The sequence below is a fragment of the Tetrao urogallus genome (assembly GCF_951394365.1).
Source record: "Tetrao urogallus genome assembly, chromosome: 3".
NCBI lineage: Eukaryota > Metazoa > Chordata > Aves > Galliformes > Phasianidae > Tetrao > Tetrao urogallus.
This window is the reverse complement of record NC_136815.1, coordinates 45,355,160-45,406,194: the sequence shown is the minus strand read 5'-3', so window position 1 is coordinate 45,406,194 and position 51,035 is coordinate 45,355,160. Positions and strand designations below refer to the sequence as shown.

Genomic DNA, 51,035 nt, shown 5'->3' with positions numbered 1-51,035 from the left:
AGTTCCATGTGGGAATTATCTCCAGAAGCCCCATGGCCTCTATCACTGTGCCAGCTCAGATAACGTGACTACAGACCTGCGTGCAGCAGCTTGCTGCTTACTGAACAGTTGGAAACAAAGGCCATCCTTCCTGATACTGAATTCACGGCAGGATCCGGGCTCTGACATTGTTTGGTACAACCTGCTGTCAGCTTTCAACAAAAGAACTGGGGGCATCCAGTGGGGAATGCCGCTTTTCCTGAGTTCAATTCCCTCTGCAAGAAGCTGCTACTGGGAGGTTCTTACACAAAGTCATAGGCATGAGGCCAAGCAGATTTTCTTTTACCACATCAATTGGAAATAGTTTGTGTTGTGCTTTGAGGCAAAGGCTCATAATTATCCTACTAAGTATGCTGTTCTCTTACCAGCACTACTGATGGCATAGTTTTTCCTTAATTAAAAAAAAAAAAAAAAAAAAGACAACAGGTCCCTTTCCCTGTGCTTGATTGCACTTCTTCATTCTTGCTGCTGTATTTTATTTGTGATAGGGTTTCTGGGTTGCAAGTCAGCTCTTTCCCAGCTGCTGAGATCTGGTTCCTCTTTACGTGCCTGTTCTCTCAGTGTAAACAAGCAAAGCTTCTCCAACTCCGCTGATCACAAGGCTGTAAACAAAGGATACCACAAATTCAGCATCAGGCAAGTCCCTTTACTTGATACAATGCCAAACAGCACAACATGAAGAGAAAGGTACTCATTTGTCTAAATATATTTCAACCTAGAGACAGTATCCCTGGTGATGTTTTCTTTTGTCTTGCTAAGAAGAGGTCAATAAAAGAAACATCCTATTTTACTGATCCCACCAGAAAAGTACTCCTCTATATATTAGGGCTACATAGAGAAGATTGCATCTAATGAGGAGGATAACTGTATTCTGCTCTGGGGAGATCCCCCTGGCCTGGGGAGGTCAATAGCAATCCCTGCACTTACTGCAGTTTGTGAGTAAGCTGGTGGAAGGGCGCTGCCCAGTCTGCAATGGCAGCGGCTCCCGAGTGCTTCCTTCTCCCACTGCTCACAGCACAGTGCTGGCACACTGCTCTCCAAGGCTCGGGCTAGAAGCAGGACTCCAAATTAGGATGAATGGTTTTTACTAGCAAAACCATTCATCGAACTAAGATGTCAAGCCACTCAACGTGTGCAATAATCCCCAAATCTGAGAGGAACAGGGTAGGAAACTAACTCTTCTCTGCTTTCATAACAGTGCAAATCTGAGTGTACTGACCCTTCCTTTGAGCCTAATGGCTTAGTTAGCTTATGAAACAGAAAAGCTCCTTAATGAATTTCATAAACAAAACAAACTTTTGTTAAGTTCATTTTTAAGAGTTGGGTTTTTTTCCAAGGGAAAAAATACAGACATGTGAAGCTGAAGGCTCTCTGGTGTTTAACAGCACTGCATTCCCTTATATCCTTAGTTTTGGTGTTTTAGAGATCACATACTCCCCTTGATCCTGAGAGGAACAAACATTAATAACAACAGCCTTATACTTACTCAGTGAGCAGCCCTGGGAGGTAGGTGCTGGGCAGATTGCTCTGGGGATGGAATACCTCAGGTTGTGGAACTACCACCAAGGATCAAGGGGCTGGGAGGACTGCATGCTTTACAAATAGATCTAAACCACATGCGTCCCTGAGTACATGAGCGCTTTCTGGAGAAGATTAACTTCATGTCTTACTTAGATTTCATCTCCAGCTACAAACGCATCCTCTGCACTGCTTTCTTTGAAAGTCGAGGATGGATAATAATGGATAATAGTTCTTTTTTTTCTAAGGAGAAAAGTCCAGAGAATATATGAAGGGCTATACCCAACAGTTTTAGAAACAACTCTTAGAATCATAGAATCATTTGAGTTGGAAGGGACCCTTAAAGGCCATCTAGCCAAACTCCTCTGCAATGAACAGGGACACCTGCAGCTACACTAGGCTGCTCAGAGCTCTATCCAGTCTGTCCCTGAGGGTGTCCGGGGGGGGGGCATCCCCCACTCCTCTGGACCTGTTCCAGCGTCTCATCATCCTCATCGTAGTAAACTGCTTATAACCAATCTAAATCTCCCCTCCTTTAGTTTGAAACCATTTCCCATTGTCCAATCACAACAGACCTTGCTAAAGAGTCTGTCCCCTTCTTTCCTAAAGTCCCTCTTCAGATACTGAAAGGCCACCCTCCTGTCTCCCTGGAGCCTTCTCTTCTCCAGGCTGAACAGCCCCAACTCTCTCATCTGGACCCACTGCTCAAGCCTGTCTAGATCTCTTCTCTCCTTTTTTCTTTCTATAGTTATATTTTCTACATTTTTTAATGGAGGCTTAAAAAAATGCCCAACCTGTCACTGCTGTAGCATTCTAAGTGGTCCTATACAAAAGATACTAAATTATACACCAGTGCTCTATGAAAATGTACTTGCACTTAAATTGCTTTTTAACATCTTATGGCTTAACATTAGAGAAGAACTCCTTTCTGTAGGACTTCAGGCACCCTCATGCCCACCCAACCCATACTCACCAAACTACCAAGCCAACAGAAACCATCATTACAGCTTCAAGACGAAGCAGAGCTAAAAACCATGGCTAAATGCCAACATTTTGTTTTGTTTTTTTTTAACCTTTGGTTTACCATCTGCCAAATCCTCTGTCTTCTGTTTATTGTGGAAGGCACAGCTAACCACATTTGATCATCACTCAAAAATTAATGTATGATATGGTCCACTGCAACACTGGAACAACACTAAAAAACTCAGTGATTAATGAAGTCACAAGTGCTCTGCAGCTGCTATCATCTAAGAAACTATTTTGAGAGGTTTGCTGATTGCCAAGGCAATACCAAGACACAAACAATAATGGGACTTAAATATGGTTTTGAATTGTAACAGTGAAAGCATAAAAGTGGTCTAAGGGCTAACAAGAAGTTTCTTTTAACGATACAGATGTGTTCATTATTTATATTTGCTTTCAGTGCACGCAGAGCATGTGCAGCTATATGGGTCCGTGTGTTCACGTTCCCAGTGCTACACATTTTTTTTAGCATACACGTCAGTGAATATGATGTGATATCTGTATTATAAAAAGCTTGCCCCTAGCACGTAGGACAGATTGAAGATACGTGTAAACATGGTCAGGAAGTGCAAGCTAACAGCCTGTACCAGGAGCATAGTATGTACATTGATACTAGTTCAGTCTCATGTACACATAGGCCACATAAATGTATTTCTAGAGCTACAAAAAAACACTCCTGATTTGTTTTAGTATTTGAGATTACATGTACCTAACACACATGTGGGGATATATATTCACACATACATATGTGAGGCTAGTTTAAACTGAGATTTTCCTTTCTGTAACTTCTTTGTCACACCTGGAAAAAGAACATGCTAATTTCATTCAGTGCTAGGCTGAATCTTTAGAATGACAGTCAAACTCTGAAGGACAGTTTGACTCTACAGCTTTTCAACAGCAAGCAGACTTCTATTTCCAGTAACAGATCTATCCCCAGCGATAAAATCCCTTCTTCACTATTTTTGCAAGGCAGAAATACTAAGGTGCATCAGCCTTGGACTGGGATTCCCTTTTGCTAAGCACTGTTCAAACATAGATCAAAAACACCGTCTCTGGTTTGCAATCCAATCCTCTGCATCACTACCTAAAAGTTTCAGAATAGGCGATTTGTAAGGTGTGGCCATGTATTACAAAATCCAGATACAGTTTTGGAAGAAGATCATTATTATTATTTTTCTACTCGTATTTTTGCATTCACAGTACAGATGTCATTAGGGCCTGTTCAGAAACATGAATCCATTGGCTAAGAAGACGTTGTTACCAAACCATGATTCCTACATCTTAGTTCCTATTCTACCACTGATTTATAGTATGACTTCGAATGGGTCATTTATGAGCCAGTTGCATCCATTTATCTAGCTGTAAAACACACTGAGTGAATTATGGTGGGGCTTACTGTCCAAAACGTTCACGTTCTCCCACAGAAGCAGAAGAAACAATCTTCTATTTGTATTACCACACTGAATCCGTCATTGGGCACCTGGTTCTCCTTACATTCAAAATATTACTGGCACTAACAGAACTTGCCATTTGAAAAGTTTGAATTTTGAAATTTGAACATGAAGCATGGTGTGGAAACTCATTTTTACTGTTAAGAACAAAGCCCACGTAGGCACTTACCAAGAAATTGTCAGTACATTGGCAGCCATGGCAAAGAAGAACGGTGATAAGCTAGCAGTGGTAACCTGTAAAATTGAAAGGAAAAAAGAACGAAAACAACCTTGCGACCTTGTGATATCACAAATGAAGACTGAAATACTTTAGCTGAAACTAAATCTCTGCATACATAGTCACTTTTTTTTTTTTTCTTTGCTTTTTCAACCATTAGATTCCATAGTAAAAATAGGAAGTCAGTGGGCAGAAGAAACCCAATGGGACTGTTCTAAGTGGGGACTCATTGCTGAAGGTGGAACTTCCATTCCTGCCAAACCTCCCTCCCCTATGTGAGAACAGAGCCTACACAGAGGAACCTCCTTTCTCCTCTGGCCAGAAACAACAGAAAAAGGCCCAACACTGGGGGATGCAGAGCTGTGCAAGCAGCCTGGGGCAGAAATATGGAGTAGTGTTGGGAATCACATTTCAAAGTCAGGTTGGATAGGGCTTTGAGCACCCTATGTACTGCAAGGTATCCCTGCCCATCGCAGGGTGGCTGGAACTAGGTGACATTTAAAGGCCCCTTCCAGCCCAAACCATCCCGTGATTCTAGGAAAACTTGCTTCTCATTAGGTTAGCGGGTCAATGGAGCACATAATGCAACTATCACACACTGCAGCTGAATTTTGACTCCTACAGAATGTGGGATACAGTAGAGGCATGGAATCAGAGCAGAAGGTCCCCTACTGCATATGCCAGTTGTAGAAATCTGGTAGTTTTTATTTGCCTACAGTAATGTAGACTGGGGAGATCAGCCAGGTGCCAGGTTTTAAGAGCCTCGTATTTCAGATGAGAATGAGAGCCTGAAGTGTATCTGTGGGTGTAGGGAGGTCAGGAAAAAGAAAAAAGAGAATGAGGTAAATAAAAACCATGCAACTTCAATGGGTAAGATATCTTTTCTTACACCAAAGTGTCTGCGCTGAGAAGATGGGGGCAAATGATTTTACATTTTTGCAGCACTGATCCCAGAAACAGCTAGTTCCTGACATAGAATGGCTCGCAACATGTCCCAGTCCCTGTTATGGAGCTACCACATCTGCAGGCTGCCCTCAGTTTTGCACATTTTGTTGCCAGATGGATAATGTAAGATGGAAAGAGTTCAGAGAACAGTGACAGAGTCATTAGATGCAGGGATTGATTTGCAGTCAACAGTTAGGATAAGCAATGCCTGTGGGAATGATTTACAAATACTTGGGAAACATGAGCACCAAGGAATGAAAGCAACTATTTAGAATAACACAAAGTTGCCCAAGTCAAAAGATGAAATTATGAAACAAAACATTTAAATAATTATCAGCTAAGATTTCCTAATAGTTGTTTGTCTAGCTGATTCTCAGGAGAGACAGTAGAAACCTTGTTTCTTAAGCTATTAGAGACCTGTTAAAGCACAAATACATGTCCAGCAGGGAAGTAAATGATTCTCTGTAGTAAACTCTGCACACCAGAGGTCGAGCTGACAGTGTGTTAGTCAATACCCATTGTATCTGCTATGGCTGCATTTTAGAAAACAGGTTTCTGAATCTGTGGACCGCAAGCAACAAGAGAAGAAATGCTTGAACATCAGTCCTCCAGCTCCACTGAAGGAGTTAGTTGGAGGGGGGCAATAATGTAAACCTGGCAGCCCTCAGCTACATGTCAGTAAAATACATACACAGGTGAACACATGAATAAGTAAACACACCCAGAAGAGACTGAGATGGGAGCAGGATGAGCCACAAACTGAGTTATTCTTCAAAACTCACCTGTCCATGCTTAGGTCACACTTTGACCTGTTCCATAATCATTTGCAGCCAGAGGGAGCTGACACAGTCTGAGCAGCCTGACCACTCTGAAGGTGCACCTTTCATGCACTTTATCTCTTATGCTAGACTGGATATCTGTCAGTTCCAATGCAGCACTCCAACATACAGCTACATCTCACACCAGAGGGCTGCGTTATCCCCTCGCACACCTTGCAGCAGCTGCAGTGATCTACACAGCTTCCCACTTACATCAGTGTGAATGACCGTGGAATTACTGGCACCAAGCTTATCTTAGGCTAATGCTAATTTATTATGAAAAAATACACAGCATTCGTTACCAAGCATGTAAACATGAATTTATGAAAGATGGCAGCTGTGACATTTACAGAGTGTTCTTTTCTTTAAGTTGCTCTCCTGAAAGAAACTAAAGTGCAGCAATTGAGAAGTGACACAAGTCAAAGCTGTGTCGCCCACTCCATCTTAGAGTCGTGTTTATTAGAATCTTGAGAAGAGGCCAAGAGCAGAGAAACAAGCATTTAAGAACCCTGCGAGCGCAGGCCTTATCAAAAACAATACACCATTCTACTGCCACCATCCCAAAACACTGCAAAAATGCTCCTGCGGGCTGCAGCCTTTTGGACCATCGCTGCAGAACACTGCTGTATTTTTGAAAAGTTATGTAAGAGTGCCTCCGTGCCAAAGAGAAACAAAATGTGGGTTGGAAGAGCACATGAAGTGTGCATAAGGAAAAAAAAAGAAAGAAAGAAAAACATCACTAAAATGTCCAGCTTTGATCGTTTGTGTAAAAGGTGCACATTTAAAAATAAAGAAACAAGTTTTCAGGGAATCTAACCATCAGATTTGCTTCAAGGGAAGACTCTACAGGCACTCCAGCCACATTGTTCAGAAGCCAATTTTCCTTTTACTACAGTTCAGCATTTCTTGAAGTGTTTTAAGTGCACACGTATTTAGCTTTTAAGAAAATACACCTACATTGATGTTCTGGATGTCCTTTGAAATAAAAATCACGCTAAGTGCAGTAATCTCTCTTTCTTCATCTTAAAGGTCACAGTTGTCCTCCTAGGCGTTCAGCTGCCTTTGGAAAAGGAGTGAGCTTGCAAGACAAAGGAAAGCAAACAAACTAAAAGGTAATGACTTTCAAATCTATTTTAGTGCTGAACCACTGAAACTAGGAGGTGGAAAGGAAAATTTTAATTAGCTAAAACCAGTCTGTTTTAAACAAAGCCTCCCCACATTTTGACATTGTTACAAATTCTCCCAACTGATAGAGACATGATGGCCGAACCCCAAATATTTTAGAAACAGGAATAGTTCCATGAGCTCTGGCTACTTGTGTGCTTGTAGGAACTGTGATTGTGCAGTGCTGCAAAAGCTGTTTTTAAAAACATTTATGCTGTGAACGTTTTCGCAACATTCTGAAACAGCTTTCAGTGATTAGGAAAAAAATCCAAGTGTAGCATCATCTAACAAAACATTTCCATGTGAGCTGAAATTGTTCCTGAGAAATCTTTTCAAATGCCTCCTTGTCTATCTCCTCCCCCCCCAAAAAAGATTGTTTTTCTTTTTACTTCTTAAAATAAACCATTCTACATTTACCGTGTCACTCTGTTGTAGAATGGAAACAACATGCATTTGAAGGGAGCACAAAGTTAACACTTATCGACGTTAATCTCAACTATTTTTATAGTTTCAGTTGCTGATTTATTTAAAGTTATTTTATACCTTAACAAAAATGTGCGCATTACAAAGGACATTTGTTGTCACAATGAAGAACAGTTTCAGTTCTTCACAAGACATATCAGCATTGAAGGAAATAACTGCACCTTTGTGGTGGGATACTTATCCGGAACCAGGTCTGTGAATAAAAGGAGAGCACTCCGATTTCCTGCACTGCTCCAGGGGCCGATCCATTGGTCCACCCTAACTTAGTCTACCTGAAACAGCTTGCACAGCAAGGCAGACAGTCTGCACCAGCTAGGATTGCAAATCCCACCAGGAAGGAGAAGAAGGAAGCTTAGAGCAATGTTTACCATGAGCACAGCATCCTTGGACATGCTCAAGGCGGGGTTGGATGGGGCCTGGGCAGCCTGGTCTAGTGCCAGATTTAGTGACTGACAACTTTAGGGTTGGAACTAGATGATCTTTGAGGGCCCTTCCAACCCAAGAGCCATTCTATGATTCTATGCATTCTGTAGGACTGCTGGAGTAAAGACTGGTTCTGAGTAGTTAGATAATGAAACAAACAAACAAACAAGAACCAGAAGGGATTTCTTTCCATAGACCTTCCAATAGGAGGAGTGAAGAAGAACCAGACAAGAAAACAGAGAGTGACCCTGTCCTCTGTCTGGATTATGCCACAGAGAATTGTTATAAAACAATAGCTTTTTACAACTCACTTCTTGTCATTACTTCTGATGCTTGCAAGTACTAGAAGTGGGGTTGGACTCAGCTAGAAAAGCCGCAAGAGCAGAGAAACGCTCTCATTCCTCAACTTATATCATGGTCTTCACAGCACAAAACAAAGCTGTTGAGATCCCTGTTCCAATCTCTGAATGGGAGTGGCACACTTTGACAAGATTCAGTGATAAGGAAAGAACTGAACATTGCAAACAGTGAAATAGAAACCAAAGAGGCTGGAGCCTTTTACCTAATGTCCAAGCCATGCAAAAGCTCCAGAGTTTGTGCATTGCAGAAATGGCAGCCATCAAAGATAACTCATCAGAAGTTGGTAAAGCATGAACAGTGGTGAAAGAACCTGGAGTAAGGATTGTGAGGAATCCCTTTAGAGGAAAAACTGTTTTTCTTCTGTGGTGTTAGAAAGGCTGAGCTTTGGGTACTGGCACACCACAGCCTGACCAGGCAGAGGAATGTGGGGCTCTAGAATTTCAACCCACAACAAGTGGGATGAGCAGAAGTTTCAAGCTTCTTGGTTAGGAAAGATTCCTAAATTCAGTTCCTCATTAAAATGGGTGAGAATTAGCTAGATAAACATTCCCTTTCTAACCAACCTATCACTGATCCTCTCCATCTCTGACTTCACAGTTACCGTAGAGAAAGATTTTCAAGCTGCAAAAGCTGACTTTGGATTTTGAAAATCTAACATTTCTGAAGTGTTTGGGAACTTGTTATTTATGTCACCAACAACACCAATAAGGACATTTTCAAAATGTAGATTCTCATTTAATCTTCCTATCTGAGACTGAAAGACATGGGGAATTTAGTCCAGACACGACCACAATTTGTTGATATTACAACTATATCTGCGCATACCACATCAGTAGTATATTTCCTCTGATTCATTGTTAAACTACAAAGTTAAATGTCACAGTTCTTGCTGCAAATGAACACAGAATACATTATAATGAAGTTTTCCTTAATTTGTGTACACACAGCCAATCTTTGTAACCTCCCTTCCCCAAACTGCCAAAACCTCTGTCCTTACAAAAACGCGTATTTCATCCAGAGACAGTGTTTTGAAACAGCGCATCAAGTTCATTCACTGTTCAAAATAAATCTTCCCATTTATCATCAGGTCATCTTCTCAAAAGATCAGGAAAAAGCTTCTGATGTGTGTAACCTTTGTTTTCACCCTGCTGGTGGAATTAAAGCAATGTCAAGCTTTTTATAGACGCAATATTTGTTGTGTCCCTGTTCTGCATGCTTTAACCAGCTGCTAAGATAATTGTCAAAGATTGCCAGGGAAACGGATCACTGCTAGTACTGCTGGAAACAGCTACATCAAGACAGTCCAGTGCTATGAAAAAGGCAAAAATTACAGCGGGTAAAAATGACTAACAATATTTGTTCTTTTGTTTCTCAAGGGACAGCCGCTTTGAATTTACCAAATTTCAGTGTTACATCCCTTTTGTGTGTACGTCTACTTGAGATTAAGTATATGTACATGTATCAGACGCTTGCCAGGTAGGGAGATCTTGCAATAAACAACAACTTCAAAGCAGGAAAGTAACAGTTAATCTTCCAGTGGTTTTCTGAGCTATTAACACCGTTCCACTTCCTCCTTGTTTACATACATTTCTCATTTCAGCTGGACTACTGGCCACTTCTATCTAGCTTTCCTCCATCTTGCTACATTGAAATGTAAGGCAGACTTTGCCAGGGGGTAACTTCTCTGAACTTTAGCAAGAATATTTTGATTCAGAGATCGAGCAGCTCCAGAAGCAGATGAAGAAAGAAGGCACTGACTGGGACAGTCAAATATGAGAGAATACTGAGGGACTTGCCTCTCCCCTAGCTAAACCCTAACTAGCACAGTCCACTGTGCACTGAGAAAGCCTTTGAAATAACCCAGAACTTGAAGAAGATCTTTGTAGATCAGGTGCTGACTGTGAAGTTCCACAAATTGCAGCAAGTCAGCACTGGACATTCAGAGACACCAATAAACTCAATGATTACTGGAGGCTGTTTCAGGCACAGGAAATCTACCTCAGCTGGGCAGAGAAGGCAGTGGAACAAAAATCCCTGCTGTAGATGACAACCATGACAACACAACTTCCCTTGCAAGAAAGATAGGATGGGACTAGAACTAAAGTCACATCTGGATTGTTTGAATAGAGAAGGGAAAAAAATACAAAAAAAAATGTGGAGGAAAAAAGAAGTATATGATTTTACTCCCATAGTCATCAGTCAAAATAAAGTACCTTTATCATTTCAGATACTGTGCACAGCAAATCCTCCTAGACCTGCACATCACCTGTTTGGCAAGCAAAATCAGACCCAAACCAATCTTCACTGTTCAATTTCAGCTCAGTCCGGGGAGAGATCTGCCATGGAAAAAAGAACTTCTCCAGAGTGGTGGCAACATGGCAGTGGTAACAGAGATGGCCATTTCACAATCCACAAAGCATGGATTCAGCCAAACAGCTGTTATACCAGCTGCTGTAGATCTCTTTGAGATGCTTTGTTTCATATCTGCCTAAATGCCTGCACAAATTGACAGCTTCCCTAAAGTACATTTTCCTCAAAAGAGGCTTGGTCACTTTCCTCTGTCCTTTGTAATTATAGTTTTAGAGCATTATTAGAACAATAACAGCAAAATCAATTGGTTCCCCGTACAGTGACACAAAAGGAGTCAGTGCCTAGACATGCACTGGCAGCTGAACACTTAAAAATAAAGATAAAACTTAGTTCTAGTTTAAACTAACCAATTTGACTTTCATAGCAATTAACTTCTCACCCGCTTAAAACCACCTACACGTTGCATTCAATGCATAGAGATGAAGAGTCATTCAATAAATGACAAACTTGGCAAAATGCCCTCTAACATGTTTTCAAAGCAGAAGCATAAATGTTCACATTTAGCAAAATCATTGAGTATTTTTAAGTTTCGTTTGTTATTTATGTCTACCAAAACTAAAAAGAGTATCTCACAGACGAGTATCTCTGTATCTTAGCTCCTCAACTGCTATGAGAAAGTAGATTTCCAACTTCCATCTAGCAAGACTGTAAAAGTCAGAAAATCCTCTGTGTTTCCATGCCTGGACATGCATATGCTTCAGGAATTGGGTGTATAGTCTCAACTTTTTAGCACAATTATGAACATTTTCCCAGTACTGTATTTAGTATATTCTTTTTGTTTCCAGGATGCGATGACTAACACAACAAAGACCCCAACTTTACAGAAAGTAAAGATGGATATGTGGGTTACTGGACTTAATTAATAGATTTCACGTGAGAAAATTCTCCTATTACGAAAGATAGGATATCATGTCATGTTTATAATGATCAGACGTGAACAAGACTTCCTATTTCAGGAAGGCCTACCAGTGTATAAACACACATCTACAACCATTCATATATACACACATACTATATATAGCATGGAAATGCATAAACATACATCGCTGATGGGATATGACTGAAGAATTACAAATGCTCATAACTCATTCTGATGGATATCCCAAGCCCTTATAAAAAACTTCTGCCTCTTTAAGAAGACGGTATTTGATTGAAGATTTTCTTCTTTTTGGACACCAAAGAGCCACTTCACTCCACACAAACATCAGATTTCTTTCATAAAAAAGAGAAAACAAAATGAAGAAGCATGTGCCCTCTGTTATATATGGATGTAATAGTCAAAACATACATTTCCCCTTTCTGGGACTGATGGGATAGCAGATAATGATGATAACCTCCAGTCTATAAAGTACAGAAAGGCTATAGTACTTAATTCAATTTTTACTGTGCCACTATTTATATTTAAATGTTTCTCTTAAATGTGACCACTGAAAATGTAATCCAGATACTGATATTTCTCTCAGCTTTAATCTTCTGTACAGAGGAGAAATTAAGTTCTGCCTGAAGCATGCTTTGCTGATACAGAATCATGATCAATCATGATTCAAACAAGTGGGCATATATGCACCAGACTAATAGCATCTGTTTAGATAAGTTGTGCAGATGAGAAGCACAATCCATGTAGCAGCTGAAGACCTGTCAAATAAGGGCAAAAAAGGTCATTTAAAGAGGAGTAAACAAAGGCTTCATTAGGCCAAGTAATTTTGATTGTCTTTGCTGAGCAGTGCTTTGTCTTTTCTTGCTGCTACAAGACTGACTATTAATGCATATCTAATCAAAAGATTAATACATGTTTTTTTCTTGGTTATATCAAACTAAGTCTCAGTGCCTCCTGCTTCATGCACTGTAATGCTGAATTGCTCTCTTCCTTTGCCATTCAGTTTGTTGAGGAGTCTCTTTTTCCTTGCATTCTGACCTGCTATCGTAATGGCCTTAAACTGTTCCTGCCATCTCATCTCTCCCTTGAAACCTTTGATCTCAGAAGCTGGCAGGGCAACATGATTCATCATCTTGTTCTTTTATTAATTATTAAATATTTGTGTAATGGAGCAAGCATTGGTCAAATAACAGCAACAACAGCGGCAGTGAGTGTTCTAAGTATTAAGATCACTAACACCAACTGGAGTGAACCAAGGCATGGTTTAAAAAAGTTAACTGGTTGATGTCAGAGGCATCAGGAGAATTTGCAGCAAGTCTGCAGTCAACACACACATCAGAGAAAAGAAGGGATCTCTATATTGACCTTAGCTTATGGGAAACTTATACCCCTTGGCATGCAGCTTGTTAGTTTTTCCACTTCTGTCCCACAAAGATTTTCACATGATGTCTGCTTCTGCTGAAAATACTAGGAACCCACTAATGCCATCTGAGTGGATTTCTACCTGTAAAAAAAACATGGCATTCTTTTTTCTTGACAGCCAGTTGTCTCAGCACTGTATTTCACTGAATTTTACTGGTCAGTAATATGGTCTACTGTATTAAAGAAGTATTCATTTTGTCTGATTTTTTTTTTTTTTTTTTCAGTTCTGGGGAATGGCCAGCTGTTCTAACGTTCTGCTTCTTAAAATACTGCAATAAAATACACTTCATCTTATGTTAAGCTCAGCAGTAGCCTTTTGGCATTTCAAGTTGTTGTTCACCTCATCTAACCCTTATGAGATTATGAAATAGAGATTACTGTAAGAGACAGAGAAGGCTGATAACCCACGTAAGAAGACCCTATTTTTCATTGTCACACTTTAGAGGCAAATTGAATAGGCAAACTGACAGTATCTGGCCCAAAAGAAATTGGCTGCTTGCAAAGGACTGAGCTTAGCATCTGCCAGTGTCTGTCTTCCTTCCAAAATCCAAAAGGCTCCAGCAGGTGGGCTGGTAGCCAGATCAGGCAGGAATGATCACTCTAACAGCCTGCCTTACAGCATCAGGATCTCAGACTAAAGGTGAAAGATGAGGCAATTCCAAGCTCCTCACAGGTGAACTGTGACCTCCCCACAGTAGTGGCTCAGTGATGACTCAGCTGGTGTCCAGGGAATGAATCTAGGGAGCAGAGCGTAAAGCTCTCGGCAGTTTGAGTCCATGAAGACGAGAAAAATTAGCCTGAGTTTCCTGGAGGTAGAATACATTGGCATTGTGGTAGAAAACTGTATTTGTAGGAAAAGATAGCTTTTAGTGACTTGTGATAATTCTTCACAATTCAGCCCACCATTTCATAATTCTCACTAAAGTCCAAATTAACCAGGCTGATACTTTCCATCACTCTCAGTTCTCTCTGGAAGCATCCGAGAACAGAGTGCAAGGGACCGTGACCTCTGAAAGAAGACTTCAACAGTGATGTAACCAAGGCAAAAAAGGGAACAAAGGCAGATATGTTATAGGCTACATCAACGTGCTTCCATGCGCCCAAGGAAACGAACTTTTTTCCAAAAGACAGGTTGGCACTCAACCTGCCATGCAGTTGGGGAATTCCATGTTTTGGTTACACTCTTACTGCATCAGATGGAAACCCCGATTAGCAACACTGTGAGTACTCTCAGATGTGCAATGGAACTAACATCTCTGGCCAACCACCACACATCTCTGTGTTAGAATGCAACCAGTAAAAACAGTACAGGCATCAGCAAATGCGATTCTTTGACAGACAGGATGAGACACATGCTACCACTGACCTCTGCAGTCTTGAGCTTGGTACACCCCTGACACTACAGGGTCACAGGTCATTGTCAGTGCAATGCTTGAGAGTTTTTTGGGTTCATCTTCAAACCTCATCTTGCCCTTAGGATCACTGCTATAAGTGCTATAAAAGACCATGCACAGAGAGCACAAATGTTGCTGAAAGGCACTGTTAGAGGCAACAGTGACATCTAGTTTAAGGGGAATACTTTAGGTGTGAAAAGCAATATAATGGCCTTTTCCCATTATTATAACCTATAGAAACACTTAGATAAGTGTTCATACTCTTTGTCGATATTAAAGCAATTTTCTGTCATGACTAACTCAGAACTCTGTGGGGATATCACTAGTACCAAAAATAGCATAGGAAACTTTGGGATGCGTAATTTTTTTTTTTTTTAAATCTGTTAGCAAAAAATAGCAAGTTTCCATCAACATCTCCCCCCCACATACAGCTTTGGTATTTCTGTGCATGTATGAAGTCCATTTCCTATTGTATCTCCCATCTCATGGCTCCTTTGGGAAAACCTGATTCATAAACAAGCAATTCCCAGACCAGATAACTAAGACCCTTTGCTGACCCCTTTCCGTACAGTCCAACAGTAACAGAGCCACAGTCTTTGCCTTGCCACTTTCTGATGTGTTTTTGCTGTTTTAGTAATGATGTAATGGAAATAAATCAACATGCTATTATTATTATTATGCTAAAGATTGCAAAGAAGAATTGGTATTCTTTAACCCTAATTTTCCATTCAAAACCAACAATCTTTCCAAGGCTTTCTAACCATTCACTGATAGAAAAGGTCAAAATATTCCATCAAAAACCTTAAAAAAGTGATTCTTGAAAAAATGTTTTTTAAGGCCAACACATCCTTTAACACAGCCAATCAATTTTGAGTAAAGGCCTTTTATGAACAACAGCACAGGGTTACGCATTCAGCACTGTGGGCGTCAGCAGTCCCTGAGTGTCCTATAGCAGTGATGGAAGCGACCACAGCCTTTGGCCAAGCATTCACTTAGTAATGATGAGGAAGCCTCTGTAAGATGACCCATTGCCTCCTGCCCTCTTGGGACAGCCATCCATAGCAATAAGCATGGAGAGAAAGCTGGAGTCGGCACCTTCCTTCCCATGCTAGCTAAAGATAGGACAGAAACAGCCTGCAGTCATATCCCATGATTGCGTGAAGCTTATGTACCTTCCCCGAGCACCACATCTTTCAGGGACTGAATATAAAGCAGGGGACATCAGCCATTCAGTCTGCCTCCCCCAGAGCTCTATGGCCATTTGCTAGCTTTCAACAAAAGTCAAAATCTAAACCCTTAAGAAACTATCCAGAGTGAGATTGAGAAATGAATGCGCTGAGATTTTGCACATTTTTGGTTCTGAGCTGGAAGGGGAAGAGAGATGGGAAGACTCATTCCAGACAGCATCATCTCACTGCCATGAGAAGTTTCTGAAGAAAGCAGCCTGGAATGTGACACCAAGTGCCTATCAAAGGTCAATGATCAGGCTCAAGATTTGTGAGTTTGGAGACATCTCACCCAGGAAGGTCTCTAAGAGTCAAAAAAAAAAAGCAGCCAGCAATCCAGATCTTGAAAAGAACCAAGAACCAGAAAGGGGAAGAACCTGGCTACTTCTTGGTCATTTTTGGAAGCCTACATCAATTAAATTTTGAAATCTTCTATACTGGTATGTTAGACAGCGAAGTTTTCCCATATAATTTTGGCATTTACATCAGTATTACTGATAGAAACTATTTCCAACCCAGTCCTTATTCTTTTGTCATCTCTTTGGCACACTTATGATTCATTCCCCAGCCTCAGCTCTCCATATATAACTAACTCTAGGAGACTAAATAGAAACACAGGAGAATGGGAATCAATTATGCAGAGAAACCAACGAACCTGCACCCTCTGCAATTCAAAATTCCATACAGCAGGCAAAATCTACTTTTAAATTGCCATTTTCTACTGTCAAATCTATAGAGACAGTCTCTCAAGGGCAGGGGAGAAAAAAATACTCCAAATCAGCACTGCTGAAGTTATCTTTATGTTCGAGAGAATGGCAATCCCAAATGTGCACAGTGCACTGGATATTAATGATGGACAGAAGAAAAACTAATTCAGAGCATCTCTTTGGGCTCAATCTATCAGTTCGTGTATGCTGAGATTGTAAGTCTATTATACTGAGCACAGATTGTACTGCAATACTAACCCTGAGCTGCAACACACATCTTATGTACTTATCTGTGTGACCCTTTCATGCCCAGAAGTTGTGCAGTTGCCATTTTCAGTGGATACACAACTGTAGCTCTATACAATGCCTGTTAATAAATATCTGAAAACTTGCCATTACTTGGAGATGCAAAATCTCCAATAAATCTCAGCTATTCTTACAAGACAGCTTTTCTGAATTGTGCTCATGCAGCAGGGAGCCTGTGCCACTTAGCTTAGTGGTCATGTAGCACAGAGGTGTTGTTATGGAGACCGATGTCTTCCCAACAATTACATGGCATAATTAGTTTTGGATGCTACAATGTAACTATCAAGTTGTCACCATGGAAACTACTCAAAACCTTACACTTACAGGTTTCTGCAACTGGTCTTTTTTATAATCTATAAGATGCAGTTAAGCGCACACTGATTACCTCACCAGCTCCCCAAGTTCAGCTGAGAAACACATTTTCTCTTAGGTATTTTACCATCCCGATGGTGACTGACAGGAATCAAGTACGTGTGTCAAGAATAAAATTACATATTTCATACAGTGAGGGCTGAGCACAAATTAATGAGAATTTTTACCATCCTTAGTCATGTTTATGCAGGTGCGTGCATATCCACGTGCGTAAAAGTACATTTAGCATGGAGACAGAGGAAGCTCACTTCTACTTAACTCCTCCTTGGCACACATGAAAGCATATAGTTGTGGAAACACCCTCTCTCAGGTTAGAGATGCACTTCAAACCCCACTGGTGCACCACCAGCACAGACTGGTCGATTCTAGCACACAAATCTCCCTCTCACATGGAGATTCTCTGCCTTGCATCTGCAGTTTTTCCAGGTCGAGGGAGCAGATATCTTGAGACAGCCTTGCATGCAGCTCATACTGTGTTTATGGAACTGCAGTGGGAGTTTATGACATTCTTGCATAAAGATTTGCAAGGCCCATGCCAAGAAAGCAACATCATTTCAGCCAAGAATCTCACAGTCACTTTCGCCTGCATACAGCAGCACACAAAGAAGAGAAACTTCAGTCTGCAGTAGAACCAAACAGTCAAGTGCCAGGCAGCCAAACACATTCTTCTGGTTATGATACACACATAAAATCTTTAAACACAAGCGTTTATCCAGAATCCTCTCCCAACAGGGCAGAGATGCACAAGGGAGCCATTTGCTTCATCTGGTGCCAATAGCAAGACTCTTACAATGGCACTTATTTCTGTAAGTAAACACCGCTGAGCAGAAGTAAGGAGCTGATGTTATGGACAATATTTTATAGCACTTATATGCTAAGCAGCAGTGCAAGACAGGAACTAAGAAATTGACATTAGGAGTGCATGTGCTTCAGGAAAAGGATTAAAACTGCAAACATGTAGAAAAGAGATGAATTTGTTTTATTTCTCTGAGTTGGTTTGCCTCTTTAAATTAAGTAGATACAATTCTTAAGTCAATTGCTATGTGTGAAGAGCAACAGGGAACATAACTGGGCTACGAGCCCCAGAAGATTTGCCGCTGTAGCCTTTCTATTTTATGAGAAGTGAAGAAAAAAGTGAATTTCTGCTTTAATAAAAAATGTCAGTGCTTTTCAATCTTTAGGAGTGTTATCATCCCTTATCATATAAATACGGATACACTCTATGCCTTCTCTTCAAGACACCATGGGGACCTAAAGAGCAGATGCACAGACACAAAATCAAAAATCAAAGACTACAGGAGACATCCTGAATAGCTGTTAGGTATTCTGGGGGATGACCAAAACTTCTGGGGTATTAGTACAGTGGACAACAGTCAGTTATGTGGGACCTGCAGAAAAGATGTTCTTTCAGATGTTCCTGCAGAACTACTTTTGCAATGCCTGGCCGCCGGCATAAAATACGGGGAGACCTGGAGCAAATGCTTCTAAAATTAACAAACAAGGAACCAAAGCAGCTGTTGGTAGATGCTCTTATGAATCAAGGAGCTTCCAACGTGATTCGGATACACTAGAGATTAAACAATTGTGCACTGGATGGGCATAAAGAAAAGACAGGCATATTCCTGCATAAATTTTCTTCCCGACAATGTACAAAAACTTGTGAAAAATTCAGTGCAGTCTGATTGCAGTTATTCAACTTCATTTCTTCACAGAAAGGAGGAAGAAAGAGAAAATCCTAAACCCACCTTCTACTGCCCTTCCCTTTCATTCTTCCTCCTTATAAAATTTGTCTCAGGAGGTTTCTACTGGAATCAAGCTGAATTCACTGCCACAAGTTTTACTGGGATAACACTAAATAAGAAATAGGAGTATAAATTCATAAGTAACAAGTATCTTGCCGAAAGTTAAGAGATACCACTGTTCCGTTCTATTCATGATGCAGTGTATTTCTGCTGCTTGATTTTTAGAGGCACTAACAGGTTTAATCATCAGATATAGATTGGCAGCCCTAATCTAAACAAACTCCCTGACAACACTGTTAAGGCTGATTAGCACTCTCACCAGATGCTTCTGTCTGTGTATATGAGCATCTCCAGTTTTTCTTTCCAGTACACAACCCATAATGCTAGCACAGCTTTCAAATTAAAACAAAAAATCTCATCCAGCTTCAAATCCCTGCTCTCCTGGGGATTAAATCTGTGCAAGGCTATGACAAAGCATTCCATATTTCTTGGGCTTTTAAACAACTTTTTTGTTTGCTTTTCAAATCACTTTAGCAATTTTTTGGCCTTCCTCACCAATCTATACAGATATGACTAACGCGCACAATGTTTGCTTTCACAGCACAAGTGCAGTGTGTTTGTCACCAAAGACATCACGCAGGGTTATGCACACAGATGGAACCTGTGCTTCACCTGTCTATGCACAGAGCAATGCTTTGACATGAAAGCTATCAAAAATCATTACGGGAAAGAACTTAAAGACCTCATGCAATGATTAAGTTGCTACCGCCAAAGTAACCACTGTAAAAGCAAGTTATAACCCAGCTCTAGTTTTTAAGTGAATGAAATATTAGAGGGCAGGAAGGCCAAATATGTGGGCTTCACAAAGAATGTATCCTTGGATCCCTAAAGAAACCCAACTAAATCTCATGGTTAGTTTATTGGTCTATCAATACTTAACAAGAAATGAAGTGGTGGCAGCAATCTCAGCCCCCAGCTTGTCAGTCACATAGGTACAAAGCATCCAAATGGAAAACAGATTCTGCAATTCTCTGCACCTCCCTAGAGGCTTGTGCTGCTTGCTGTCTGAGGGCTACAGCATTCTCTCTTCCTGGCTCATGTGCAGGATAAACATATTCTGGACTCAAGTGCTTCTCCTTTCCAATTGCTGGTAAAAACTGCAGTCAGACTGAGAGATTAAGAGGACAATCTAGGGCACTACTCAATACAAGAAAAATGCTCGAGTGGGAATGTAAAGTTGCTGTTGTTACCCAAACTTCTCCCCTTCTCCCCTCCCCCCCAATGGATCTCATTCTCCAAGTCCAAAATCAAATAGTTTTTATCTGTATTCTTTATCCACATCAATTCCCTTCCCTTCCCTGCCCTTTTTTTTAAAGGAGTTGCACACTTGAGTTTGAAGATATTTTTACAATACTACTTTTTGTGCCTTTCATGGCTTATGATGTGTTTGAGACAGCCCTCACCCAGACTTGAGTTGGATCAGTATGTACTGATAATGCCTCCTAACACTTGCAGGAAGCAGCATTAGTAATCAGGTAGATACGATTCTTCCTAACTAATCCATATGTAAATCAGTGGTTCCTTATTATTGCAAGACAGCTGGTGAGAATTTTGCAGGAGCTGGTAGGTCAACCCTTACCTTTGCAGGCAAACAGCCGTTCAGCTCATTGCTTTCTACCCATCTGTGTCTGTCCCATTCTAAAATTGATGTGTATCTGAATTTTTGAAGCATTCACTGTCATCTACCCCAGAATCAGTTGCATTTCAGCACTCAGAGCAGCAGCTCCTCCATGGTCCTAATACTGTCTCAGATGGGTATAACTGAGCTCTAAAACATTCTCATAGTGAGCTTTAAACACTAATGGAAGACACTGAGGAAACTGCTAGTTTTGATAAAATTACTCAGAAATTATCGAAATATCTCATATGTGTATTGCTTATTTCCCTCTTTGAATTGGAGATAAGGTATATAATTAGAGCACTAGGTTAGAAGTTACAGTAGGAAAAGAACGAATTTGTTCTGTTACAAAAATCTTTCTAAGTGAGATGAGTAATTACACCATGTGCTGCACGCTGATTTTTAAGGCTAAAGAACAGATTGAATTATCACAGTGATACAAGCTAAAATGTTCAGTTGCTACAAAAGCACGTAATCTCACTGACAACAGTGGCTAGAAGAAACTTTGTCTAATTTCTTTCTAGACCTGGCCAAACCCCCACAAATCTAGAAATACTTGAATGTTGGGAAAGCTTTGATCCAGTCCAGACTTTGTGGCTCTGATTCACTTCAGCTGGGAAGGACCCAAACTGCTTAAAGTATATTTCACAACACATCTTTGCTTAAATTTTTTACAGATAGGTCACAGATACCACATGTAGAACCATTTCTTGTTATACACGATACCTACTAGCAGAGACAGCTATTCTCATCTCCAGACCAGAGAATTAAAAACCATAAATGTAGGAGTAAATTTCAGGTCAGCTGACCTGACACCAAGGAGCAAGAAGAAAGGTAAGGCATTAAAATCTGTGCAGTCAGAATGTTTGTGAGAAATTTAAACTTGTGAGAAACTCTGTGTGAATTGTACAACGTTGAAACAGTTGGTAAAGCAAAAATGAGCCACACTGCTCCCTTCTTGTTACAGCCAGAACAAAACCAAAAATAAACCCCAAACTAATAAAGAATAATCTCAGCACAGATTGTAAAGAGGCATATTGTGCAAGTTTACTTTTTCTTAAGGTAACAGTTCATTCAGTGTAGTAAGAAAGTTGTGATCATCAACAACATAACAAGGTTGTGATTTTCATATGACCTAGCTGAGGGTAATGAAAACTAAGTAATATCTAACAAGGGAAAAGGAGTCAGATTAGCTTTTCTGACTGCATTTACTATTGATAATGTAATAGATAAGCTGTTACTAACTTACGACAAGTACAGCCAGACTCTCAATTCACAAATCATGGGGTAATTTTAATAGGAATTGATCTAAGGGCATCAGAGCAGGTTGCTCAACACTTTGTGCAGTTGGATCTTGAAAGCCTTCACAGACGTAGACTGCACAGCCCCCCTAGAATAACTGAAGGAGCTGCTGCTAAGCGTCCCCCAGAAGGACTTCCTCCCATAGGGATCTTTCCAGCTGTTCAGCTCCAGACTGAATAAACCCAAAGTCCTGCAGCCTTTCCCAAGAGGGCATGATCACTAAGCCAATGACTATCTTGATGACTATGCTAAAATCACTACAATCCATCAGTGTCTTCCTTGTATTAAAGGACCCTACAGAAAATTCTAGCCTAGATAGGCTAGATCAATGGGCTAAGTTCAACTGCATAACATTCAATAAAGCAAAGTGTCAAGTCCTGCACTTGGGTCATAACACCCCTATGTAGCAGTACAGGCTTGGGGAAGAGTGTTTGGGAAGTTGCCCAGCAGAAAAGGGCCAAGGGCATCCTGGCCTGCATCAAAATCAGTGCTGCCAGCAGGACTAGGAAAAAAATTTTTCCCTTGTATGTGGCAACTTGAATATCATGTTCATTTTGAGACCCCTCACCACAAGAAGTTTACTAAATTGTTCAGATGTGTTCAGACAGGAACATCAAAGCTGGTGAGAGTGTTAGAAAACAAGAATTATGAGGAGCGACTGAGGGAACGGAGGCTGCTTAGTCTGGGGAGAGATCTTGTTGCTCACTACAACTACCTGAAAGGTTGCAGCAAAGAGGGTATCAGTCATTTTTCTCAGGTGATGTGATAGGATGCAGGAAACAGCCTCAAGTTGTACCAGGAAAGGTTTGGATTGGACATGAGAAGGAATTTCTTTGTGGAAAGGGTGGTCAAGCATTGGAATGTGCTGCCCAGAGCAGTGGTGGAGTCCCCATCTCTTGAGGCACTTAAGAAATACTGTCATGGAACAAAAGGACACGGTTTAATGATTAGACTTGGTAGGTCAGGTTGTTGATCAGGCTTGATGATCTTGAAGGTCTTTTCCAACCAAAATGATTCTATGATTTTATGATTCCTAATTCCAGATGGGGTCTAACAGGAGGTGAGTAGAAGGAAACGATGGCTTCCATTAATTTACTGTCTTTGCTACTACTAATACAATTCAGGACACTTTTGGTCTTCTTTATTGCCAGGACATGCTGTGGCTCATGGTCAGTTTGCTGTCTACCAAAATCCCCAGGTTCTTTCTCACAGAGCTGCTTCCCAGCCAGGCAGTCTCCAATTTGTAATATTGCCAGGGATACTTCCTTTCTATGTGCAGGACTTCACATCTGTCCCTGCTGAATTATGCAAGACTCATACCTCCAGTCTGTCCAAATCCCTCGGGAGGGCAACACTGTCCTTGGTGCTATTGACTGGTCATAGAATCACGGAAGATCCCGAGCTGGAAGGAACTCACTGAGTCCAACTCCTAGCTCCCATCAAGAACCACTCAAAATTCAAACCATACATCTGAGAGTATTGTCTAAATACATCTTGGTGCTGTGACAACTGCCCTGGGGACCTTGTTCCAGTGCCCAACACCCTCTTGGAGATGAACCTTTTCTTAGCACCCAATCTGATCCTCCCATGACACAGCTCCATGCTGTTTCCTTGGGTCCAATCACCATCACTATAGAGAAGAGATTAGCACCTACTTCTTCACTCCCCTTGTGAGGAAGCTGTAGGCCACAAAGACCATAATGAAGCTCTCTATACTGAACAAACCAAGCTTCAGTTGCTGTTCTTCTCACTTGAGTTTCTCTATCATCTATTATTCCCTGACAGAGATGTTAAACAGGATAGATTCCAGGATATACTCCTCTCTACTTGAGCTGTCACAAGCCTCTAGAAAGAACAGGAATTGTTAACTATTACAATCTGAGCCAGATTATACAACTAGTCTTTCATCCACCTAATTGACCATCCGGACTGTAACAGCCACATTTGAATACAAGAACACTGTAGCAGATACTGTCAGAAACTTTGGAAATGTCAAGGCAAATGACATTCTCTGTCCCATGATGATGGCAGTGGGAGTTCTGGTGCTTACCTCCACAGAACTGCTCTTAGTTCTTGATTGTGACATACTGGAAAGAGGTGATGCACACACTATCAGAAAGAACGTTTTTCTCCAAAACACCTTTGGTATTTTTTGATTGATATTGCTTGAATTCAGTAGGCCAAATCCTCAGCTACAGTAATCAGAACAGCTCCACTGAACTTGGTCTATACAAAGTCTTTTATCTTTGCTAATGATTCAGGTTTACTATGGACTCAAACAATACCTGATGGATACCTAATGTCTATGAGCAGCCTGAATGGATAGGCCCTATCAAGTAGGAATAGCGGGGGAAACTAAGGAAATTCAGGATTTCCTCTGTCCTCCTACATTCCTGTATGATCTTTTTTCTTACCTTTGCAAGGAAACTCCATGCTGCGTATTGCCCTGAGGTTGTGCTGCTTTTTAGCTTCACTGTGTGCAACATCAGAAAGAATCCCAAGAGTCCACTGCAAAGGATAGGGAAAACTTGTCAATAAATTCTCTTAATTTCAGTTAAGCGGTCTTTTACAAGCATCTCAGTTTTCCTAATGTAGATCTGAACAAGTACCCTTCAAGTAGTGTTAAATCTCATTTGAACAAAGCAAGCTGGTCAACAAAAGAGCTTACATTATGTCCAGCAAATCTGGGGTTTTGTTCAGTCAGTGACTGGGGTCTGAGTAAAGCAAGTCTTAATGGCTAGTCTCTAATATACTTGTGTAATCAGAAAAGTAGAGATTATTGGAAAAATGGGGCCAAATATTTAACTTGAGACACTTGAAACAGCTTTAAATAAAGGCAATGCTGATTTCAAGAGAAGCCACATGGTTGGCAAGAAACTTACTTCCACCTCCACAGAGGTTGAACCAAAGGATAACCATTGGAAAGCTGCTTCCTGAAGCTTTCAAGCTGTTTAAACTTCATGAAACCTATTTTCTAATTAAGAACTCAAATATATCCTTCCCAGATAACAGGTAGAAGATTCAATAGCAGTAAAGAGAGAACACTCCAAAGCTCTTATTGACAATGCAGTTAATTTTGACTCTAAAGTCATATAGGACAGTAGTCCCTCCTGTAGCCAAGGCTACGTTTAAGGAAACTTTGTTCCACAGCTAATCGGACCTCATGAGGCTTACAACCTTTGCTGTGGATTTTTTTCTACTTGTAACATACTCTCTGAACACTGAAATAGCGTCAATTAGCAAGAGGGAATAGAAAAGGACTTCAAGATACATAAGGCTGTGGGGCATGAGAGATTACTAACTACCATGGGACATTGCACAGTAAAGGAAATAGGATCAATGGGGCCCTCAGGTGGAGCAGCAAAAAGTGCCTTAGCAAAAAGTCCTTGAAATAGATGAGCAGTTCTTGACATTTGACATCTTCCCTGCAATAGCAGGCTAGAATTTCTACGCTGGACTCCAGCACCTGAGCAAAGTGCTGCTCCCTGCTCAAGGCATGTAGAAAATCACGTCTCAACCACATGTCAATACACAGCTATTTGTCACACAACAAATGGTAGTGTAAGGTAACTGCCCAGAAGCAGGAGGGACTATGGTTTCTTACACTGAGCCATTAGCACAAGACCCCAGTGGACACAGCTAAGAAAGACAACACTTTAGTGACAAAAAACAGAAGCAAACAGAAGCTACCAGTCACACAACATCCCACCCTGAGAAATCAGACAGTTCAGTGAAGCACCACTGCTCAATATTCTGAAAGTCCAGTAGCTGACTAAAATTTGTTCTGCACCTTCTGTCCTGGTGAAAAGTGCTGTTAGTCAAAGTGACTTGAAGATGTTTGGTGTAATTCAGACAGAACAGCTAATTATCATACCTGAAATACTAATGTCAGAATTAAATATATGTTTGTTTCATTAACTAAATAGAGTAGTTTGCATCTAACTACTAATGCCTCAGACATTCTGAGCAGAATATTTATCTGCATCAGTTACCCTTACTTTATGTTGTAGAAGTTTCCTTCAAATTCTTTACATCTACAGAGACACTGCATGACAAGATGGTGAGCAGCTGAGATGTTTGTTTCTCCATCTATTCCTCTTCAATTGTTTTAGAAGAGTGTAGTGTACAGTGCCATCTAATACACGCATGCTGAAGCTGGGTCAATGGAAACAGAAGCAGAAGTCTGCAAAAGTAGTAAAATACTAGTAGCATGAAAGAGAATATCCAGGATAGCTAAATATCCATTAGAACCTGTCTAACCATGTTGCGGTGACCAACACTGCTGCACCAAGGGCAAGTCATGCCTGACAAACTTGGTGGCCTTTTATGATTGAGATACAGTGTCAGTGGATAAAAGAAGAGCAACTGACGTTATCTACCACAACTCGTGCAAAGCATCTGACATTGTCCAGCACAACATCCTGGTTGCCAAATTGGAGAAAAATGGATTTGATGGATAGACAACTCGCTGGATAAGAAATTGGTTGGATGGTCACGCTCAGAGAGTTGTGGTCAATGGCTTGGTGTCCAAATGAAGACCAATGACAAGTAGCGTTGCTCAGGGATCAGCACAGAGACTGGTGCTGTTTAACACTTCTGTAGGTGACACCGACAGTGAGATGAAGTGCATCCTCAGCAAGTGTACAGACAACACCAAGCTGAGTGGTGCAGCTGACACACTATAGGGAAGGGATGACATCCAGAAGGATATGGACAGGCTTGGTAGGTGGGCCCATGACAAACCCATGGAGTTCAGCAAGGCCAAGTGCAAGGTCCTGCACCTGTGTTGGGGTAATCCCAAGTACAAGTACAGGCTGGGCAGAGAATGGCTTGAGAACAGCCCTGAGGAGAAGGACTTTACTGTGAGGCTGGTGAGACACTGGAACAGGCTGTCCAGTGAGGTTTTGGATGCCTCCACCCCGAAGGAGTTCAAGGCCAGGCTGGATGGGACTTTGAGCAACCTGGTCTAGAGGGAGGTATCCCTGCCTACAGCAGGGGGTTGGAGCTAGGTGATCTTAAAGGTCCCTTCCAATCCAAATTATTCTATGATTCTATGATTCTTCAAGAAGAAACAGATTTCCCCTAGCTGCAGAGGAACAAGTTATTCAACAGCTAACTGCAATATATATAATATAATATAGTGTGTACATTTCTTTCTCAAAAACAAACAAACAAACAAAAAACACTTCAATACCATAAAACTATCTAGACAGGGAAATTATTTAACAATAATTTTTAATGCAGAATCAATGCACATTCTAATGCAGAATCAAAATACAAACAGAATTCCTAACAATCAGGAAATCTTTTTGTCATCAGACAGCATAAAAAAATATTTTCTTCTTAGAGGGGAAAAATATTCCAATTTTTTTTTTCAAATAAATTTCTTGAGGTAATTAAGACCTACAGGAAATATACTCAAACAATCACATTTACCTCATTTGTGACAAGACAAAGTCCAGCACATTTGAACTCATGCCTTCAAATGAACAGCCACAGGTATGCACCGATACATATTCTCTGGAGTTCTACTGGCTTATGCCAGCACAAACTGGTATAACTAAGGTTTTGAATCCTCTGGAGTTTTTAACTGAGGGTCAAGGTTGAAACTTAACATTATCTTTTATTATGAAAAAAATTCACACATCCACATAACAGAGAAGTTACCTGGCACAGCAACTGCTATGAAATCTGTAGAAGTAGAGGAATGGAAAGTCCAAGGCACTGAAGAGATCACCTGAGGGACAAAGCAATATACTCAGTGGAACACAGGAAAAAAAAATAAATTACCCTCTGTTAAAAGTAGGGAACAGTAATTATATGAACATTACCAGTTTAACATTCCTTTGAGTCTTTACAGCTGGCTGACTTTTCATTTATGACGCTTTTCACATTTCTGGTCTGCTTAATTTCTCTGTGACCTTGATTCTAGCCAGTTCCTGCCTTTGCTTGAAAGGAGGAAAGGAATTATATAAGACTTAAGAGCATTCTTTGCTAGAATACAGATGATCCTGCTGAATCAATAGTTGCCAGTGCTAGTGGCTTCTTTTATTTCAGAGCTTGTGATTGCTCCTATTGAAGCAACAGGAAACACAGATACATGTTGGCTGCTTCTCCCTTTGGAATTTGAACTCTGCGACACAGAGCAAAGTCAAGAGGTTTCAGAGAGTCCTCCCAAATCAAGGCAGAGCTCTGGAGTACTTGCATTTCCAAGAATGTGGGCTCTGGCTGCTCTCAGTAACAACAATTCCTGGGGCTCCTACAGCCCTTGGGCTCTACATATCAAGAAGATGCTCCATCTTTCACATTTTGAAATGCTTACTTTTTGAATGCATTTCTGGCTCTACTGATGGGAAAATGCTAGATACACATGATAAATCACCAATCTGAATGGGATATTCAGGTTTATTTAAATGCTTTTTCCTTTGCTTTTCTGATTCAGAAAATGTTTCAGTGAGAGCAACAGATGGACACCTTTATCATTCTAAAGGATAGATACATGTATGAGAGGAATATTTTCCACCATTCAGTTATGGTGGAAATACTCAGTTTCTGTTACTTTAGCCTGCAATCTTTTGCTACTTCAAATCCTGTCACAGGATGCGATACGTCTTAAAGCAACAAAACAAAACATTTGCATGGCACTGAGGGAAATGCAGAGAAGGAAATGCAGTAATTTTGTGAGCACTGGAACACTGCGCTCAAGAGGTTGTGTTCAGTGAGGGAATCCTTGCTCTTTACCATGTATCACCTCAGAAGCTGTTTTTTGCTGGTTGTCTCACACTGCTTCTTCACGAAGGGCACTTCAGAAAGATATCAGTAAGTATCACATAAATTACACAAAGTTGTCTACCAATATAATATTATCAGTCATATTGCAATTGAATTCCAGAGAAATCCTTCTATGAAGACTGACCTCTAAAAAGGAGCACGAAAAGGAAAGGCAATATGGAAATCTGAAAAAGCAGCAACTTAATCCACTTTACCTGCTGGATGGGATGCAGAAGCCAACAGCACCACACTAAAAATAAAAATAAAAAGGATTGATTTCATATTGCAGTAATTATGACCTTGTCCAAACATTACGAATTGGCAGCTTTGCAATTTTATTCATAGTGAAACTTATTCCAGTTAAGTAAAGTAAATGAGGCATATATATCTTTTAAAAGGTAGCTGGAAATGAATCTTCAAGGTTGCCTTAATACCATATTTAACTTGCAAGAGGGCTGTCAACAATACTTAAACATGTCTTCTATGGCTCTATCTCAAGAAGCAGGTCTCAAAAACCTTCCATCAGCGAGACTCCACACCTCTCTGGTTAACTTGTTCCAGAGTCACCCCACCCTCTCAGTGAAGAAGTTTCTCCTGATATTCAGTTTTCAAACTATCAGGAGCAACTTACGGCTGTTGTTCCATATTATACTACCTGCCTCTCCTTAGAAGAATTTGGCTTGGCCATCTTTTTAATTCCCTTTCAAGAAAATGAAAGCAATTATTTAGGTAGCACCTTGGTCTCCACTCTGCCAGACCAACTCCTTCAAACTCTCCTTCCAGTACGCTCTATGCTCCAGGTCCCTAACAATGTCAGTAGACCTGCTCTATCTTCAGCTTCTTGGTGTCTTTCTTGAACTGGGCCGCCCCAAACTGAACAGAGTACTCCATCTGCAGTCTCAGCAATACTGATGGTGACTTCGCTCAATGTGAAGTAGTCCTTCTAACGCAACCCAATTTGCCATGAGCTCAGGCTACCGCTTCACAATCATCTTAGCATTTCAGTACCAATTCCCTTCCAACAAAGCTGCTACTCAGCCAACTGGTGACACCACTGAGACAGAATCTATAGGAAATTATAACAATGTCTAGACTTTAATGCCCCCTGTCCAAGGGAGAATTTCAACTGTCTGCACAAATGTCTGTGTTTGTAGAAATGTCCACATACTGCATAAAAGTCAAATACCCAGTCCTAAGAATATGGTTGCACATGAACAGCACATTCATGCTCCAAATGTCAACTGAAGAAAGAACAAATGCTGCAATTAAACAAGTTAGAAAAATGCATGAAAACAAAACCAAGCAGCAGCTCAACTGATGCATGCTTTTTACAAAGATACAAATGAGCAAGAAAATGAGCTGTGACCTGATCCTCATCTGGAGAACTAATTAAGACTTCAGAGGTCCTACATGGTCATCACACTGAGTTTGTGGTACAGAGCCTACTTCAACACTGTTAATTCTTTACATAGATTTCTTATCTTTTTCCAGATGTTTTAATTCCACTTTGTTTCAAAGGTGGAGCACTGTAGGTTGGAAGAAGCAAGAAAGTCTGCCAATGCAGAACTGCAGCTTCCTCCAGACACTAACAACACACGTTCATCACAAAACCAAAGGGCAAGAGGGAGAAGGATAAAGGAGTATTTTCTCCTCACTGCACTTAGGAAGGTGGAAAGACATTCATTAAAGTTATGAATGCTAACGCTAGGTATTTTTCCCTGGCTAATTACAAGTGATTTTTACAGTTCACTGGGCCCCGTAATAGCAGTAAAGCACAAAGTCAGTCAGCAGACGGTTACCTGATAAGTTAAGGCAGAGGAAAAGCTCAGAGTGGTTCCCAGCACACATGGCAGTGGCTAGAAAACCGAATGCGCTGCAAATGACGTATCTAGAGCACTACAGTATCATCAGTGTGCGTATAGTATTGCTTCTGACTCAATAAGAAAGACAACAGGCAACTGGAAGTAGAACTGTATCAACAGTGATGAGAATTATGACTAAGCTGTGTTTCTTCACTTTTGCTTTTTGCATTATCACTCTTCAAATAAAATAAAACAGTGAGATTGGAAAATGCTCAAAGAGAAACTTCCTTCTGGAACTAAGAGGGATTGATAACTATACCAGACATCCCAGGCCTCAGCCCAAAGAACACATAAGGAAGAAAACAAAACCTTCCCTGTGAAGTGTGGGGATGGTTAAGGTCAAAGGGTTAGATGGCATTAAAGATGTGCTGCAACTCTGCCCTAAACAGAATATCAATAAAAAAGGCACAATTATGTTATAAAATCAGATTAGGGATCCAGCGGGTTCCAGAAGGACAGCCTGGATATGGGGCTGTAGCAGGAACAAAATCCTTACACAGGGTTTCTCTGCTCCCCTCTTCTTACCATATACTGGGAGCTTAACCACCCGAGCTTCCTCCCCAGCTAAAACAGTCTTTGAGAAGCCTTACTTAGAGGAATCAGCTTACTAACTCACAAAACTTAATGCTGGACACCATCTACCTGAGATAAGCACATTTACAGTAATTTTGACCAAGAACTGTCTATCAGAAGTTTGTGCTCATGCAGGTTTCAGAATAACATGTCTTCTATTCAGTGTGATTTAAAAACATTTTGGCCTGTTTTCTACAGAAATTAAGTTTCTGCAATAATTCTCTGTCAGCCACTCTATACAGCTCTCAAACACAATGACCAGCTTCATCCAAATGTGGGGAGTGGCAGACCTGTCAAAGATATCTGCATGCTGACAGGTCTCATGAAGGGACAAATCCTGCCAGTGCTTTTGGCGTCTACGAACACATTTCTGCTTTAAAGGAGATGCTAAAAAAGTCATCTCTCAATTTGCACAACTCCTCTGAAAGGAGTATAGGAACCCTAAGTTCTTAAACACACAGGACTGTATGTCACAGTTCCTTAGTGAGAAGCTTCTCCTTTCTGAAAACCTCCATAGCAAGATTCATCCTTTCCATGTGATGTAGTGCTCCTGCTCTCTGCTGGACACAACTTCACAGACTTCAAAGGATCCTATAAGCTAACACGGCAGGGAACAGGGCATGGACTTTTCAATCATAGCTGCAAAATTAAGACCTTGGCCAAAATCTGAATTTAAAGGTTCAGGCCCAGATGCAATTTTCAACTAAAATAAGAACTAAGAGCCAGAGTTGGGCAGCTGATAAACAACAACAAAATCAATTCATTTCACTGCTTGTTAATGATTCTTATTTCAACATTAGACATATATTTGTACCTCATTCAAGACTTCACAGATTACCTCTGCACACAGCAGCATATCTGCAAGCTCCATGACTACCACACTTCAGAACAATTTCAATAAATACAACCACATCCTCTGAGTAAAATTGATTTTCTTTGCACTTCGCACTAAATAGAAAACAACAACTCACTTAAAACAAGAGCCTGCTTCAAGCAAATTGATGTTCAGGTATTGTTAATGCTTGGGATCCTGGTAAACAGACACTGCAACTATACAAACCCCGCATCAGTGACCTGCATTACTCACTGGAAGCAGAAGAGCTGATCTGACTATGATAGAAAGAGGTATATGCTGTTACCATGTTGATGACATTCATAAGGTAAATGGAAACTGATGTTAAATATTGTCCTCACCAGTGATCCTGATGTATTCCTACCAGGGATCTTTAGTGTGGTCAGACTAAAGCACACAACCAAATGATAAGAACAACTTCAATTTCCTATGCTTATGCCTAACTTCTGTGTTCCAATTTGACCTAAATCAATTTATGTCTTTCAGTCCTTATAACCATCCTCCTCCCATAGAGCTCCATATCTGTAGTCTCATAGTCCACAGCATTCTCATACAACTTTATTTACCATTCCAAGAGGCCAATATATAAAAGCAGATGTGATTATGGATGGACAAGGATCTAGTGAAGGTTCTATATGCCTTAATTTAAATAAAACCTCACAAAAATCTAGTGGAAGCTATGCACGGCAGGTACTCTGGTTTGTATGGTTCTTCTGGAGAAATGACTGGGTTTTTCCAATCTTTTTAAAAAATATTTTGTTTTTGAGAAAAATACAGGGGACTCTGGTGACTCAGGCTCTTTCACTAACTGCAAAATAACAAGCCAGTTTTATATCTCCAAATCGGAAAAACAACCAAATGTCTGAATTACTCAGTTCTGCTGACAGCACTCTCAGTAGTCAGTTATTGCTCAGGTTCTTTGCACGTGGTTCTTTTATAATCACTGCCTCCCCCTCTGGCAATTTGGTACAAGTTTGTCTGTGGTGAAGGTTTTGCCAGTGAGTTACTCTGTAAATATTATTTCTGGAAAAGAGAGATCACTCGTGCACATGGTGATTAAAAATTCTTAATTAACACCTCGTTATCTCCCCAGGTGTACATTGGCATGTCCACCTACAGCCATAGCCAAAATCATGCAGCTGTTAAGCCGTATTTTTTCAACGCATGTCTTGCTAAATAAATATATTTAAGTAGTGGTAGCTCTGAGTTTCCTAAAGTAGTCATGTTTGAAGATGAAAATATATGCTAAACAAACCGGCCATAGTGTATCAAAGGCTTATTCATTTTACCTGAATACATAGTTGATGTACTGTTGGTCCAAGTCACTGGGAGAGAAGAGGAAAAAATAAGGTATTCTTTCAGTAATGCTGTTCACTGATACAAATAGATCACTATATCAAGTAGTAGCACAATATTACGACGTATCTACATAATGTCATAATTATGTAGCACGCTTATATTATTTCCTATATTTTATAAACATTCATATTGCAACATTATGCTAATGGTTTATCAGCATATTAATTTACATAGTATTTGCACAAATTCTGTTGCTATTCTGTTACACTGAAAGTAAAGATATGGTGAGCCTGGCTAAAATTTTAACAAAGGTGGAAAATGATTTTGAAATAAAGGAGCCTCTCTGGACCCTGTATACACGTTACATACATATACATAACATGCAGTGGCAACAAATCCATCCCTATACAGACAACTGCAGACACCATGCATATGCTATATGAACACTGCACCTATTTTCAAAACAACTTCTGCAAGGCTGATGTAAGACTGCATACAGGATTGGTGCAACGTTTCAAGGTTTTTGAGTTACACAGACACTGACACCCTGTGGCATCCCATCAGCCGTTAAACACTTTTGAGATTGTGTCACAAAGGGAGATACTGACACATTCCAACCATGAAGCTTTAAGGCTAACACAAACTAACATTTCCTCTTAATGTCAGTGACGGTAACTATGGGACCTTTTTCCAGGACTGAGTCATCATCCTTTGATAATACACTGTTTAAAACTAATTCAGTGTTTGTGTTAGCAGTATAAACATCAATAACCACATGGTATTGCTGGGATTATCAACAGTATGGCTCTTCTTGTAACAAAAATCGTTAATGATTAACCAAGAGTGATGCAGTTCACACAGATAAAGCAGAGATCCCTACAGTTTAGCTGAGTGCTATGTACATCAGTCCTCTTTGATAGCAATCCCTTCTATTTAAAAGAACGTGAAAGCACATTACCTTAACGAATTAGGCTTCCATAACTTATGAAATACTTTGTAAGCCCCTGTAATTGCAATGACATAGATTTACCATAACATGCAATCATTATGACAAACAACAGCTTATTCGGTCATGGTACTGATAGAACCCTCTGAATCACACTTAGCAATGTGGCACAAAAAATGCCTAAATCATGAGTAAAATCAACCTATCACTTCAAATTAACAGCTTCCAGAGTGTTATCATCTCAAAATACTGTCATGCCATGTGTGCTTCTGCTAGTCCAACTCACAATAACTAAAAAACATGGAAGGGAAGTACACGTGCGTGTGCAAATACATAAAGTGCTGTAGAATTTTTTTCTATTTTTCTGGGTAACTTCTATGATATGTTCATCTACGTAGACCCTACAGTTGTCTGTTCCGAGTCATCTCTGCTGTTTGCAGGATCTCCAGGCTCTTTGCATTCTTTACCAATTCATTTTTCAGTAGGCAATATTTTACAAAAGAGAAGCCTCAGCTCAGCTCATCCCTAGTTACAGCAAACAAGTATTTCAAGTGATAAATCCCTAGATTTCTTGTTTTATCTAAATAAGCAGGTGTTTATAACATTTCCTATAGAAAAAAATACTTCTTATTTATATATTAACAACATTTTAGCACATGATGTCTAGATCTCCTTAAACACAAATTATAGACGCATAACCTGTGAGCTGCAAATTTTACAGTATGAAAGACAAATTAAAGAAATCATCCCTAATTTGCAGACAAGACTTACCATACAAACAAATCACTCAGTCTACAGGAGATCTAAGAACAAAATACAAATCCCTTACTATCCAGCTTAACGTTCCAAAATACACAAATCTCCTACTTATATACTGCTACTCAGCTTTTCTTCAGATTTTTTTTGCATCTGACTGTTTTCAGCTTTTCAGGGAAGAATTACTTTACCGAACAAAAGAAAAATATAAAAACCCTACACATCATACAACACATTGTTAATTAACTTCTTTATTTAAGAATACGTATGACTGCATCAAAACCCCCAACATTTCAACACCCTTCTTCTGGAAACATTCCATAATATTTTAGAATACTTCTTTTTGTCAACTTTTAAATAAAATCTGTGTGTACAAAAAAAAATTCAGTTCTTCATGTTTCTTCTCCCCTCAGAGAGGAAAAGGGTCTCTTACTGGGCAACCATTAAGAACTCCAGAAAACTGTAGTGTTGATTAAAATGTATATGCATTTTCTTCACCTGTCCTCTCAGTCTATTTGCTGTTGTTTTCAACCTAAAGGCTACAAGAGGAAAACATTTTCTTATCTTTACTATCCTTCTTATTTTAAAATGTTTCTTACATCAAAAACCCTAAATATTTAAAAAAAAAAAAGAAAAGTTGAATTGCATCTTCAACAAATTCACTCTTCATAGTCGTTCCTTCAAAGATGACTTACCAACACAGACCAAGTGAATTAGAGCCCACAGATAACCGTTTGGATCAAACTGCAATAAAAAACATCTGGGTAAATAAAGGTATCATAGAATCATCAAGATTGGAAAAGACTTCTAAGATCATCTAGTCCAGCCATCAGCTTGTCACCACTATGTCCACTTAACCACGTTCATACATGCATAAGCAATGCTATTTCCCTGCAGTTAGCTTTGTAAAGCAAGTACAGTGGGAGCTATAGCACAAATGAAAAGAAGACTAAAGAAGGCTAGAGACTTTTCTATTCTTAGAGATATGGCACATGCCTGGTAGCTGTACCCTGTTATCCATGTTCTCAGCCCTGGTGAAAACAACTGTGTTTCTTTGGGATACAGACATCATTCTAGATGACCTGAGACTATGGACGCCAGCCTGTATATTCTTGTATCATAGCCATTTTTCTAGCATCATAGCCCCATAGGATCATTTTTCACTTAGCAGAAAGTTAACTTTTGATCTCCCAGTACAGACGGATGGTCAGTCACAGAGGGACAAGTGGATCAGAGGAACCACTAAGGTATTGAAAGTCGTGCTTCCTTGACCCTTTTCCCCTAGCAACCCCTGCAGTCTGTTTCCCCAAGGTTCTCACTAACTGCAGTGCATCCAAAAGAATGCTCCCAGCAAGACAGGCTCTCTTCATAGTCAATTGAGAAAAATGAATGTTTGCTTTCACAAGTATACACAAGAAGTTCCTACTCTGCACCATGGACCATGATGAACAGAGTTAGATCAGGTGAAATGCTTCTGTCTGCCCTTGACTGGAAACATCCAGACAAGACCCAGGTTTTTCTCACTTATCTTCAGTTACTAACTGAAGTCTAAATCAAGAAAGTATCCCTCTTAAACCTCCAAAAGAAAAAGACAGGCATGTCCAAGGAATAGATCCATTACGGACTGAGCTACTCTAGAATTAGAGATAACTCCTTCCGTTCTCACAAAGCTAATTCAGGAAACCACTCAACATACTTGCAACAAATTCAAACCTAAGTGATTTGTTAAGCCCTTTAAGAAGCTACACTGTGGTATCCCCAGCCTCTGGCTTCACCTAAAAGCTCCATATCTGTACTGGTCAGAGGTTTCACCAGGATGTTTTTAAACATGTTTAAAAATCTTTTGCAGGAATCCTGCCTTAGCTTACAAGTAAAAGCTAGGGTACTTGCTAAGAAATACAAAGGCCAAACTAAAGCTGCTTTACAAAACAGAGCTCACCTGCGTGTCACATAAAGGAAGGCACACTGCTGCTACCAGGAGGAACAGCACACTGTGGATGAGAGAAAAAAAAAAAGCAAGAATTGTACTCCTGGTGAAATATGCACACTTCTACTCAATTTTATAACTGTACTTTTCTTTTTTTCCTCATTTTTATTCCATATGTTTATAAAGTATTTTCTGCCAACAAAATTACATTTTATATCAGGCATTCTTCATAATTAATACAGACCTAAGTTGAACAAGAAGAAAATCAGCACAAACCATCTTAGCAGCAATGAAAAAAAAATTGGTATGGAGTACTGTTCTTCACTTGCCATTTGGCTTCCTTAGGTTACTTTAGAAAATGAAAACCAACTCATTTGTGACTATGAAGAGCTACCAAAAAGTTCCATCACTGGGGTAAATTGTGTATTACAACAATTTCAGCAGTTGTGACTCCATTAAAAGTTATGCTGTTAACTCCAGAACAAAGAATAAAGTGGGAGTGAGTGGAAGCATGGTAGAAATGGCTTAAGGATAGCACAGGTCCCTCCATAGACCACAGAACTGGACTAAAAAATCTCAAACTGCAGCTGACTGGTAATTCTACTGGCTACACAGAATATGCAGATGTAGAATTTCTATGGATTGTCAGTATTAATAACAACAAATATTTGCTTTTATTGCTCATTTTCCTGCTCTCCAGGGACACAGAAGGAAAAGATAGAATAAAGATGATAAAAAACAACAACAACAAAAAGCCCAACTGGTATCCTTGAAAATAATCCAGTAGTGAAAACAAGGCCATGGTAAGCCAGATAATGGAAACAAGAGGGAGGAAGTTGGAAGCCAGGGCTCCAAACACACTGAAAATTAAACCAGTGTTGTTCAATCTAAGTACAGTTAAACGATTAAGAAGTATACTATCTTCAAGGGAATGAGTGGGAAGAACAAAACTTTCAGTATGCAGATGGGTGACTTCTGTTTGTCACCATCTCCTTTTGGTAGCCTAAACAACCAGAGCCAACCAAGATTGGTAAGGTTGTGTAACTTAATACAAATGATGCAGAATGATGCCAGAAGTCACCCAATTTCCTCCTTAGGAAATGCATTTTTAGCTATTTTCTATCCATTATCTTTCTCTTACTGCTCAATATTATACACTGAAATATCAAACTTGAGCTCCTTTTCAAAAACATTCTTGCAAGCACTGTTTTGTTATTCACAAAGGCCAGCCTTCTGGCTATTTTTATAAGGAGGGGAAAAAAAAGTATCTATTTAAGCAATAGTATAAAAGAAAAAAGAAAATACATTTTAAAAATATTTAATTACTTGTATGTTGCAATTTATGCTTACAGCCCACAGGAATCTGTCTTACATTCTTCATTGTTTTGGTGCACTACTATTTGAAGCAAATACAGAAACCGAAGCCAAAACAAGATGAAACTGAATCTGAACGGTTTTTAAAACTTACCTACAGACTTTCAGATGAGAGATCTGCTGTAAAAAAGGACACATGATTAATTGTATTGTTTTTTTAAATACTGAAATGCTTTTTCCTTTCAAAAAATAAAAGGAATCACAGATGATCTTACTGCACCAAGTACAAGAAAAAGACAATGAACAACACTGAACAGCCCATTATGTTTAAGTACTACTTAGCAGTACTTAAGAAAGAAAGAAACACACAAAAGGGAAAAAGCAAACACACAAAAAGAGCGATGACTGAAGATTAATCTACTCCAACTTTTTTTTTATATTTTCAGGTTATTTACTACCAAGTAAACCTAAAACCAGACACGAACGTTACACCTGGTTCTTACACTCATCCTAAGTATACCAGAACAGTGTACTGTAGATATTCAAATATTGATTATACTTAATTAATTAGGTACTTCTCCAACCAAATCAGCCTTGGTCTAAATTCATCGAAGTTTCCTAATATTTTGGTCCAAAATCATTCCCCAGAAGATTCCTAGCAAGACCTCTGTTTGCATTATCCTTCCCCATTGTGCTTTAATTTCCGAAGAGAGCAAACATAAGCATGTGAGCTAGAATGAAAAAATAAAACACTTTGGCAGGGACAGCATCACAGAGATATGCCATGGCGCACACTGCTACATCCCTTAGTCTTAACCTTAGGGAAGTCTTCAGTTCGTTACAAGTAGCAAACACTGGCATTTATTTGCATTCTATATACATTGTAGAGGTAATGAACGGAAGATCTCTTCTACTACAAGCCACAGTCCATTTCAGAAATGAATTTGTGATTTCCCAGCAGTACCTCCCCTACAGCACCTCTCTGGTCACACAATTAGAAAAGCATTCCATAGCCTAAAAAGAAAGATCTCCAGTGTAGCTGAAGAGAAACAAACTGAGATCTTACTAAAGTAAGCAGGAATTCTTCTCACTTTAGCAGGTATTGGGACAGATTCCCAAACAAAGCCTAAAATGTGTTATTTTTCCAAATTTCATGTGGAGATGTGATTCATCTATTGATTGATATTGATCAATTGATATTGATCCATATGATATATTGAATACTAGATATGTTAAACTAGTTAGACCTAAGGACCTAGTTTTCCTTCCCCTCTGCTCGAAAGATGAAATTCTTACGTACAGCACGAGAGAGAGATTAATTCTCAAAAGGAAAAGACAAACTGGACTAAGCCAGTCTTAAAAATGGAAATTAAACCATCAATATGCACTTGCAGTCTTTCATCCACTAAAAGAGAAAAGAAAACATCAGTACAGATACTTGTCAAAAGCGAACCTCTCTCTGGGACTCATTAGTGACTTGCTATCACAATGAGATTAAAAAAGCACATAGCACTAATGCCTGCATAAAAAGAAATTAGATGTCTTGTCACAGGGCTGTTACATCACAGGCGGTGTCTTGAACATACTAATTAATAGGTGAAATTACCTCTTTCTGCACAAACTTCTGGAAGCCACAGGTTATGACTTCTGCTGCATTCTGGATAGTGAGGAACACTGGAATTGGCTGCCATTGGGAGAGAACAAAAATGCCTGGAATTACTCAAAACAGTCACAGACATAGGAAGGATGTTCCTGTACGCGCTAACTGTCCCAGGTTTTTGCATTATTTTGCTTGTTTTTATCATTGTAGACGCACATCACATCTCCTAAAGGAATTTACTCGTTCTAAGAGTACAATCACTATTACAAGGCACCACTTCTGAGTGCCCTGTCCAGATGTTCATACAGAGCTACCATTGTGAGAATTGCCACAGGCTTCTGCCTCTGGTTTTGCCTCTTTGTTCGCATACCTACAATCTCCACAGTAAACTGTTCTCATTATTTTCCCATCTCCGTCTGCTGATGCTAACACAGTGTTACTCCTAGCAACATTACGGGTAAGATGATTTTAGGCAATTGTTTTCAGTTACTGCTAGGGAGATCTGCCAGAAATTTAGGTAGAAACGTAATAACAGTTCACACAAAAGTGATGTTGAAATTATACCCAGTGAGGCATCTGGACGCAGTCCCAATATGAAATCATTAAGAAACAAATCCCAGTGATAACAACAACGAATAAAACGCCCATCACTCCAGGCAAAACCAACTCAAATTAGTGGTTCACAATAAATCCTCCAAATCAGATCCTTGGTCTCTTAGACAGTCACAACAGAAGCAATTATCTGCTCCGATTAAGATAATCTAAAGGCAGTTTCAGGAAGCAGTGTTTTCCTGCTTATGGATAGTATTTAAATCACATGGGTAGAGAATGAGGCAAATTCATACTGACGTGCGTCCCCTGTAAGTATCAGGTAGCAAATACCTCTTTGACTCGGCTTTGTAATCAGAAATCTCTATTTTCTGGATTTTTCTTTTCTTGCCCGCAAAGCAGGATAAGCATCACTAATTAAAAACTTTAAGCCATAATAACAACGAGGGTGGATCCATAAACACAACAGTTTCACCAAGATAACTCTTAACACCTCTAAATTAGCAGTGAATGAAAACCACACAAACACAATTGGCATGAAGTTGTCAGCTCCTGCTTCAGTTCTGGAATCCAATTCTCAACCTCGTTGCTAGACAACTAAACACAATAAAACAGAAGTACCTAACATAAGCATCCTGAGCCTGAAATAATAGAAAATAGAAGAAATAACCATAAACAAGGTAAGATGACAGCAAAACTTACATTCTTTCTTTCATGAAGCCAATTTGACGGATTTTCTTTCCTTTCCCCTCCCCCCCCACTTTTGGCTCTTTCAAGTATGTTTTAAAGCCAACAACGGCTCCAGTTTGCCCAGGCCTGCTAACCTTCTCCATATGTCTATTGTCTTTGATGTGACTATTTCTTAAATTTGTGAGTGAGCTTAATACTCACAAAAAGAAAGGTTTACTGTTTGGACAGACAGGATGAATAGACTCTGTACAAAACTCCCCCTCACAGTTTTGCATACCTTGGCTAATGCATCCCAGTTCAGAGCTAGGCACCGCTGCTCCAATCTCAGCCCTCAACTCTTGGGCAGGAGAGTCTTCCTGTATCTTTTGGAGAGGTACCGATGGAAACTAAGGTCCTGCCTCTACACAGAGCTGTTTTAAAGCAGGCATCCATGGTTTTGATCAAAAGTTCACGTGATTTCAACTTTAGAAACAAAATTAACGCAAGTAAATTTGTGAAGTGAGCCATTTCAGGTACAAGAATTTGGGATAGTCCATTTTCCTTCTCTCCACATCACAAAATTGTTGTAGGCAGATTTACTTAAAATAAAGCTTGTATGCAGGTTTGAATTTGGGCCAGCAATGCATACTAGCTATGGTATAAGACTATTCGTCCTTCTGCTGTTCCTTCTAAAATGGCCACAGAACGAGGCACATCCACAAACAACAAAAAAACATGCAGAAATGGTGATGCTCCTCAAGAATAGTTTGGGATCCAAACAAAAAACTTTTCATAGGCCCTATGCCATGCCACTACTTGAATCTTACTCTTGAATGATCACAGAGAAGGCAAGGCACGGAGTCAAGGTAATTTACAGAACTCAGAAAGAAGAAATAGCAACAGAGGATGTGATTCATACCTTCTCCACCTCACAGGTGATCAGGCAGAAAAGATGCTGCTGCCAAGGGTTTATTGCTATTTCCAAACAGCTCTCTCCTTAGAGATCTTTCCTGAGTTCACACCAGGGAAGCCCCGTGGATTTGCTTTGACAAGGAACCAAAAGGAAGTGAATGCAATCACCATGATACAGAGCTAACTTGGAGGCATATGGCTTCCAAGCATGCAGCCATGCTTCCCAAAGATCACTGGAGTCTAAGATGAGGCCCACCACTTTGTTTGAGTAGACAGAGACCAAGTGTCCTTTTCTGCCCTGTCACTCCACTAGGATGTTCAAAGGATCACTGCAAGAAGAGTCTTGTCTAAAAATTCCCTTTTGATGCTTCTTGGAGTTTAGAAATTGCTAGAACTAAGCTGGCTCTGGAATTTAAGGTGAACTGACAGAAAACAGAAGGGAACTAGAGCATGAACTACTGCAGACAGTAACAGTCGTAAAACAATTTAAAAAAAATCATGTAGCTGATTTATTCTAAAATATTTGTATTTTCATTTATTTATATTATGTATATTATTTACTTTTACTTTTTGAGAAACACAAGCTTACTTAAATAAAAGGCATTCAACTCTAATGAAGGCAGATTTGACATCCCCCGATTAAACATTTCATAGGTCACTGTAGTTCAAACGGATAACAAATCTGATGAATCAAACCATCCCCAAAATCTCTTCCCAACTTCCAATTTACTTTTTCAAATCCTGTAAAGCACCAAAGCTTCTCACAGTAATGGTTTTCATCCTTTTCTTGGAAAGGTTTCCCCCAGAAATGTGTCCCATTAACCCTTTTGCAAAGCTAGAGCCAATAACTTCGGTAACTTCTTCCCTACCTGCACAATTCAGAACAGTGGATCTGTCTGCAAAACTCTGAGTACTGTGGAGCGATGCAGAGTTCTTCAGACTGTCAGAGAGCTCAAGGAAAGCTGAAGGCACTTTGTGCTTTTTGTTACTGCCCTACACTTTGCAAGACTGGACCATTGCTCTAACAATGTTAATAGATTATGAACTATTTGAAGCCCTCCCCCTCTCTTTTCCACCCAACCCAAGAACAGAATTAATTCCTTGTATGAAGAAAACATTATTTGCTCATCAAGTAGAGGCAATACAGAACTGATGTCTACCTGTGTGCTTCTTACCAGTCTAGACAGTGCCCTGGAGCCAGCATAAATAATGCCTACAAAAATTACCGACGCAGGAAGCCAGGACAGGATTTCAGACCTGTGAAAACAATTCAAATCTCATTACTTCTCTACATTCTGTTAACATGCAGTTAGCAACAGTTGCTTGCAAGAAATATAACATACGTATGTATACATATACTCAAAAGTGTGCATATTAAATTCACTGTCTGATTGTTCAACATTCCTCTCATTTACTAAATGACACAGAAATAAACCACTTCATCTAATCCCAGGTGGACAACATTACTGCTTTTCTTTTCATTCTGCCTCTTTTTCACTCTTTCTCTTGCTCTTATCCCTCAACAACTGTATATTTCATAGCAATTACTCCTACTATATTTAAGGGAGAGAAATTTTATTTCAGTAGTTTGCTTCTCTGTAAAAGGAAGAAAAGCTTTCAAATGAAGGCATAAAATGGTGCTCTCGCACAGACAGCACACATTTTCACCATGTACAAATACAGTTGCCCACCCACGCATTCATTTCTTCACTTCTCAGCCGGATTTACAAAGAGATTTCTGCTGAAGATCGGATTGTCTCCGTGGGAGCCTGTCTCTGGAGATTTCCTAATGACACCCCCTTGACTAAGCCAAACTCCTGGAGGCATTTTGACAATTAATGAAGGAATTAAAACATTGCAGATTGTTGTTGCTTTGTTTTGTTTTATTTAATCTTGCTTATGGCAGTCGAGTCAGGCTTCAGTTTTGAGAAGGGGCACTGGAATTTGCACTTTTCCTTTTCCGATTTTGGTACTTAAGAGAACAAAAGGTTCAGATAGGTGGTAAAATTCAGAGAGAATAACCTAAGATTTTGAGTGACAGAGATTCAAAGGACTAACTTGGAGGCTTCCCAGGACTGAAGAAGACACTGCTGCCTTCATTCATTCTTCCTAAGTCTTGAACTAAAGTCAAGAGAGTATTACCATGTAATACTCATTTTTAAGATGAAGCCAAAGTATTTGTGGTTCATTAACTGGGATTGTGCTTCTAACTAGCACGTAAGTGTCAAAATGCAATTACAGGTACCACTATATTACAATACTTCATGAAGTACAAAAAAAAAAAAGGACAAATAAAGGTGAAAACAGAACAGTCTAAATGAGATCAAACATGCCCAAGAATTTTTGTTGTCTTTAACACAAGGAAAAAGGAAAAAACAACTAAACATCATGTTCCCTTTCTATATATAATTTTCTAGGGTATTTGCTAAAAAAACAGCAGAGTAACAAATGAATGGTCTTTAGGTCCTTTTGCTGATATAAAAATTTGCTCTTTAAAGTTCAGGAGCTAAAACTGTCATGCCTCATTGCCACTGAGTTCACACCAGATACCAACGACAAAAAAACCCCCATCCCAACTGGACTTGCAGTAAATTGAAGAAAGTAGGAAAGAAGAAGAAAAGGGAGGGCTGGGAAGAAGAAAGGAAAACCAGATGAAAACTGAATTTCCATTTAGTGCATAAAAATATCGTTCTTTCATGTTCCCCACCACTAAATTCTAGGCATCCCAAATATGTCTCCATTTCCAATCCAGTGCTGTGAAGTGCAATGGAAAAGGACTTAAGATGCTTTTCCCATGATGCGACAGGAGAATTTTATGCTGCCAAGTGGGAATTTCAGGACCGAAAAAGAATGCATGGATGTTTGATGTAATGTGTCAGCACCAACAATCTGTCTTGTATGCAAACCAAATAGCAGCTCCTTATGTTGGCAACACAGCAATGTACGTGCAAAACAAGCAAGTTTAGTGACGTAAAAAAACTGATGAATTTATGTAGTAGGGCTACATTTAAAGTAGGGCCCATTTAAGTCAGTGGGTAGCCTTCCTAAAACCGGACTTTGAAGTTTTGGTTTATGCCAAGTTTCTGAGCTGGGAAAAATTTAACAGTAGAATAAATGCCAACCAAAACATAGGACTTAGGTGCCTACACGGGTCAGGCAGAAGGTGGGCAGCAGATCATGGCACTGGAGGCATTATGTGAATACCACACACATTCTTATGCACTCCACTGAGTCCTGTTTCGGACACAAATTTTGCAGACAGTTGCTATTCACCTTGTAGAAGCAACAGTGATGGTGAGAATCTCTTGCAGTTGGCAGTACTGAACAGAAACAGATAAAAAGCAAGATATTAATCAAAGCAAAGAGCAATTACTATAAATGATATGTTTAACAGGACCAAGGACTTGTTTTTATTTGGTATTTATTGTGAAGCTAGTATTCCTGATTTTGTCATAACCTTCAGACAAGGGGTGGTCATCTCTAGGTAGTAAAATAATCCTTCTGAAATACTTTGGTGTATCCTGAACCAGTTCAGAAAGCTCATGAGATCTGTCTGCAGAACAGAAATACACTGGGCTTTGTGGAAGTACACAGCTGGGTAACTTTACTACTTGCAGCATGAGAAGACTGGGGACTGGAAATAGTATTCTTAAATATTCTACATGTACACAAAAAGATAGATGCAGAGACCAAGATGCTGGAAGAGGGGGGGAAAAAAAGTCCTTCTCAGTCCAGTAGTAAAACATCTTCACAGGGTGAAGGAGTTTGAGAGGAGATGATGGAGAGAAACTTTGAAATACTATGAGGTTTTTTGGTTTTTGTTTTTTGGTTTTTTTTTTAAAGGCAGAGCTCTATACTGAAAGTCAAGTTCAACAAAGCATGCACTTAATCCTTCTGAAGAAAGGCAGATTTAAATTCATGCTTAAGTACTAGTCCGAATTATATTCAAGCAATTAATTCTGGCCATATCGTTTTGTCCACAGCTAATATTCTAGAAAAGCACTACAGAACTTTCTGAAGATGCATTTTAGCCAGTTTCCCTAGAGTATGCTGACATCTAGAGGCCTGAAGTCTCAATCTACAAAATACAAACTAATTTTATGCCACACTTTTCTCATATAAAAACGTCCTCTTCAACAGTGGAAAGTGATACTTGTTCAGTATTACTTAGCTGTCTTTCAAGTTATGGAAAAATTAAAATATCTTTTACAAGCTGGGAAAATTATTCAGCTTCTTTTACTGTCACAACTTAAAGCAAAAGTATTTTCTCAACTATTGATGAAAAGCTGAATTAAAAAGGACATTAGTGATAGCTGCATTCCTTTGCACTTTAAGCTGTACTGCAAAGACAAAATATGCATAAACAGCATACATACATTTGATGACAATATATATCAGTAACTGTTGCTTAAGCAAAGTTTGGAGCCTAATCCTGCCTCTGCCAAAATCAATGAGAGCTTTGAACTCCATATCCACATCTTATCTACACTGTAGATGAAAGATAGGAAGTTAAAGCCTGTTTCCATTTACAGCTTTGTTTAGGTTTCAGTGGGGATGTGGACACCTGCATGCACAAAAAAAAAGAAATTAGCCTGGTTCTCCACACACATGGATGCAGAGATTTCACTCTCAATAAGGAACTTCAGTTTTGCAAGTCTACTGCTTACATTGCAAACTGAAAATCCATCACCTGTCACATCATAATACAAATCACTGAAAAAAATTACTTCAAAAGGAAATTCTGACAGTCAACCAGCCTGCTAGCCCAGTTTCAGGGTTAAGACACATTGTTTAGGTCACTCAGAAAAGTTTTGAGTATCTGCAGTGATGGCAACTCAGCAATTACTATGGGCATATATCTTATAATTCATGCTATTTTGTGAAGTGTAAAGGAGATGCCACATTTCATACCACCAAATGGATCACTATGAACAGAGTATGATATTCTGGATAACTCTTCTAAATGGTAGTAGCACTCAGTTCAAGCAGATGATCTTGATCCACTGATGAAACATCTGAATTTGGAGTCTGATCACTGCACCAGTCCCGTGCACTGCACTGGTTTCTCTTGCTGTGTGCTTATGCATATAGAGATACACATAAGGGCAAATGACTCCCATTTACGAACACCAAATCTTACAGAGGTGTCAAATCACATTTGCTGACTCCACTGCACTGAGATTTTAGGGAAGGGGGTGTCAGTGGATGCATTACTGAGGTTTCTCTCCTGGTATTTTTCAGATGATCCAGGGAAGAGATGCAAAAAATGATATTGGATATATTATCCTTGTAGCCTTCTCTAGTGATTACGCTTCTTTATCTTGCCAAGGTGAAATTGAATCCACTCTATATTAGTAATCTGTGGAAGTGTGTGACTGAACATTGATAAGACTGAAACATAGTGAGGCAGAACACATACATACAGACACGGATATCATCTTACGTTTCAGCAAGTTAGTGACTTGCTAAACAAGCGAACTACAAAAAGTAAGTATGTAGAGATACTGAAAACCTTACTGTACCTTGAACACAAGCTTATCTCCACCCAGCCCAACTTCCAGGAGACATGAAGCAGAATTCCACCAACTAATGTCTGCCACCTGAAATAGACATAGAACAGTATCCCTAAATCGTTTGCTTTTTTTTTTTTTTTTTTTTAAACCATGTGGAGCATGACCTTAAGATCTCTAGAATTTCTCAGAGCACACATAGGACTATAGTCATCTACTGCTCTTCCAGGCTACCAGGGATGGCACTACCCTTCAAATCTTTTGTTTTCTGGGCCGTCTTATCACCCAGGTTTTCTATTACTCTGGTGCTTTCCACCTCATATTTCAAGCGTTTTATAAAGAACTACCTACTGCAATTTCTTTAGTCATCTTACTGAATCCCCATTTTACTGTTTAGTAAATATTTTAAATTTGCTGATATAAAATATTTAGTAATCATAGTGATGTTAAAGCCCTCACTTTGTGATGCAAGTGAGGCAAGGATTGTGACAAGAAATAAACATCTGTACATATATAAACTGTTATTGCTAGAGAAAATATGATTTCAGGACTCACAGACTGATCTCAGCTCAATGAACTAATAAGTCCCAAGGATGAAGTGTACAGTGCTGGTAATTTCAAACATTAGTTTTATGACTTCTTGTTGTTATTCACGCTGGGCCTAGATTACACACCGCCTATAACTCAAATGGCATGTAGCATGCAGTAATTGAAGTGCCATTAACAATCAAATCATCACACTGCATGAGCCTCTGCTTCAGAGCCTTTAGAGGAAAAAAAATAAAAATAAGTAAGATACAGTAAAAACAGTAAGATAACTTAGCATATAAACCAGAATACTGTGGTTTTCTCATTCAAATGCTATAGAACAATTACGTGTATTCTGAAGTGACTTATCTATCTAATCACTTATCTTGTCACAATGGCATTCCTTAGTTTTCTGTGGAAGTAGTACGTGAGGCCTTAGCAATCCTTGCAGATAATTTAAAACCAGTAGTGATGCACAGTGATGTTTTAAGCTTCATAATAAATGACCAGTTTCCTTCTTTTTCGGGCTAATGGCTTTCAGGAAGATTGCTTCTCAGGTAAAAGTACTCAAACATCTAGTACAGCTCTGGCAGAGATCCTATGCTGCAGTGTTAAATCACATTAAATATATGTCAGATATAAAAATGTGTTTGTTGATTATTCCCAGTCATTGCAATGCATTTAAGCAATTATTTAATCACTCTCTTTCTCTCTCATACATACATAAATGCTACATGCAGTATGGCATACAGCTGGACATAATCAGAAAAGAGTGAGCTCACTGTTCATAAGGGTTTGATGAACATCCAACACCGCAACCACAACTCACTTCACCTTTATTGCACTGGGGACATAAGAGAGCTTGGTGCCAGACATCCCTCATCTGCTGAAGGCTTGATCATGCTCTACTCCAAACCAGTGATTAATTCCCACCAACTTTATGTGAAAAAAATTAATATAATTTCAGGTTTTAAGGACAGAGCTTGAAGTTATTAAGAGTTCCAAATCCTTAGCACTATGTGATACAGACTTAGGTTATACAGGGAACAAAAAAACATCAATGAATGGTGTGAATTAGGTATTACCCTTTGTTCCTTTGCTCAGCTGCCTTAGCTCTAGATGAAAGTATACCTTACTCAGTTTTCAAAGAAATGGTCACCTTTAAAAAACAAAATTACTAAGATGCTGAGATGTCTTTCCAAATAACGGAAAAAAAGGAAGTAAATGTGGTAACACATATCCTACACAGCCATTGAGCAAATGCTTTTTTTTACTGTTGACTTACCAGGATTGTATTTTACATACATTACTCAAAACCCTTTTCCTGTGTGCTGAAAGACTTGTCCAAGAGACTGTTTGCACACAAGTGATTGAACTGAAGGAAGCACTTGTTGCATATTTAATAGAGCTGAGTACACTCAAAGAAACTGGAGATTCCCAGAGGAGTTATTCCTAGAAGTAATTACAGCCCTGGAGTTGCAAGTCAGGCAAAACATAACCCATGCAAAGTAGCAAAAAAGGAATGAAAGATATCAAATGTCTGCAGATTTAACCAGTATCTCAAAAGAGCAAATGAAAGAAGACTGGAATATAATAGTCCAGAATTCTACAGAATCACAGAATCACCAGGGTTGGAAGGAAGCTCAAGGATCCCGAATCTCCAACCCCCCTGCCACATGCAGGGCCACCAACCTCTGCATTTAATACCAGTCCAGGCTGCCCAGGGCCACATCCAGTCTGGCCTTGAACACCTCCAAGGACGGGACATCCACAACCTCTCTGGGCAGCCTGTTCCAGCACCTCATCGCTCCCTCTGTAAAGAACTTAAGCACCTCACAAATTATTAACGCTGACAAGTGTTTATTTGGCAAAGCATTAAATTTCTTATCAAGATATGGTAGGGACTTACAACACACAGCTACAACAAAGACTAAGCATGAAAATAAGCAGCACTGTATTGGTGTGTGTCTAAAGATGGGTTTCATTAGCATACTGGAAAAGAATACACCCAATCTGCATCTTACACACAGTGCCATTCCAATTTAGACAAGCTGTGCTATAATTGCCACTTTTCTACACCTAAGCATAACATGTGCAGATAACTGGGAACTGATGGTGTCTATATATCTTTAACCACTGTGATGCTTAAAAATTGACCAAGACAAATGAAGCCTGCTTTACTAAGGCTTCATTATGTATGTTCTCTTAACAGCAAAGGCAGTAATAAAATGAAGTACCAAAGTTAGCTCCAGCATGGAACAGCAAGATGTTTACTGACTGAATGTATTGACTGAAGTCATTTTTCAAACAACTGTATTCTTAAAATGGTACTTACCCTTGAAAAAGGGTAGGGTAGGTAAATTTCAGGACAGACAGGACATACTGAAAAACAAATACCAAATTAATGGACATCAAACACACACAGAGCTATGACATTAACATGCAATCTCCAGAGCAACAGAGAATACAAGAAGCTCCTACCAAAATAAAGAAAAATAAACAGACAAGATACAGTCTGAACGTTTTCTGTAAGTTCTCTTCCCACGCTGGAAGCACTGGACGCTGCCCCAGTCCCTGTGGCAGGCAGCAGACGCTGAGTTACACTGTATTGCCTACGCCGTACAACGCAAACTATTTCAAACTAAGTTAAAGTAGTTCACTTCTGGGCACGCTGTGGCCATCTCTGTTGCGACCGACTGCGAACACCGCGGTTGCTTGACAGCCGCGCCTACCCGGGCATCGCCGCACACAGCCCACCGCAGCCCGGCTGCGCGGGGCCGCGCTCACCTTATTGGTGAAGCAGGACGCCAGGTAAAAGAGGCAGAAGGCGAGGCCGCCCGCCGGCCGCTTCAGATACATCGGTCACCGCCGTCCGCCGGGCCCCGCACCGCCCGCGGCGGCCATCGCGGCGCGGCGGCAGCTCCAATGGCACCTCCTCCTTAAAACGGCGATGCGGTCCGGTGGGGCCCACCGGCTGCTGCGCCCCCAACCGCCCCAATGCTCTGCTACACTCAGTAGCCCGTCTATCTTCTTTTTTTTGCACCCCCCCTTTTTTTTTTTTTTTTTTTGGCCTTTTAAAGCTTTTTTTTCATTACGTAACTTACCAGATGTAAACCACTTCCTTTGCAT

The 51,035-nt window shown here is 39.9% G+C and overlaps 1 protein-coding gene across 1 annotated transcript; it reads right to left on the bottom strand.

The window, feature by feature from the left end:
• Positions 1 to 580: 580 nt before the first annotated feature.
• On the bottom strand, positions 581 to 50,765 carry TMEM241 (transmembrane protein 241; the record flags this gene model as incomplete). Its single annotated transcript, XM_079533241.1, has 15 exons — positions 581 to 641; positions 4,201 to 4,265; positions 24,252 to 24,345; positions 27,505 to 27,574; positions 28,824 to 28,858; positions 33,186 to 33,221; positions 34,154 to 34,199; positions 35,593 to 35,641; positions 36,837 to 36,888; positions 38,293 to 38,318; positions 39,745 to 39,822; positions 43,044 to 43,125; positions 47,391 to 47,468; positions 50,242 to 50,288; positions 50,694 to 50,765. 15 exons carry the CDS (start codon positions 50,763 to 50,765, stop codon positions 581 to 583), a joined length of 891 nt encoding a protein of 296 aa, XP_079389367.1.
• Positions 50,766 to 51,035: the final 270 nt, after the last annotated feature.